Raw genomic sequence first — 55735 nt, 5'->3', positions numbered from 1 at the left:
ACCAGGCAGATATTCCTACACCAGGAGGGAGTATGAAAGAAATCTACACCGAGAAGAGAAGCACGGGCTGGACCAACACTCATATCATGCTGACAACAGGCCTCGTGAGACCAGACACTGAGATGAAAAGCCAATCAAGTACAGTGATGAGCCTGATGCCTTGAAGGCCGATCTCATCTATGGTGCCCAGCAAAGAGCAATCGAGGCTCTTGATGAGATGAAAACCTTCCCATTCACTCATAAGATCAGGAAAAGGGAGGTACTAAGGATGCTGGTCATATCGACATTTGAGCAATTCAATGATTGAACAGATCCCGTGGCCCATTTGGACCAATTTACGCGCAAGATAATCCAATGGGAAAGAGACGAGCCAATCTTATGCAAAGTCTTCCCATCATTCTTGGAGCCAATGGCTTCACGATGGTTCCACCAGCTTCCTCGGAACTTGATTTCCTCATGGCATGAGATGACAAGACAATTCATCAACCGCTTCATCATTGGCAGTCGATAGCCAAAAGCTCTCAGTTCTCTACTTACAATGAAGCCGAACAGCAGAGAGAAGGTCTTTGATTACCTTTCTAGATATCTGGAGGTGTGTGCTGAGGTGGAAGATTGTGATTAGCGGATGGCTACCATGTCCTTCAAGATTGGGGTTTCAGGACAGATGTAAGCTGAAGGATTCCTTAACTTCGTATGAGCCTAACACCATAGCTACTCTACAAGACAGAGTCCGGAGGTACGCCAAGGTGGAAGTAACCAATTATGAGAGAACGACCTCGCCAAGGAAGGAGCACAGAGAGTTCCAAAGCGGTCGGACTAGGCATGATAGAAAGACCACAAGCCATGCGAAACACCGTAGATCATGGAGGAGTTCAGCCAATGACGTTGAATTCAACATACTAATCCACAAGCTTTTCTATGAGATCAAAGATGAACCATACATAGTTCGACCACCTAGAATGGCTAGAAACCCAGATAAAAGGGACAATAGAAGATATTACTCCTTCTATAGAGACGTAGGCCACTTGACCTAAGAATGTGATGACCTGTGTGAGCACTTGGGGGAATTGGTAAAAGAGGGAAAACTTGCAAAGTATGTGAAGAGTAAAGGCGTTGCGAATGCTAAACCCCGAGATAATATCATGGTAATCGCAGAAGCTTGGGGGTAGGAAGACGATGCCCCAAAAGGAGCAATCAATGTTATCACATTGGCAAGGCGAGGGCAAATGACATCTATGACTAGTGTGGCCGCCCAAGCAAGAATTGTCGAGGACCCAGCAACGAAGAAAATGAAAAGGTCAGGGGTCGATATCAAGTTTTCAGATAATGACCTAGCTAGAATGGAACAATGCTCTCAATATTATCATGAGAATTTGCAACTATGATGTCAAGCAAATTCTCATTGACCAGGGAAGTTCTGTTGAATATCATATACTAGCCTTTGTTTGAGAAGTTAGGACTAACTCAGGCCGATCTTATTCTAGAGACAGGATGTCTATTGGGGTTCAACGGGAGTTATGTTTATCCCTTGGAGAGGATCCAAACGAGTGTTCGGGTAGGCCCAAAAGCACTGGACACAAAATTCCTTATGGTGCAAGGAAGAACAACCAACAATTCCATCCTAGGAAGGCCTTGGCTTCACGCCATGGAAGTTGTGCCCTTAACCTATCACCAAACTCTCAGGTTTCCATACAATAGGGAGATACACAAAGTCAAGAGTTATTGGCCAAAATGAAGTAGAGAAGTGACTGACACATGGGCCTTGAGGAAGATCTCCAGCTCGTCTTCAATGTGTTAGAACTTAACAAGCTCAAGCTCAATACAACAAACCTGAGGAAGTTTTATGCTTAAATACTTTAATCCTTGTTACAATAAATGGGGAGCCCTTTTGGCGTACTTATCCTCATATTCTCATTTTCTTATGAATAAAGACAAGCTTGGATTCACAGTGATACGATTAGAAAACAAAATTTCACTAAAAACCCAAAGGGTTCCTCATAGAGGTTTTGGTTGGACGGACAAGTCTGTCAGCCCAAAAAAGTTCATGGGACTTTCCAAGTCTATTGGGTATGAATAAAAAGCCAAGGGGTTCCTCATAGAGGTTTCAACTGGACGAACAAGTCGTCCAGCCCAAAAAAGTCTATGGGACTTCCCAAGTCCATTGGGTTTGAATAAAACCCAGGGAGTTCCTCATAGAGGTTTCACCTGGACAGACAAGCCCGTAACCCAAAAAAATCAATGAGACTTCCCAAGTCCATTGGGTTTGGAGAACTGCTGGACCAGACAACATAACCGCGAGAATCAAATGGTCCAAATAACAAATCTCAATTAGGACAAGACCGAACGAGCATTAGGGGCAAATTTGGGGGAATATCTCAACACTGACACGTGGAAAATCTTATTGGTCACTCCAATTGGTTGATTTTGCCATTAACCACAAACTCATTATTTTGGGATTAGCTTACCACTAAGTCAGGAAATTGATTTTAGGGAAATCTTTTTAAATATTCAAATGAGTTGTGAAAATATGAAACTCCTGCACTATGTAAAGAAGGGCAAGACCTCAAAGGTAAAGTTTAAGCTCTATTTTGTGATTCATTTGGCTGGTGATTATCTTGAAGACTGACTTGAGCGTCGGAGTGCCTTCGGCGGCCAAAACGGTTGTCGGTTCATTGACGACCTTTGTTTTCAGGGTGAGGGCAGTCGGATCATGGAGGAGTTACTAGTCGAACATCCCCAGCAACGCCAAGGAGTGTTCGGCCAACGTGGTGATCAATTTTTGTTTACTACAATATCCCTTAGACTTTTCTGCATAGCCAATGAAATTGCACTGACTGTTCTTGAGTTTAATTTTGTCTCATGTGGATTGTAAACCTGAACTTCAGCTGGACAACCCCATACATGTAAATACCTTAAACTAGGTTTTCAACCTTTCCATAACTCAAATGGCGTCTTGTGAACTACCTTAGATAGAACCCTATTCAGTACATATGTCGCAGTTTTAGGGCTTCACTCCACAAAGACAGTGGGAGATTGGAGTTACTAATCATACTCTTCACCATGTCCATCAATGTTCGGTTTCTCCTTTCAGCCACACCATTTAGAGATGGTAAGCATGGCATTGTGTATTGTGCCACAATACCTTGTTTCTCGAGAAACCTTGCAAATGGACCCAACAATTGTCCCTTTTCAGTGTACCTACCATAATATTCATCGCCTCTATCTAACTTCACGATCTTTATTTGCTTGCCCAATTGTTTCTCTACTTCTGCTTTATAAACCTTAAAAGCATACATCTAGTGCTTCCCTTTTATCATAAAGCAAATAGAGATACATGTATCGTGTATAATCATCAATAAAGGTAATGAAATATTTCTGGCCATTAAAGCATGCATTATAAGAACCTGAAATATCGGTTTGTATAATCTCTAAAACATCATAAGTCCTCCTGGCACCTTTCTTGGACTTGTTAGTTTGCTTACCTTTAATGCAATTCACACAAGTGCCAAAATCAGTAAAGTTGATGTGAAATATTCGCAAGCGGACAAAATCTCACAAGTAATAAAAAGTGAATAGAGTATTGTCCCACAAGGATGTTTTGGCAATTTCAAATCAATGACAAAATAAGCAATTAACACACTAAAATGGCAAGCGAATTGTTGATTTGGTTTTTACCTAATGCTAAACAAGTAAATTGAAAGAGTACTAAGTAAATGACACTTAAATGATTAACAAAGCAACAAACCAGAAATTTTGTTTCAAGCAAAGTAAACACTAAGGTTCCTCATTTCCCCACTTCTTATCCAACTAAGCTCCATTGATTCATTAATTCTCACTTCTCAATTTAGTTGTTGACAATAGATTTCCCAAATTATCCAATGTTCTATTCCTAGATACACTGAAAGTATTCTCAATAGAATCCCTGTTATTCCTAACATTCGGTTTCATATCAAAAATCCCTTAAGCATAATGGAAATCAATTAATGATTGCATAAGTCTTGAACCTATATTCCTATGGTTCATACAACCTATATCTTCTATGGACTCTTGCAACCCTAGGTTTATCCTTCCGGTTTCAACCTAGACTAGACATCATTCAAATGGTGATCAAGCATTTGAAAGCAATAAGCATATCCACAGAAAATCAACAACATAAAAAGAGATTCAAAAATAAAAAATCAATTTCATTTAATCTTCAAAGAAGGGTTCCATTAGGACCCTTAGTTAGAGGATTAGTTCCTCATAACTAAGGAATACAATACAAAATCAGAAATGGCAGTCATTAAATACAAGAATAAAGAGAAAAGAAGGAAAAACCCCTTAACCCCCTTACGCTTGTAACAATGGCTGCTGTAGAGAGCTCTCCCCAAAACCCTAGGTTTTGTTCCAAAGGTCAAAAAGTCCCACTAAACCCTAGAAATCTAAGCTTATATACCCTCATAACTCTTCAGTCGTTCTATCTAATAAGTCTGTGCCGTTTTGAGTGGGACCATTTGGATTTAGAGAGAGATCGTCATTTTGCAAATCTTCAGAATCCTTGCACGATTTTGGCCGATCGATCGGACAGAGGTCCGATCGATCGGACTTCTCTTCTGTCTGATTCTGTTTTCTTGACGTCCGATCGATCGGACCATCAGGCCGATCGATCGGATTTTCTCTCTGTCTTCACTTCTTGGCTCTTTTTTCTCCAACTTGCTCCTCTTCTCCATATTCGCCCTTACACCTGAATTATACAATTAAACACTCTTTAGGCATAAATAATCCAAAATAACTCTAAAACAATGCAAGATTTCATGTAAAATGATGCACAATTATATGAATATAATTGGCATATCAAAAGTCAAGAGCTTCAAGGACTCCATCATTTACCAATCTCTTAATTATATCAATGGAGATATGACCTAGCTAATCTCCTATACCACAACATGGAGGATTTCTCATTTATAACACCATGTTTAATGCAACATTATCACCATGCACAGTTGTAAGGCTATAATCAAGGGTATAATTTAAATGAAGTTTAAATAATCCATCATCCAGAATACCATTACCAACAAGAACATTGTCTTTATACAAACGAAGGGAAGTGCCAATGAAATTCAAACTGAAACCACAAGGTACAAGTCTAAAAACTGAAACAAGATTTCTTGAAAAGGATGGAACATAAATGGTTCTTTCAAGGTCTAAAATAAAGCCAGAACTTAGGTTAAGTCTATATATAGGTTCCAACTGCTTTGACATGTGAACGCATCTTGTTTCCTAAGTAAATGGAACATTCACTTTTCGTCGGTTTCCTTTGGTTTAAGAAGCCCTGCATGGTATTGGCAATGTGGATTGTAGTACCAGAATCCATCCCCCAAGTGTTATAAGAAACATGAACCATATTAGATTCAAAACACACTAAAGAGACGAGATTACCTTTCTTTTCAAGCCAATCCTTGAATTTGGGACGGGTCTTCTTTATATGTCCTTTCTTCTTGCAAAAGAAGCATTTGGATTAATCGCCCTTATTAACTTGATTAAGAGGCACTTTTCCTTTCCCCTTTCTTGGATGGTTTCTTGTTATGAATTGCCAAATGTGCACTTTCAATCCTCTCTTGAATCAGCATTCCCTTCCTCTTGCACTTACATGGTCAGAAGTTCATTAATTGACCATTTTTCCTTATGTGTGTTGTAAGAGATCTTGAAGGGTCCATATTCAGACGGGAGCGAGTTAAGGAGGAAGTGAACCACAAATGACTCAGACATCTCAATCTCCAATGATTTCAGTCGAGTAGCTATATCTCGCATCTTCTGCATGATATGCTCACGCACACCCTTGGTGCTATTAAATTTCATGGAACACATTTTAGTCATCAGAGTGCTTGCTATGCCTTGTCAAAAGTCTCAAACTGATCCTGAATAGCTTTGAGATACTCTTTCGCTTTAGCACATTAGCTTTGAGATACTCTTTCGCTTTAGCACATTCAAGGATGGATCCACAAATACTTTTTCCAATACGAGACATGATAAACATCAAAAAATTTATCACTCATCCGATTGTGTAAATCTAAAGCATATGTCAATACTTGCCGTGCTATAAGCAAAACCAATGCTAGCTCTTAAAGCCGATACACCAAGGGAAAAAAGAGATACTTCTTTGTTTGCACTAGCAATATAAAAAAATCACCAAACCACTTCAACTAACTAAATTTGTTGTCTATTGGTATACCTACAACATAGTTGATGATCAAGAGTAATACATTCAATGAGATGGAAGTCACCGGGGAGTTGTTGGGCCTAATCAATTTTTTTTTTTGGGAGTCTGGTATATTTTTTATGGGGGTCTCATACATTTTGTTCAATACTTATAATATGTATTAGATGATTTCACTAGGGCCAGCCCCTAAGAAAATAATAATAGATCCGCTTATGACACACTGACGTGTTGGACCAAAGGTCCTACATTTTAATTTTGATGATTCAATATTATTGTGCTATTTGATTACATGCACTATGTGATGAATTTAAGATTGAATTTGAAAATGGTTTTTATTGATAAGGTTTAAACCTACTTATGAACTCACTGATCATTTTTATATCAAATGAATTTGGATTAAGCTAAAATTTGGTAGAGACATTATTTACATCATAATAAACATTTTTCATGAAGACATGATTAAGAAATTTTGACTTTTCTTGCTCAAAATAGTTGCCCAAGTATCTGTCCAAAATTCCTGCGCAATGTTATTATCCGATTGATTTATATGACTTATTATATGACAATATGATATTTATTTGAGCTGGAAACTTACATGCACATTAGTCTATATATGTTTTGATATTATATGCTTATATTTTAATTATTTAACCTCAATTAGTCTATGGTTCAAGCATGAAACTCAAATGAGTTTACAAGCAAATTTTCAGGAAAGTTGAGAGAGACTTCATCAAGAGTTCAAATATAAAAATGTTTCATTACATATGCAAGATGTGTGATTTATATTAAACAGGAGGCTTCAGTTTCCATGAGAAATTTTTTGACTTGGTGATATTTTGGAGATTAAAAGCAAAAGGTTTACTTTCCTTACTTGTTATCCGAAATCAATGGAGAAGGACTTCTCATTCATTCAACGGAGACCATATGGAGGAATATTCTTTATATGAAGCTGATATCAAGAGTTTATTTTCTGAAATTAAATGCAATTCAAGGCTAGAAAATGAAGGAAATCAAATCAAGGAGTTCTCTTATTGACTTACCGAAATCACAAGAAATTTATTGAGAAGATTTTGCAGTTGATTCTTCTATGAATAAAGAAGGGTCAAATTCAAGGAGGTTTCCAAAACGGTATCACTTTTCAAACCCCCATTTTTTACTTCCCACACCCCTGTCAGATTGTCAACTTTATTGAAATGATGGGTGTCTAATCTCAACCCCAATTTATTGCACTTAAATGGCTTGCGATTGGTGTGTGCTTTTCACGTACATGGTAAAAAGAGCTGAATGAGATTATTTGGGACGAAGAAAAAAAAAAACCAATGAATGATTGTGATGTGTTGCTAACTTGCTTACGTATGCATTAATATTATTTTTTTATACATTTAAATGGTAGTTCAACATAATTGTTAATTCTAGAATTATAAATATATATTTATATATATTAAGGATTGTTGGTTACAAACAGCATGTCATTTCAAATTTGTTATGTAGTGGTTTATAAACAAAAAGATGATTTTGTGGACTGAATATTCTCTCTAATTAATTATTAGTTGTGTGCATGCTTAATATATATATTAGTTAATAACATTTTTTGGTAACTAAGAATTCTTCAACCCAACATATCTATCAGACATGTTGGTTAGCTCTAAACTCGGGCTGTCAACTCAGTTCACTTCACGCTGGATAATTAATTCATTATAATAATTATTATAATGAATTAAAATAGTTCCCTATTCAAATAAAACTCCCTCATTGTAATGAATGTGGGCCAACTTGTCCCAATTACAAATAAGCTTTTGAAAGGAACATCTAGAAAAATAATAGAGGGGTTTATAAATATAATATCAATTTCAAAAATTATATTAAATTTTTTATCATTACATTTTATCATTATAATTAAGGTGTATTTTTAATTGTTTTAAAGTATTAAATTTAATTTTATATTTAAAGTGTATTTGTTTCAATAGGGGTTTAAATAGTAAAAATGGGGATGTCAATAGCATTACCCTTTTTAAATCCTGATGTTTGTTTTAATAGTTAGATACTTACAAGCTCTATATTCATGCCTAAATCACTTGTTGTGTTTTTATCTATGTGTCATCCAAAAGCAATTAACGTGATTTTTTTACAAAAGTTTTGTTTAGATTGGGCTTATGCTAAATGTTGCAGCTCCTCATTTTCTTTACCTTTTATGCCAACATTTTAAAAAATTCTCAAAAATATTATACATTTCAATGATTTTGAATCTAATGTTGTATTTTATGTTGAATAAATTAAAAACTAAATTCATCAAAGAAGATGCATGAAAAACTTAAATGGTTGTGTAAAGTGCAAAATGTTATAAAGAAGTGTCAAATTAGCTGTAACAGATGAGAGTGAGCCAACAACAATGGCATTGGAAGAAATATGCGAAAGATCATAGAAACGCAAGAAGAAACCCTGTGGTGCATCGGACCTACACCAATTAGTATACTATAAATCCTGATGTTTGTTTGAACAGCTACATAATTACAGCTTTATATTCATGCCTAAATCACTTGTTGTGTTTTTACTTTTCACACCCCCCGTCAGATTGTCAGTTTTAAATTTATTATTTTTTATTGGCAATTCAAATATTGTTTTCAGACTCACCCCCTAAGCAAGTCCAACCCATGACCTAATTTGGTAAAACATTTACAAAGTAGCATAAATGCTAGCAAAAATAATGGTAGCAAAAATGTTGAACAATTTTAATAACAGATATGCGCATAAATGTTTGATAGTGTTTGGTTGAACTTTTGATAGTAATATTTATATTGTGTCACATTTTATGATAAATTACGTGCAAGGGTATTATACATTTTAGTTGTAACATAGGCATATAAATGTATATAAAAAAATTTATAAAATGAATATAATTAATTAAAATAAAATAAAGATAATTGATTTTTTATAAAATAAAGGTAATTTATTAATTTATTAAAAATAAAGATAATTAATTTGTAAAATACAGGTAATTAATTAATTTGTAAAATAAAGATTATTAATTAATTTATAAAATAAATATTATTAAATAAAGCCACATCCATCAATTTTATATGTTATTAACTCTGTAGGCCCATATTATTTTTTGTTAAAAGTAACATGTGTAATGATTTGTGGGCCCCACAATTGATTATGTCTTTTCAAGAATGTCTATTATGTCTTATAAGAATGCCTATTATTATGTCTTTTCAATAGGAGTGTATATAGTAAAAAAGGGAGTTTAAATAGCAATACCCTTTCAAAATTGGAGAGAAGACTTTGTCCATTTGAAGTTGATTATGTTGCCATAATTACAAGTGCAAAATTCAAAGTTGAATTCATACATTGACGTGTCAAATTCGTGCGTCTAATTGAGAGAAGATCATGGAGCTTTCTTTTTATACAAGCAAGAGAAGTTGATTCTGTCACATGTTCCAAAGATATTTGCAAGGCAAAATTTCAGAATTCAAAGAGAAGAATCAAGACATTATTGCCGACTTTATGGATGATTCTCTCAAGAGCTAAAATCATGGGAACATGATTTTTCTTGGCCTATATAAGCAGCTGCTCGGCACAATAGAAAAGACACAAGAAAGTGTTAGAATTATCAAAACTATTTGCTCTCAATTTCTCACCCGAGCTCATATAATATTCTTCTATCTTGCTTCACCGTTTGCTTAGTGCAAACACAAGTGTGAAGAACTAAATCTTTATTGTTCATCTTCACCGATTGCCATTTCAATTCCAGGTGTGAAGAATCTTCTCTTCTTGAGCTCTTCTAAACTCAAATTCGATTTTCTATCCGTGAGCCTCACTTTAAAATCTTTTAAGAGTTCCTCCTAGTTTGTTAAGTGCAAACACTGAGTGAGTGAATCATTGAGCCTATCTTTGTAAAACCCAAACCTGGTATTATATTTGTGAGATTGTGGAAGAGTTGGAGTAATTTTGAAACCCTTGTGTAAGAGTTTTGTGGAGATCTTGAAAAGCCACACCTCAGTGGAGGTTGAAAAATCCTAGGTTGGTGAACCTAGGTAGTAGACGTAGGAAAAGGGTCTCCGGACTACTATAAACTACTTGTGTGCTCTTTACTTACTTTACTTTTACAGCTTTCATTAACTATTCTAATCTAACATAACTTGCTTTATTTTATTTACTTTATTTACATAACACTAATCTAACCAAGTATTATTCATTTATTGTATTTTTATTGCTCTAATCTACCCTAACCATAATTATATTTGATTAATCTGTTTTTACTTCATATTATTGTTTATTCTGTTCATATTGCTATTATTCTGTAAAATTGCAAGTTAAGTACTTTCTAGTGCTTATCTTGTGAGAAGCTTTGCTTCAATTGGTTTCTATTGTGCAATTTATTCATATTGCTCATATAGGTTCATTTGTGTGCAATTATACTTTGCCATTGATTAAATTGATAAGATTTCGTATCTAGACGCATTATATACTTAAGGGGATGGAATTGGAGGGAAAATTTTATTAAATTTTTGTCAAAATTCTTCCTTCCCAAAATGGAGTCATTTGGATAGAATGGATTACTGATCAAGTTGTTTATATGTTAAAAACCTATTTTACCCTTGTACATAACACTCTAACATGAAAAATAAGGATAAATTAATAAATTAAACTAATTTTCTTTCCTTTATTTTTTTATCTATCTAAACATGAGAGATGGAAAATCATTATTCCTCCCCTCCCCTCCCCTCCCCTCCCCTTTTCTTCCCTTCCCCTCAAATCCCTCAATCTAAACACACTCTAAGTATCATGCATGACATCACATTATTGTCTTTGGTATTCAATACACATTTTCTTCAAGCTAGTAAAAGCAATAATGTGACAGAAATAGAGATGTCGATGTGGGCGATGAAAAAGATGCAAGGTTTTATGCTATAAAAAGAAGCATTTATTTAAGCAACAATGCATATAGTTTTGAGTGTAATTAAGCTCCTTATTGGATTGAAAAATTGTTCAAAAAGTATCATCTCTTACTTGCTTTCTTCTATTCATATTCTTTCTTATAGCATTTGATGGCAAAGCAGGACGTTGATATGACTTTTTCAAGCTTGTCCTTCGATGGTCTAAATCATATTATTCTAGTTTTAAATTAGTTTGTCGTAGAAGTGAGTGTGACAAACCAATCCTAAGAAATTATACAATCCACAGCATATGACCGATGTATAAATCCGACGTTTCAGTACCTTCCTACGAGGAAAACAATGGTTGCACTAACAACATCCAACCAGCAGAACCAGATACTATTATGGTTAGAGATGGAGATGTAATTTATGTGATTTTTCAATTTATTCTAACAGTTTTTTTATTCTTTACATTAATATTGATGTGAATAGGATGAGTTAAATGAAATAATGCCTGAGATGGAGAAATATGGACCAAATGTTGTACACTAACAAAATATAACAACTCAACATATTGACTGCCCAGAATTCCCCTAATATGCTCGGGTGGCCTAAGTATAACAAAACAAACTTTTGGGCGAACAACTTGGAACGTTTGATCTTTGAGTGATCAAAATAAAATCTTGGATGTCTTTCAGTGACCAAAAATTTACTTAACCCATGTTTCCCCTATTAATGTTAATTTTTCATATTAACCTTTTGTTTCTTGTTTGAACCAGAACTCATTTTATCCCAATAATGAATACTATCATGGATGCAAAATTAGAGATGCTCTAAGTACATTTCTAGTAATCCCTCAAATTCGTTGCAATACCAATGTTAACTTAAATCCACAACTATATCAGATTGCAGTATGCTTCAACCGCCGCGGAGAAAATATAGACTGCCCAAATCATTTTTCTACTTGTCCAAATGTGGAAGACGAAGAACCCTCAATAAAGTTCCCTAGAACTTGCCAAAATACTAACACAAAATTTTCCTTCTTTCTTCTCTCTAACGGGGGACATGAATAAGTATCATATATGAAGTATGCAATTCTCTTATATGGATTCTCTTATCTTTTTTTTGAAATACCATTAACAAATATGCTTATCATTGGAATTGAACCTTAGACACACATGTCTAATTCAACCGATTATCATCCAAGTCACCTCTCTTTGATTATATACATTCTCTTTTGTACTCCAACTTTACCGCATGAAATCACCTTCATAATAGGTCATGATATGCAACTATATATTGTTTCCTCTACAAAAAAAACAACATAAATGCATTCAATTTGAAAGATCATTAGCATCACAACACCAACTGGAAGAAGAAAACACTTAAAACAGTACATGGTAAAGTTTATTCTTGTACAAGGATTGCCCCAAAACTGGGGTAAAAGACAATCAAGGCCGAACATCATACCAGAGGAGACCACAAATGTACTCACTCTTCTTAGTGACACAAAATGCCCCTTGTGCACAAAATAAGTTGGTTATTCATCATCACAAACAAACCCTATGTGTGCACCAGTGAAATCCATTCCTCTGCAATTGCACCTTCCAGCGCTACGAATCAGGATGCCATCCCCTTGGCGCTAAAAATCATTCAAATTTATAAAAAGGCTTTGAGGTTTGCTTCCCAAAAACCAGGGCTTCGACCAAATCTAGAAGCTCTATGGAAGTGGAGATCACAAATCACTTCAAAAAGTTACACTATGATTCCATAAAATCAATCTCCACAACCTAATAAAAGAAGCTTAAAGAAAAAGGTTGCACCTTTCATTTGGCACCATAAGCACTATTTCTTTTACATAGCTTTGAATGCAGGAATAACAATAATAATACCTTTGAGAATCTGGTCGGCATATCAGACATAAGGCTGCTCGATAGTTTTCAAAGCACCGAGACCCACTGCAATCAAGTTATGGATAACTTGCAAACAGGACATGATGTTTTCCTACTCAGCCATGGATCAATACACTGCTTAACAAAACAAAAATGGGGAATCAAAATAATAATCACTTCTATACATGAGAATGTATCTAATAATCTAAAAAATGACAGAATGGATACATCTTTATGGAATTTGTGCAAGCAAGGGAGATGCCGAACTGTTTCTCCAATTGTTGGAGTTTCAAGACAGATGGCACAAGCTTCTTCAATATTTTCAGACTGCATGATACAGAGAGAACCATAAAGAACGTAATCAGCAGCACATAAAACGTGTGTTGAAATTTTCAACGCCTTTCCCTACCTCACACACTCAAACACCCAACAAATATATATACCTGTACTATGGACTGCGGCAAATTATTGATCTGATTGGCTGATGCACCTGTATGCTGGTGGTTATTCTCATCAAGAGCCAAAAAGAGTTCATAGTTACCGCTGCAAGGAAAAAAAAAAAAAAAGGCTCAATCTAACTTATTAACTAGCATTTCATGATAATTAATTAAGAAAAAGAACAAAAAAATCTAACTTGTTAACAAGGAGCATGCAAATGTAAAATCAAACACATGAAACAAAAATCAGATGGATAACCACAGCAATGAAACTTGTTAAACTTATCTGTCATGTAAATATCCAGGATATCAGCATATCCAAGAAAATAAAAAGATCTTGCACCATCAAATGGAAACAGTGAGACACAAAATAGATGAGTAGTCCTCTCCAAACACTAACTCCCTATAAAACAAAGGGTTGAACAGAGGCCCAGAAAACACCCTTTTCACTCCAGAATCATCTTCAAAGTGAGAGTGTGATCCTTTACATATATAATTGGCAACAACAGGGTACACAACAAAAGTGTACCCATTTCCAGACAAAGAACACCTTTAACAGTTGCCACAGGATTTTAAAAAAAAAAAAAAAGGGAGGCCTTCGGCCGCACCCGTTTAACGAGAAATCTACTTCAAAGTGACATTAAATAAGATTTACAACGTTCCCCACTTATCCATTATTAAAACTTCTGACCAATACTTCCCATGCATTCCTTCCCTTGAGATTTCTCTTAAAACAATATTTAAAAAACATCTGCTCCAATATATCCATTAACTGGAAATAAAACAAAGCCAGATGAATGAACAAAATCCATTTTACAAAGGCCATTTATATAACACAAAACAGGATATGATGTCTCGGTTCTATAAGTTAAATGTGCCTTCCCATTTTTTTCAAGAGTGGAAGGTACTAGTGTAGACTACTTAATAAAAGAAGATAATCTTACTCATTGAAATCCTGATCGAAATGACTGTGCCCAAGACCATGGCCACGCCCGTTCCTGGTTGTTCTCCCATCACTAGCATCATCAAATGCAGCCTCTAGGGCTTCCAAGATATCAAGTCTCTGCATTGCAGAGTAAGATATCAGATATTGCAAGACATCATCCACAAATATGTTCTCACAACCAACTTGATCAAGCCAATGACACAAAACAGCAGGGAGGGAATGGACATTCTCAATTACTACAGTAATAATTAAAGTAAAGATTCCCCGTTCAAAAGCCGACTTTGTTTTGATTTTCAGACTGAAACATATACCATTTCTCGCACAAACAAGAGGTGTAAAATATTGTGCACAAACAGACCATTGTTCAAAGGGAAAAATGAAACTCTAAAATTTTCTTACATCAAAACTAAGTTATGAAACAATTCCCCAACAACAACTGATGGTCCATGAGAAGTGAAGAGTGAAGACAAGAACATCAACTAGTTTACTGAAATGGATTAATGTGCAAGCTTCAGCAGAAACAGGCAACCCACTTGGGCGTGGTCTGCCCTCTATAGTTACTCAATTAGCGCTTTCACGTTTTAATAGATAATAATTCTCGTTGTTAAGAAACAAATTTTACAGATCCGGACGCTAACCAATAACCCAGCATCATCTAGCGCATGATAAATAATCCCATGGATGAAGTGGCAAATCCATGAGGAGTTATTTGTGGATATGCACAGGCATATTAATCATAGTTTTGGGCGGCTAGAAATTTCCTCTAATAATCATAAAATTGCAAATCAACTCAAGTGAATGCATTAATAACATTGTAAATAGAAAACTAAACATTCCCTATTGAATAAACCTTTTTTCCCCTCCCTCAAAATAAGTTTTAAACATAACTTCAGGGTCGGTTTACAGTAAGAAATTAGTTTGAAATTATGGCAAGACATAGTAAGAGGCCAACACAAAATCAATCAATAATCCACGAAACACGATGAGTAATCATGATTTAATTTCTTGGAAGTTGGAAGACACTATCAGGTTAAGGCCAATCTGTTTCGTGGCATATCGGTATAAGTTGGTTCAATGCACCTAGGCATTGCATTTTCAAACCATGAAATCAGCCTCTCCACAATGTGAGGGCTAGGTAACAAAATCAGCCCCTCCTATACTCCAGTACCAATACAGGAGCCTAGTGCACTGGGTATTGTTACTTTTTACTTACCCTTAACATTATTGGTGGATTTACAGTGATCATGGTAGGGGGAGAAAGCATAACTAAAGATTAAGAGGGTAAAATTGCTGCCTAACCAGTGAAGCAGCAATAGCAACATTATATGTGGTGAAACTGTGGTACCACTAGAATGGCCACAATGGTGGCATAGTGCATGCTATTAGTTAGACAACAGTATGGTGGCAGTAATAGATTTTTTGTAGAATGAGTTTCAGTAATACCACCTCTCCACATATTATGTGGGAGTAAGGTCTGCATACATCTCACCTGTTCCCGACCTGTCCACTGCGGGAGCTTTGTGCACGGGAGTTGTTTACCAATTGTGGCTGTAAAAGATGAAGCAGTTTAACCAACAATCATTACATTGTCCATGGGTTGGAGGAGATGATGCCTTGACGAAGTTGAAACCCAACTGCACTCTGAGATCTTTTAACTTGTCCCAAATAAGACAAAATAGTTTGTGGCTAACGTTTAACTAAGAACTGAGGAATTCCAAAAAATACCTTATGTACTTCTATTCCCTAGAAATACACATAACATAGGCCAACCAATTGTAGTTTTTAAGATTTCACTATTAAAATAGTCTATTAACTACATTTTCAATCCAAATTCAAACTCATACTAATAAATCAAGAATAGGTGAATAGCAGAGCATAAACATGTAACCTTGTCACAATCAAGTAACCTTTTCACCAACCTTCGGAAGTCGTAACAATTAGTCCTCTGCCAAATATACAAGAAATTAAAAGAAAATTTCAAGTCCCAGCTTAAAACATTGAATCCTACATCTCTGAAAATTTAAGACAGCGAAGAACTTTGATCTTCATTCAAAGCTACACCTCAAAATAAGGGAAACCCCATCACATCTAAAACTAAAATGCCTCTTCAAAAACCACTCCACATACAGTGGCAAACATAAAAGGAAAGAAGAATTAAGGAAATAGAACAAGAAGAAACACTGTCTAATAACTTAGAAAATGAAGAATAGAATTAATACCATATCCAAATCCATGTTTGGAGGAAACTGAAAATTCCTTTCTCTGGGTAATCCCGTAGGAGAGCGGCCAAGGATGCGACTTCTCAATCGTGCTGTTCTACTAGAAGAAATTCGAGTCTGTGCTCCTCTCCTATTTGACAGATTCTGAAAAGACCGTGAGTGCGGCTGCCTATGTAACCGGGAAGTTGATGACCTCTGCGGGAGATGCAAAATGCATAAATATAATATATAACAAACAAGATGTACAAGGGTGATGAAAATAGATTTTACTAAATTAACAAACATTATTTTTTTAAAATCATGAAACATAAATTCAACAGAAAAAGAAAAAAAAAACAAAGATGAAGAGAAATATTTCACATCTCACAAAAGGCAAAAAACATTTTGTGGAGGAAAACGAAAAGAAAGAATAAGAATATGAGCATATAAAATAAAAATCTTCACATCCTCTCTCTTCACATCATAGTAACAGCAAGGAAAATTACTTGAAGGTAATAAATCACAATCTGCTGACTTCTTACCACTGGCCATATAAGGAAGTATATACCTCATCATAACAAATTCACCTCAACCATGCATTTTCCACGACAAGCAATAGTAGAAAAGGCCAGACATGTTGGCTAATTGATACTGGTTCTCTATCAGGAGTATCATTGCAAGACTATGAAAGGAACATATGTGAATATTGTTTAACCACTGGATAAATATGTAAATTTTCAAAGAAAGACATACAAATTAATACTGACCAACATGTTGCTATTCATTCACTGAATAGATCACTTACAGGAAATGATACTCGCTGATTTGGATAAGAAACATCAGGGATAGCACTCTCCTCCTGCTGCAGTGCCCATGCGATATTTTCATCGATCTGTAAATACATAAAATGTTAAACAAAAGTGGACCTTATAAGGCACATAATAAAGCAAACATATCATATCAAAAATCAGGTGAAGAAAATTCCAAGTTACAAAATGGCGTCTGCATCTTGCAAAACAGAACCAACCTCAAAGCTCCCATATGCTGGCACCTCATGATAAAATTGCTCTTGGAGTTCACGAGCTAATATTTCATCTGCTTCCAGCTGTCTTGCTTTAACTTCCAAGTTGTCAATGCCGATGTTACCTATATCTTCGCTCATGTTACATCTCATTTCAGGAGAAAACTCATCAATATCAAAAACTGGATCCATAACTCCTTCGTTTTGATAACTCTGGAGTCTAAATGAATTTGAATGGGAAGACTCCCCACATGAACCGAGAAATACAATATCCGAATCATCAGAAACTGCAGAAGAACGCTCACCATCATTTCGAGAAGTCATGCCAACCTGCTTTTGCCTTTTCTTAATGTTCACACTATTGTGCGATTCAAATCGACGCTCAAACTCTGACAGAATACTGGAAGCTGTTTGAGTTGTGGATAGATCTTCAGGAGAATTCAACAAATCACTGCTCGTATGACCATTTCTGTTATCTCTTTCTTCCCCTCGATTTGCATGTTGTTGATTAACAGAGCAGCTGAAATCATTGTGTGGCCCCAAGACATGCCCAGCAGCATCAGAGGATGGATCTATTTTCTTTGAATGGCTGTGAGTATTTCTCCATCCTTGAGAGCATCTATTTGCATTTCTACTGACATCACTGGTTCTATTAGGTTCTTCATTATTAATAGCAAGAACCCTGCATATAAACACAATATTCTATGAGTCTTGGAGCATGAATAGTTTAGAATGACAAATTTATCAAGATTTTTAATTGCACCAGGAAACTGGAGGTAAACATCTTTAGAATTATTTACGTTATCATTTATCAATTATCACATTTCAACATAAGCCACTGTAAAAACTTAATAACAGTTGCCAAGCCATGGATATATGGCAATTGGATAAGAAAACTACGAATTTCTTACACACCCAAGTTCCATGAACTTCAGATGAACCTCTAGCTTTTGAAAACTAGACAAGAAAATGATTCCAAGTAAAATTAAATATCCATCCATCAATAATCTTCAGCAAGGGCTCGCAACCAATCCGGCTAATAAAATTCTTTAGACTGTTTGTGATAGCCAACAAATTGGCCATTCATAAAAACACCAAAAAGATGAAACTGCAGGTCAATTATGAGTATAGCTCGAGTGGAAACCAGTAAACCCAAAGCTAAGTGCCATCAAAACTAGGAATATTCTTTACAAACATAACAATAAAAAGCACATAGTAGGACAGTGTCAATGCCTCAACAAAGTTTATTTGGGCGAAATCAATAAGCCAAGCACAAAAGTGGAATAAACCAGGCTTCATGACAGACTAGGTTGTTGACAGAGGATTCTCAAGAATTCTGGGTCAATAGCATGAAGGGCGTTTTACTTTTTCAGAGGAGATTAGGAAGCTGACATTCAGGATAGCCTTGCCCAGATCTGCAGAATCAGGAAAGAACAAGGGGTGCATTTTTTTTTTTTTGAATGAATGAATAAGAAGAATATTATTAAAAAGGACAAAGAATGCATAGCCGTGAAGAACAGAAGTACAAAAACAGTTCAAAGAGCAAACACCGAAAAGAGAGCTAGTGGATTTATACATAAATATACCTCAGACTCCTGAATCATGCACAAACATGGGTTTGCAACTTGCAAGTGGATCTTGTTGGCCTCAACAATCTAGACTTTTTACTGCTATACAAAACTATTTCATTCAGAAAATAATTGCAGCCAAATCTAATCTAACTATGACCAGGCGATGAATGTTCTGTCTAGTATCCCTAGTGTTGTAAGCATGATCATTTTTCCCCAGACCCTCGAGGTGCAACAGGCTTTTGCCAGGAGAGAAGAAAATTGTCATTTTTTTCCTTTTTAAAGTAGATAAAGATGCATAAGCAGTAAGGCAACTCTGCAAGCAAAGAACTAGTGCCATAGATGGATTACAGAATTAATTAGATCTTCAGCTTTTTTCTTTTTAGTGTTTACAACTAGTGGAAGAATATTAAATGGCATGTGTAATCAACATCAATTAAAAATAGAGATGCTACAGAAGATTTGACCACGCTTTAACTGTTGTAAGGCTACCAGCAAGAAATGAAAACTCTAGGGAAGAAGCGAGATACACAAGAAACAAGTTCTCAACAGGTTAAAAATCTTTCTTCAACATAGGTGACAATTTTAAAACCAAGTAAAGGAGAATGAAAGGAAGTTAAGTTCTGAGTAGAGTTAAAAATACAAATCCCTCAAAGTATCAAGTATCAACAGACGGTCCATACAAGAACTTCGAAAAGATCCAACTAACTAATATCATCCAATATCAACAAAATTCTTAAAGTTCATGGCTAGATCAAATCAAGAAAGCTTTCAGCTCTGCATGTGTAAAAGACTAAGGCGACTTGCAATATCCAGAAAAAGATGTAAAGAAAAGTGAAAGTTATACTTGAAAACCAAACAACTATGACTAAGTAGAAAAGAAATTACCTGCTTGGCCTACGAGAAATATTTACATCATGCTCCATCATTTTGCAAGGATATGTTGCTACCCCTTTTCCTTTCACTCTACCACAGTTATTCACGTCAGAAACTATTTCACTAATATCCATTTGACACTGACCATTAAAATCGACGTTATTTCCACGAGTCACTTCAACATCTTTGGAAATAAATGGGAGTTCGGTCCCTCTTTTAGCCCTAGCTGCTATATTATGTGGAGAAATACAGCCATTTCGTACGAGTCTTTTTTGCCCAGAGACTCTTGGCGTGGTAACAAAATGATGAGCTACTTGCTTTTCAGTTTTACATTGAGAACTGCCAGAGACATTGATCCCTTTTCCATGATTTGCAGCTGAAGCAGCATCTTTACATCCATTAACATCTAGTTTTCCTTTTCCCTTACGACTGTCATCGCATGTCTTTGGACGGTCAGGAGCAGCATGTAAAGAACCACCACCACGAGTAGCTATCTGACCTTGTCTTATCTCTCCAGACTGAATAGCCTTTGAAGCACCATCTGGAGCCATATCAATCATTCTCCAACTAGTGTTATGTTCACTTAAATCTAAAAAACCATCATTCACTTGAAAAGAAGAGGATTTAGGAGGAAATTTAGCAAATAAATCTTTCCCTTTATCTTTGCGTTGATCTCCAAATGGATGCTTGGTCTCATAAGCGGAGTTCCTTTCCATTGCCATTTTTCTAAATAAAGGACCATTCCGAGAAGCACATGAACTCTCTACTGGAAAATTTTCACGGGAGTTGTTGCGGCATTCTTTTTCATCAACATTAATGACATCTTTCTGTGAAAGTAAATGAGGTTTCCTATGATTCCCACTTTCAGTACCCAGCCTATCCCTGCTGCTTAGCCGATTAAAATGCCCTCCATCCAAGAGAGCAGAGTTACTCGAATGAACAGCTATAGAAGCACCAGTTTGTTTTCCCGCAATTTTTCTACCATTGTTGTGCTGAGCAGCTATTCTATCAGGAGGAGTATCCGGTATCTCCACCACCTGATCAATATCCATGTCCTCCATCTTCTGTTACAGCAGATACAATACCACTGATTAATGTCAATTGTCTGTTCTTCACATAATGCATATCCATTTAACACAGAGTCACGTACATAAAGAAGCACTTCAAGATGCATCACAATAATGTGTTTTATAACTCAAAACATGAAGAATAACAAAAGCACAATAAAGAATGCACTTCAAAACACACAAACAAGGCTGTACAGTAACAAAACACTGAGCTTCTCTTTTTTTTCTTTTTCTTTTTCTACTCTGCCAAAAGCCATAGTCAACCCCTGGCCACATACAACTATATGCGGAATCATTGAAGCACATTAAATGCGCGGGAATTATTTACTTCACAGAAAAGAAAACAGTTGTTTAAAAAGTACCACTAACACCACGAACAGCGACGATCATAATATGCAAAATTATAACTTGAAATGAATGATAGGGAGGTTCGAAAATGGAGATTTACTGCAGAAAGAGTTCTATTAAGGAGCACCGGGAGCTTGCAAACCATAGACATACAACTACAAGCTAATCAAATAAAAAAAAAATTCCACAATAGTCATTTAGTCAGAATTTTACAGTATCAAGCCAACTATCCATCCATAAATCAATAGAATTTTATCTCAACCCCCTAGATCACAAAACGGCCGTTTCTTTTAACTAAAACCTCATAGTAATCCTAGGCGTATTCCAATTTGTATCGACGCCAAGAATCTTATCTTCGATCATATATGGAATTATCAAGTTTGAACTTCAAATAAATAAAAATCAAAAACTTCATATCCAAAACAAGGGAATGAAAAGCATCCAATTCAAAGAATCAAAACAGATGATCTCGTCAAAAGAAATCGACGGGAAAATGTATTTTAAATTCAGAGAGAACGAAATTCAATACTAGAAACGAAAGCCATAATCATGATCTCGACCGAAAATTTAATTAAAAAAATTACCTGATTGCAAGAGATGATTCAGAAGCTCCGACTTTGAACCTCGAAAAGAGCGTGAACTGCCATGCCCTATCTGTCTGTCCTGCAAACCCTCTTCAGGATCCGCTACGGGTCGGGTTACCTGTTCACATGTCACATCGCGATCGTGGACTATCCAGTCTTAGCCCAGGCCCCAGTATGAAAGTCGTTAAGTTATCTAGTCCAAAAGGCCCATCTTAATTGTCTTCCATGTCCACTGCACAATGCCCACTACTGCCAATGAAGGTGTGTGGGCCTTGGATCCTTAGACTTATACTAGTCCAGTCCCTGCTGATTGTCAATATATTCATATGATCATATCACAATTTTATTATTAACTAGTGTTTGAACTCGTGCGATGCACGAAGAATAAAATAATTTATAATTTCATTAAAATGCGTCATCATAAAAGAATAAACACATAAAGTGAATTTCAAAGAAGTGTATGCATGGTTATGTTTGTTATATGATTTAAAAAGTTATTGTTAAGTAGGGATTTGATTACGGGTTATAGTTTTCTTGAACAACTAACATAACATTCTAAGAAAAATAAATAAAAATATACCCAAATAAAATAGCATAATATATAAGATGACTCTCAAGACTACATGTTACTTTTCTAAGTTACTTTTCCGTGAGAAAGCCTTTAGAGACACATAATCAATGAAACCAAACAATCCAACAACAGAGTCAATGAACTCAATTATAAGTTCATGATCTTCAATGGAGAAATCCCAAACTCTTTCAACAAAAGAAAATTTTCAGGTTTCAAGTTCCTGTGAACAATATCATTCTTGTGAAGATAAGAAAAATCACACTACAAGAAACAGGGTCTATAGCGACAAATTTTTAGCGACGGCTTTACATATGTGCCGCTATTTTTTATTTAGCAGCAGTTTAGTCCGGCGGTTTAAACCCCCGCTATAGACCCATTTTGTTGTAGTGTCACAATATTAAAAGAGAAAGAAAACTGCTAAAATTATTCCAATTGAAACATATAATCTAGAGCCAAATACGTGACAAAACAACATTTTACTCCTTCTTGGTCAAGTAGAAAATTCGAACACATCTAAAAGTCTAGGGAAAAGTATTAGCTAAATACCACAAAGCAGCATATCCCCATCATTTATTAGTTTAGCAATCTCTAATCGCTTTGATTGATGGGAGGAGGGGACATGCGGTATAAAGGAAAATAAATAATTTTAACAAAGATTTAAAAGGGAAAAAATAAAAAAAAATCTCTCTAAGAAGCGAAACTTGCTTAAATCAACATAGTAGTCCATGCGGTTACTCTTAGTTTGTTTCACGCAAAATATAATATAATTTAGCTATTTTTTCTTTACGGAAAGAACACATCAATCTAAGTTAATAAATACACTAATTTTTTGACTTTATCATATGCAATACATTAGAAGAAATTTATAGTCTTATGACAATAGTATAATAATAGACAATTGACAATAGTATGATATTCCTGTGTTAAATTTTGAGACACCTCTTTGAATACTATATTGCTTGTAGTGTTATATAATCATCATTCATCATTAACAATCAATATCTTAAATAACATTCTTGAATCAAAGTAAGCATTGGACACTCTTATATTGTCTGATGTTATTTTAAGAAGACAATTAATTATATTCAATATATCTCAAATTTTGATAGGGTAAGTTATATTAGCAAACAACCTTGACCGATAAATCTCGTATATTCATTGCATATTTAACAAATTCCATGATGAAACAATTATTGTAACATAACCAAAAAAAAGTAGGTGTTAACTCTATCTATTTGATACATGACAAAAAAAGTAAAAAAATTTAATAATGATTATGTATTGATATCTATCTTAACTTTGATTCTTACCTTGGTACTCCTTAACTTTATAGGAATATTATGCCCTTCTTGAATGCTAGGAGACATATTCCAGTTGAAATTATCACCGTGGAAGGTCTGTCCTAAATTTCACTATTTCCTAAAACCATCCATTATGAGGATGTTTAAGACTATAATATACTTTATTATTTTAAAAAAAAAAATCGATTACCTATATCTTCAACAATTGAGAATTACTAAGAATGTAATTGGAAGGAAAAAAGTTAAAAAAAAATAAAAGTGTCACAAAAATTTGAGAAACAATGACAATGTGCATGCATGCTCTTAATTATTCTTTTTCGTATTCTCTTCTTCTTATGCTTCTTTTTAGACAAATTATGCTTGATACACACACGACATCTATATATATACCAATTAAATCATAGAACAAAGGTTAATATAACATAACTAACTTTGTATCAAATAATTCTATCTGACTAATTTTAAATTTGTATCATCATCTCCCAAACCCGCATCAACTAAATTTTAAAATGGCAATTAAAAGTTGTAACTTGGAGGTGCAAACTTTATATCATAATATGACTCCCAATGGCATTAATAATCTAATTCAACATTCAGTAGATAAGGGGCCCGAAAATGTTGACACCACTAAAATTGTTTCATCTCTAAGATGAGACACAAAAACATCTTTTGGGTATATGAGTTTTCCTTCCTCCATTTACAAAAGAAATGCCTTGAGCTGTAGAATTGATGCGGTTGGATTCTATTGAAGTTGGGTTTGTTTGATCGAGTCTCACAAAGTTTGGAACTATCCACAACGGTATAACTCGTATTTTCAACTTCCAATCATACCTATCATGAGTGACAAATTCAATAAAGTCAAACATTGAATGATTTCAAATAAAAAGAAACTTTTTTTTCATAAACTGACTGATTTTATTCAAAGAAAATGAAGATAAATACACAATGGACAAACCCAACTAAAACAATCAACCACACATCAGTATAACAATCAAGCACCCAACTATGACTAATCCCCTAACCATGCAACAAACATAACATTCCTCACAGCACCCTGCTTGGCGAGGATATCTGCCATTGTGTTGGACTCTCTCCAAACATGGTTGAAGGTGGGAGACAGATGGCTGGAAAGATTTATAATAACATTAAAGTCTTGAGCCAAAGACCACGGTGAAACTGATGCTTGTAGCAGTTAGTTAACAACATTTTTGGAGTCCGATTCAACAATGATTTTGCCCTTATTCTGAAGCCCATAATCCCTTGAAATCTCCAGAGCTAAACGAACTGCTTTCACCCACCCCATAATCCTTGAGATGATCCGTCAATGTTCCATTTCAAATATCTTGGAGGAGTAACAATCCAGTCACCAGGAGGCCTTGTCGACTTCTTTAGATCAGCTTTAAATTTGACACCATCGGAAGAGTGCATTATCTCCGGGCCACTGTAGAGATAATGATGAGAGGTTTAATCAATGCATCAATTCCCATCTAGCAGCAACAACTCTACCCAATCATTCAATTTCAATGCATAGGGAACACGATCAAAATATTGATTATGCCTTCACCAAAGCTGTAAAAACCATCCCGTCACAAACACATTACCAATGCAACCCTAAAACGTTATAGGCAAGAAATCAAACAACAAAAATTTAAAAAGAAAAATAAAAAGGGAGAGCAACTGATCAAACAATGGAGGAAGCCAAAAGACAGACGCACCAACAACAGTCACGCAACACCATACACAAGAAAATTGATTATCAATGGACTAATTCCCAGGTTCAAGCAATTTTGAAGTTAGGAATTTTAAGCTTAACATATTATAGTGAGTGATAAAATATAGAAGTCAATGAACGAAAAAAAGAAACATGATCAAGATACTAATTAAGTTACCTGCAAGCAAGTGAATTCATAAATCACGTAGTATGTCCATCCAAGTTCACCTACGAAAAATAAGACAAAGGCAATAGCAATTGGTCTTAGTTTACTCAAAAATCAATACTCACAGCTGAGCGAAGTTTTCAAGTCCACAACAATAAATTGGAACAACATAGAAGGAGAAAGACCATTCTCTCTTTTGAAAAATTTTCCAAGACATGCACCTATGTAAAGAAGATAAATATTAAATTTCAAACAATTATGGAGATCAATTCAATCAAAGCACAAAACTTAACACGCATCATAAGAGAAACCAAAGCCAAGCCATAAAATCTCAGCAACCAAGTGTAAAGATACAATTCTCCACCATTAACACTGAAACACAAAAGAGTATCAAAGAAAAACAAAATTTCAGTGGAATTGGAGAATAAATAGAATATAAAAAAAAATTGTTTGAAGAATACAAAATGAAATTATAGAAACTCGAAATTTTATCCAATGTACGGAAACAGAAACACAAAATTTAAATACACACTGGATAGAGGGAGGAAAGGCAGAGCTTAAATAGGGACATTCCTGCGGGATGGGAAAGGCAGAGCTTCAGATAGAGAGGGAGGAAGAAGGAGGTGAGGTGACGGACGCCCTCTTGATTCTTGAAACAGTATTTCCTCAAAAGTTTAATAAGAAGTTAATAGGTTGATTTAGAACATCTTAAAAATATTTTAAAAAAAATTGAACAATAAACCATAGAAACGAACCCATGACCCATTTACGCTAAAAAATAGAGTGGGTGGCCGGTGGGGTTACTGAGGGCAATCATGGCATCAGGTGGATATCAACAATTTTATAAAAATCTTGACAGTTGAAGCCCCAATACCCTATGATCCTTGTTTGCTCAACATATCATTGTTAAGGAAGCAACAAACCATTTTTAATATAAAAAAAAAGAAAAATAAAAAGGAAAATTGGATAATATATGCTTCTCTGTTCGAGAGCACGCCTCTTCAAATCTTGCATATCCATTCTCTTCAAATGAACCCAACGATGCTCAACATAAAAACTAACTTGATAAGAAGTTCAAGGAACAACTGAAATTCAAATTGTTTAGTTCATTCTCATTTCCACAATCCACAATATGACGCAGAAACCACAAGTATAATTTGGGCTCATTCCGAAAGTGTCATCTTTGATGTGTACAAAACTGCACAAAGAATATCAAATATAATTAATTAGTTATTGTTACACTATTAAAATGATAACACAGAAAATAAAAAGCAAGCATGACCATTTACTCATTTACCATTGTTTCCACGAATGAAAGCAACACCATAATTGGTGAGGATTATGTCGTTTATATATGTTTAAAGTATGAATTATCACAATCTTTTTGAATATATTTAAAATCTTTTAACTGTTGGTTTTCACAATTTTTTTCAATGTTTTTAGAATATTTGAAACAAATCATTGAAGTTTAAGAGAATAAGATATATCCTAATGTCTACTATATCTTCGATTTAAAACATTTCATTATTGGTTTGAGGAAAAAAATAATTAATTTTATAAAAATCTTTCAAGTTTTGAAGTGTAATTTTTGAATTGGATGATAAGAAACGATATTTATATTATAACTTAAATACTGATAAAGGATAATGGGTAATTTTAAATGGTTGTTAGAAGAAAAGGGATGGAAAATCAAATTTGTTCACATAACTAAACAACTTAAAGATAATGATGATTAAAATATATAAAAAAATAATAAGAAATAAAAAAATCTTGGAGGTTTGGGAGGGAAAAATTGTGTAATGTATCCTACTTTTATATATATATAGATCATATATGAAAAAATTCTTTTAGTTATGAAATATAGATTATTTATTTTTAATATTTTTAATTCTAAGTACATTTACGAATATTTTTAATTTTCTAACTAGTAACTTCTACAATGGTATGATAATTGAAAACGAAGTATGGCAAACTAAGGTAATGTTTGGTATCACTTCTAAAAAACAGAAAATGAAAACATAAATTTGATTACTTGTTTGGTTGTGTATTTAAAACAGAAAATAAAAACATATATTTGATTCAAGATGAGATCGTTATGCGAGATATCGTCTTGATTCACAGAAAAAGTCAATGCGCGAAGTTCAGCCCAGGCCCAACTCGATCCCAAAACCCGACTCGAGACCGAAGCTCGAATCGGGACAGACCCAGACCTACAACTTCCAAAAAATAGAAAATGAAAACATAAATTTGATTCAAGATGAGATCGTCATGCGAGATGTCGTCTTGATTAATAGAAAAATTCAACGCCCGACATTCGGCCTAAGCATGTAACCCGACACAAAATTGCCCAACATAGACAGACTTGCGCCTGAACTTCAACCTAGGATTGAAACCAGACCCAGAACATGCCTGAAGCCCGACCAGGGCCCGAAGCCAGAGTCGTGATCGACCGGGCCCATAGCTCCACTTGGGAACGACCCGGGCCCGTCCCCCAGCCCGGGATCAACCTAGACATGTAGCCCTGCAAAGCCCCAAAGCCTAGCTCTGGATCGGCCCTGCCCCAAAGACCTGCCCAGGATCGAATCGGGTCCATAGCCTTGCCCCGAGAACGACACAAGCCCGAAGCCCATCCCAGTATCAAACCAGGTCCATAGCCCTGCCCGGGATGGACCCGAGCCCAAAGCCCTGCCCGGGATTGACCCTACCCAGAAGACCATCCCGGAACAGAACAGACCCCGAAGCACGACCCGAGACCGACCTACTCCGAAGTCCGGCCTAGGATTGACTTGATCCCAAAACCCTACCTGGGCCCATAGCCCGACTCAAGATTGATCCTGGCCCAAATTTTGGTCCAAGACGGAGGTCGGACCCGACCCGACCCGAAAATGAGAGAAGGGTCAGCACGTATGTCGTGCGAGAAAGAAAAGGGGTCGTCGTGTATGTGGTGTTTTAAAAACTTTTGGAAACCTTTTTTTTGTGTTTTTAAAAATTTTCAAAATCTATTGTAGGTTTTCATAAAAACGAAAACAAAAAAATACAAACAAACACTATCTTTTATTTTTGTGTTTCTATTTTTTGAAAACCAAAACAAAAAACAAAAAACAATAGTGATACCAAACAGGACCTAAACTATGATTTGGTTTTCATAAAAATAATAATGCTTCAAAGATAATTGTTTAATATATCATATTACATTGTTTCAGCCTCTTGTTACATTGTTTCAGCCTCTTTTTACATTATTTTAGCATCTTATTGCATTGTTTTTGATCAACCCAGACCTTGATTACGTTATTTCAATCTCTTTTTTTATCATTATTTTAGCATCTTATTGCATTGTTTTTGATCAACCCAGACCTTGATTACGTTATTTCAATCTCTTTTTTTATCAACACATACATTTATTATATTGTTCCAGCTTCTTATTACATTGTTTCAACCTCTTATTACATTGTTTCAGTCTTTTATTATTTGGCAATTGTGGGTTCACAAAAATTTTGCCATATTTTCTATGCACCACCATTGAAACACATGACAATAACTAAAACGTCATTAATAACTTGAATATTCCATGACAAAGTCAGCATGTAAAGGAAAATAGCACCAATCAAGACCTAAATCTACATTTCTTTAAAAAAAATACAATAAAACATAAAAACACATGGGCAGAAAACGGGTGGCTCCAACTTCAATCTCCTATAATCAACTCGTATGATCGTCGAAAAACAAAAATCAGCAAGATCCAAGTCCGGTAAAAAATACCCGTTCGGGTCAAGAACTGGATCAGGCACTTTTGGCGGTTGTTATGGCCAAAAAATGATTGGGAAATGTTGTCCTTGTTCCAGTGAGTCAAAAGGTACCAACGATGGGCCAAAACGTCACCAGAGTTGGCTAGATCGAGCTCCTTTAGGCGACGACGACCACATCCTTTTGGGAGATTTTCTGACGATTTCGATAGTTGTCCACGGCTAGTGATGGATGGGCTTTGTTCCTGGGGACATGACACTTCTTTTAGGAGTGGTGGCAGTCGGTATGGTATCCAAATGGAAGAGTTTGTGCATTTGTCGTGGAGGAAAGGGATGGAAGGTAAGTGGGCATGGAGCGAGAATGAGAGAACTAATATCATTTTGTTTAAAAAGAATGAGAGGGAAAATTGAATAGTGGGCTATTAACTTTTATTTTAAAAGAATCAATGAATCATATGTGGCATGATGAGTTGTCATGCCAATAGGTTATATACAATTATGTAAAATAATTTCATCTATAGATATCATTTTTCCTAAGGCTAAAATAACCTATCTAAATATGAAAGCAAACAAATAGGAGCGGCTACTGACATGATTTGATCGTAGTTGAAATTACAAAAAAAAAAAAACAAAGTCGTGTCGTTTAATTAACAACATAAAAGAATGTCACTGGGCCAAATAAGTTTAAAATGCACTACGATGTTTGAGGGCCAATGTTAGACTCCAGAGAAACAAAAGGAAGGTTAGTCCAATTGACTAGCCCTATAACCCAAAACTAATATGAAGGAGAAGCTCGTGAATTAGGGGATAGGGCATCAAAGATATAGATGAGATGAAGTAGCTGAACTCGACAAGCATGATTCTTAACATCCCCTGCAAGTTGAGCATGGTCAACTTGGTTCATCATGTTCAACTTGTCAGAAATGGTGCGAAGACGATGGGCAGTGGCTACTTTCGTGAGAATATCACCTAGTTGGTCATCAGTTTTGAGGTCAAATAACTTCAACATTCTTTCTTGAATTTTATCATGCGTGAAGTGTAAATCAAGTTCAATATGTTTAGTTCTTTCGTCGAAGACCAGGTTGTTGACAATATGGATTGTCATTTGGTTGTCGCAATGTAGAGTCATTTGTATATTAATTTTGATTTTTAATTCTTTGAATAAGCTGTATAACCAACTAAGCTCATTGGTGGTTGTTGTTATAGCTCGGTACTCTACTTCTGCAGAGGATCTTGAAATTGTGTTGCTTCTTGGATTTCTATGAAATCGAGGACTATCCTACCTTCACACAAGATCCAAGATGATGTTTCGACCTTGTAGAGATCTCTTAACCCTTGCATGACAAATAAATTTATTGAAATTTAAAACAAAAATAAATAGTTATATGATGAAAAATATAATTGTAATTGAGTACTTATCTATTTGTTATTTGTCCCAAAACGCATACAAATGTTTGTTCATGTTGCCACAAATTTGCCCCTAAATAGGTTCAACCATGTGGTTGTAACATACTCGAGACTGTTTATAATTTTGAAAGTTCTCATGTAAAGATAAAACTTGTTTGTGATACAATTTCTCTGTCTTGTACAAAACTAGTATATTTCACTGAAATAAAAACAATTCTCTTTTTTATTTTGTTTCAAAATTCTTTTTACATTTCACCACCAAATTTCAACTAAGTCCTACATCCATCAAGAAAATTTCTTTCCTTAAGTATAAAACTTCAGATTGTCATATATCATATGCATAACAAATCTGTGACGATAAGGAATACATGTTCGATGACATTCATTAATGCAATGTCTCTATCTATTATGATAATAATGATAGATTTGAATCATCAAATAAAAGTTTTATTCTATTCACGACCCATGTATAGTTATCCTCACATTTAGATGAAATATATGAAAAAACAATTGCAAAAGTCATACCGGTGAAAGTTACTCCAACAATTTCCAATAATGAAAGATTGTATCTATTTTTTTTAGATTTCATCTAAATGCACCCATTTTTTTACTCTATACACCCCCTCTCTCTCTTTTTTCTCTATACACCCCTTGATCTGACCATTAATCCCACATCTTTTATATTTTTATAAATTTTAATTTATTTGGTTCAAAAAACAATATTAGAAATTTTATTTTAATACTTTGTACTAATATTTTGTTGTATGTTTCTAACTATATCAATTATAAATTTTATGGTGTGAATTTTTTTTGTATGTTTGTAATTATTTCAGTTTGAATTAGAATTTTTATGATATGAATTCTTTTGTATGTTTGTAATTATTTTAGTTTGAATTTTTATGATGTGAGTTTTTTTATATGTTTGTAATCATTTCAGTTTGAATTTTTATGATGTGTATTTATTATATGTTATTTATTATTATACTTACGTTAAATTACTATAATACCCTTTCAAGTATAATAAATACATGTCTTTAGTATCATTTTCTCTACATCTTTTTTTCGTATGTTCTACTCTACATTTTTTTGTAGATTAAGTTATTCATCCACTACAATTTAAGTAACTTATCTATAATATTTTTCTGACATTATTGATAGTTATATAAGGTTATGGGCTGAAGATTTAAGATTATCCAGTAGAGGATCAAGTGAAATATTTTCATACATTATTTTTTGTATAACTTTTTTTAAAAAAATTTACACACACACATATATATGTATATACATATTTGTAATGTTAATAGTAATTCATTTCTAAATATGATCCATGTCGAGAAGAAGTTGGATCAACATCAGAGCAAGTTAGATCAACGTTTGAACAAGTTGAGCAAGATTTTACTAATAAATTTAGAATAGATATAGTATGTTTATATGCAAATGGTATAGTTACAATAGACATATTGCATGCCTTTCAATTTCTTGTGTTCATGGATTCCACTTACAAGACAAATGGGTATAGTATGCCACTTTTTGAGATTGTTGGCGTAACATCAACCGAGAATACATTTTCTTTAGCATTTGTCTTGCTCCAATCAGAGAAGGAAGATAATTACACTTGGGCAATGAGTTGTTTGCGCTCTATGCTAGATCAATGTCTATTGCCAAGGGTCATTCTCACCGATAGAGAATTAGCTTTAATGAAATCAATTTCATGTGTCTTCCTTGATGCTACGGCGCTCCTTTGTCGATGGCATATTGAGAAAAATATTTTTACCAGTTACAAGAAAAGATTTTTCGACAAAAAAACCTGGGGCACATTCAACAAAATGTGGCATGCTTTGGTTATGTCAGAATCAGAGTATGAATATGAATTTCATCTTGTGGAAATTGAGTTAGAATTTCATAATTATCCTATGATTCTTACGTACTTAAAGGAAGTTTGGCTAACTCCTTAAAAAGAGAAGTTTGTTATCTGCGTGGACAAATAGCTGCATGCTTTTTGGAAATACGACGACAAATAGGTCAGAGATTCAGCAAGCAAATTTGAAACTCCAGTTTCGTACATCTCAAGGTAATTTTGAGTCAGTATGGTCCACCATTCATAATTTGCTTGAATGTCAATTTACAGTAATAAAGAGTATCTTAGAGAAGAGCTTAAATGTTGTTCAACATAGATTTCAAACATCATACTTTGAAGCCGACATTCAAACATGCAGATGTATTGTTCGATTAACTCATGGACTTCCTTGTGCACATGAGATATCACTATATGCACGCGAAAAACATCGAATTCCTTTATCTTTTGTTGATCGTTTTTGGAAAAAACTTGACTTCAAGTTAAGCGAGTTATTAGAATATGATGATCTTAGTTGTGTGGTTGAGATGGAGCAAATTGTGGAACAGTTTCAAAAGAAGCCTCAATCTGGTAAAATTGGACTATTGAGGAAGCTACGAGAGATAATCAAACCGTCCACTACCTCACTTTTGGAACCAAAAGTCATACAAAATACACATGGTCGATCCTTATTAAGAAAGAACGATAAATCGACTTGTAGAGATCCCTTTGCATTTGAGTATGTGGACGCTTCTTTGAAGACTTCATATGTACCTCATCGTCATAGTTGTTCATCAATTGACATTGCTTCACCAACTATATCAAGACGAGGATAACAAGTTCCATCACTAAGTTATGTCAATCAATTTCCCCTGATACTGAAAAGATACGTCGTGAATGTCATCGATGTAGCAACCGACGGTAATTGTGGATTCAGAGCTATTGTTGCTTTGTTAGGTCTCCAAGGAGGTGAATTTGCTTGGTATTCTGTTAGGCGTGATTTAATTGAAGAGCTAAGGGCATTTTGAGAAGAGTATGTATATTTGTTTGACAGTTATGAGCGGGCATGCTATATTCACAATGCGCTTGCATTTTTCGAGACAAATAAACCAGCACCAATCAATTGTTGGATGAATATGCCTGATGGGATAACTTATCGTATTAGGGTACAACATCGTCTTGCATCTCATAAGCGACATACAATCTTTGATTTTTTTACTGTTGCGATCCATCTCACCTTCACATGCAGAACATAGTGTCATCACTATTGGATATGTGAATGATAACCACTTTGTTCAGGTATTCATGAGTGGGAATTATCCGATGCCCCCTATTATGATCTAATGGTTTTCATATAAGTATGATTGTGTAACAGAATGGGCGACACTATATAAGAAACAACTACGTCATTATGAGAAGCTTGTTCATTCGATAAATGTATCTCAACACATTATAGACATAACCTCTGATTAATGTGCTTTGTATTGATAACAATATTGTTTTTTAATAATATTATTTTTTGAACCAAATAAATTAAAAACCCTAAAATTATAAATTATAAAAATATAAAATGTGGGGTCAATGGTGGGATCGGGGGTGTATAGAGGAAAAAAAAAGGGAGGGGATTGTATAGAGTAAAAAAGTGGACGCATTTAGACTTTAGCTTTTTTTTATAGGTACAGTCCATTAACGAAATTCTAGGAAGGTACATATCAAATTAACAATAGTCGGATGTACCCATTTGCAAGACCTTATTCCTTTGCCAATCATTATATTTTGTCCTCAATGTAGCATAACTAAGCGAGTCTCAATCTTTCAACATTGTCAAAATATATTCAGGTCGAGCCAAACTTTGATGTATCTACCACCAAGGAAACCTCTGCTTGGTTTAATTTCTCAATAAATGAATGACCTTCAAAGTATTTTATTCTAGAATAATTGTGAACTCCACAGTAACATTAGCATCCAACCGTGATCATATATTGATTTCTCAACTCTTGATCTAAAAGGATAATTACACTTCTATCATGTAATTCTTTTACATTTATCTTCAACATTCTTCCACCACTTCTATAAGGCCCACTTCTTTTACAACTAAACAAAATTCCGTTTTTTTTTTGTCACACCATCCCTCTTAAATGATATTATCATAGTCACAATCGCACATCTTTTTTCAATATGGCGAATCCATTTCATACACTCTTCTCGTGTGGAAAATATGTACAACAAATAGAACACAATCAATAATAATATATAATTCACCATATATGTACAATAAATTAAAATTAAATAAAAAAATTCAATTTAGTAGTCCATGATGCACTAACATCCAACACACATATGTCAAGATGTGAGTATTTAAGGATGTCAATCATCATAGAAGGAGATGGAATAGAAGGAGATGGAACAGTAAATGCATATCATTAACTTGGGGGATGACAAGAATTGTCATGTTTTAAAGCAGGTTACATACATTTATAAACTATCCATTATAGACAAAATCAGAGGCATTCAACAAATAAATACAACGACATCCAAAAGAAAAATACACTAGTTGCCTAGCATAGAGCCCAGACTAGGATTATGTTGTTCTATTTAAGGTTATGTTGTTTTATGTAAGGTTCGTGTACAAATAACAACTCCCTATTATGTATTTTACAAGAATTATATTGTACAAGTCTAATACCAAATTCTTTCTAAACATTGGATAGGATTAAATGTGAGCTTATACATTGAACGTCAATATCATACCATTCTACATGGAGTACCAAATGAAGCCGAAGAGTTGAGGCGTAATGGGCTTCAATTCGCCTAACGATTATCACAGGAGTTCAAGTTATTACTCTTATTTGGTTATCTTTGGACGAGATCTTCAGTTTAGCTCCCACTTAAACTAGTTTTTTGGGGTCACCTTAGATGCCAAAGGCCTCATAAGAGTACGTGTAGACCATTAGGTGTCTAATAAGGCCGAGAATAGAATGAGTTGCTCTTAACAAAGCAGAAAAGGACAAACGAGAGACCATTAAGTGTCAACTGTTGAGATGGCTCCTCTAATCCTGTTATTATCTAACCATGGACAATATCGGCACGTCTCATATAGGAGATCCTTCAGTTTACGCAAGACGTGTTCCAGTTCGAGCTAAAAATTGTGACAAATTTTATTAGAAAAAATTGTGCCAAAATTGCATTGTCTGGACGGTGTCACTGAAAAGGGTAATACACGAAAACCTGCCGGCACATAAAACCACTCTAACCTTAAAATAAAAATTACGGTAGAAAGGAGCATAACCTAGTTCTTACAGGCGGAAATGTCATTGCTGAAAACAATGAATGGAGGCACTCCTCTCCGAAACACGTCATTACTCGTCAGTTACACATCCTTTTGAGGCCGGCTGCACGTTCTTGATGTACTAGAAATGAGGAAAAGAACGCTTGCTTTCTTAGTGAATGTGTCAATTCATACGATCAGAATATAGATGATGAAGATTCGACCATACCTTGTATAGAGCTCCTCGAGAGGCCCTGTATGGAGGTGGAGTCCAGTTTTTCCTTCTATCCTCCATTTCTTCACCAGTAATCTGAACATCTATTCTCCTCTGCCGAACATTAATGTTGATAATGTCTCCATTTTTCAAAAGGCCAATTGGACCTCCTTCCTGGAAAAACAATTGCAATTCAATCTTCATAGTGATTCTCTATATGCCAAATGACCCGAACAAAGCTAAAATGTACATATATATATATATATATATATAATGCATAAAGGTCCTTCTGCATATATTATCACAATGTAATACAATCTTCATAGTGTTTTTCTTAGTAGTGTTCTCTACATAAAGTGTTTTCTGCTTATATTATGCATATATTTTTACATTTTAGAAACTCCAAATTTTGTTTTCTATTCTAACACTACCCACAAAGTTTTTTTAAATTAACAACTTGAGGACAAATTCCCATATGGAAAATCCTAATCTATTTAAACTCATAGAAAGATAGAAAGGGATTTCTACTCTCTAAGGATGTCTCACTTATGGAAAGGAAATGTGATGTTGGACAAATAGAGTTACAGGGGAAAAAGCACAGAAAGCTAGAGAGTAGAAGGTGTGGAATTGAAGAAACAAGCAGAGAGGATTCTGGGGAGTCTGTAATCTATGTGCACAATACAGTGACGCGAACGATAGCTTCTATGCTCCTACATCAATATGCCTTCGACAATCCTTTTCCAACATTCCTAGTAAAAAATAAACCAAGATGGCCGGAAGAGTAATTTATCTAATAACATCCTAGTTTTCCTTCCAAGTTTGTTATCCCCTGCAATTTTTTTTCCTTCTCTCCTACATCGAAGTTTCTGTTCTGCACTACTTCTGCCATTCCTAGATAAAGGATTAAAATGGTTTGGCCATAGCTGTTGGGGAGGGTACAATAGCCTCAAAACTTAAAAAGCAAGAAAAAAAATAACACAAAGTCCCCATCATATTCCAGATTAGATTTCCAACAAAGTTAAATGGCAAACAATAAAGTACAATCTATTTATTTTCTATTAGAATGAAATAAAAATGATGTATTCTGACGATCCTACCTGTGCCTCAGGGCATATGTGACCAACAACAAATCCATGTGAACCCCCGGAGAATCTACCATCTGTCAACAATGCAACCTCCTGTACAGAAATCCACATGAGCCCACTTTAAAGGTAAGAAAAGTTATGTGAAACTATGTCAATACCTTATACAGAGAAAGAAACCTCCTTGTTTATAAAAATAAACTACCATATTATTGACAGAACTCAATGTGCAACACTCTTCTTATAACGATTACATAACAAGAAATGATGATACAGATTATGGAATATAAATTTGAAAAAGAAAAAGCATACAATCAGAGCCAATTGATTAGCACAGCACAGCAAGGGACCTAAACCATAACTGAAATTCAAACTCAATAATACCTTCCCAAGACCTGCTCCCATAATTGCACTAGTCGGTGTTAACATTTCAGGCATGCCTGGTCCACCCTTTGGCCCCTCTCCTCTAATAACTACTACTTTTCCCTGTAAGATAACAAAAAAATGCAAGGTCCTGCAGTGAGTTCTAGCATACATCATTTCATCAAATATTGAATAGAGGTGGAGCAGATTCAGCTCTCAAACACAAGAAGAATGCCTGAATGACATTCAGATATATATGCATAATTGGATATGGCAAGCAAGGAATTGATGACATATTTCACTGGGCTCCCGCACCAAATGCAGCCATCTCAAATTCAGAACAGGACTAACCGAAGTCTTCAAAACTAAAATGGTGGAAGATACCATTCAAAAAAATTAACAATAAAAAGACAAAGAGTTCATGATAATTTGGCAGGGAAGTGGCAACAAAGCTGTTCTAGTAACCACATCTAGCAGTAACAAAGGGTGATTGAAAGGTTTTTCTTAATTGAAATAAGCCCGGAAATTACTTTAGCTTAAAATATAATATAATTCCTCATTTAAAATGCAAATGTATGTGCTCACATCAAATGACAAAAGATTTATGTTCCAGTAAATGGACTAGAATGTGACAATAACAGAGACTCCTTCAAGTCCATACTTTAAGTACTAAAAAAGCTTGTAGCGCTCTAACGAACAATGGAAAATTCAGAACAGCATCGCTTGTCTCAGATACAAGTTCCGTAGATAATTTCAAAATGCAATAGTTTGTTAACAGTTCGTTGAGCATTTTTGATATCAAAACCCAATTTTAAGTCAAGAAATGGTAACTAAATGATAATAATAGTGGATGGAAAAAGAACATGACTTTTTACCCATTATTAAAGTCATTTATTTAAAGATACCAATTCCGGACACTGACACAACTCGGAGCCTTGGACACGTGTGTCCTTTTCATTTTTTTTAAGATGGACACGGCTCTAAAACTTCCCGGACATGGCAATAGACAATATACAAGTTACAGCAAAGTCAAAAAGGTTTGAATTGCAATTCTGTAATCTCCCTTATCAACACCCTCCTAAAATGGAAGTACACCGACCTTATACTATACAAATGTAACTGGATTTAATTTTTAAAGACACTAATTTGAAGATCATACAGAGTTAGTAGTTTTAATTCATTTCATAAATTTTCCAGCTAAGTGTGATTGAGCATCGTAGCATACAAATTTGTCAAATGATTTGAGTCGAGATATTTGATCCTTGTTCAATTAAAATAGCAATTTTTGTTGCTTGTGTTATCTACTTATCTTGAAGAGAACCCATAAATGTATTTATTCAAAAAAAATTGCAATTAAAACTGGTGTTATCTGAATCAAATGAAAAAGAGTTTCACTACCTTAAATAGCTGTTAGGGTTTCAAAGACCAATATATATACAAAATTTCTCTCCTAAGGACTCATAATGCAGACAGAAAATACGGACACACATACTAGCCGTTCGATCAAGTATGCGGCTCATATCAGCTTGATTAAAAAATTTATCCCACACGCAGCCCCATCCCTCTATCTTTCTTTCGCGAACTTCCCATCTCTTTGTTTCGCGAATGAAAACTCAGTCCCTCAGTTACTTCTCTCAAGCGAAGACCCATCCAACACGACCAAACCTCTCTTTCACTCGACCTCACCTGACAAAACAAACCTCTCCGTTCGACCCAGCCTCACCTGAATTTATTTGATTTATAATCCCTAATTAGAAGGGTTTGAAATCCCTAATTCCAGAAACATGCTTCAAACACAAAAAATCGACGATTCAAACAACCTACAAGCTTCAATGAGTGATTTCGAGCCAAGATGGGCGATGAGCTCATTCATGTAAGAGAGGGGGATGGGGGATGGGTTACTTCGCGTAACAAAGAGGACAAGAGAGGGAATGGCCCGATTAGCACAACATCACAAGAAGAAATTGATATCAGTAAACATATCCTTGGGGTGTGACTAGTTGCGAGGGTGGAGGAAATGAGTTGCAATTCTCGAATTGAGATTTAGATCGTGAGAGAGATGAAGGAGTGCAGATCGTGAAAGAGAGAGGGAGATGAGGGTTACGCGCGTGGGTGGGTATTTTTTGAGTGAAATAATCTGGGCCCTTAATAGGATCGGACAGCTTACAGTGATGTCCGCAAGTTATGTCCGCATTATGAGTCCTTAGGAGAGAAATTCTGTATATATATATATATATATATATATATATATATATATATATATATATATATATATCTTGCAAATTTTGAAATTCCCATGTTGGAGTGTCAGTGTCGTGTCCCGTGTCTGTGCTTCCTAGATTTTGACTAACACAGGGTTCACGATGTCGTGTAAAAATATCAGACTCCCAATAGTCAATATTATGCAGCCTTCTAAATTTACAAGAAGCTAAAAAGGAACTCTTGAAACTTTGGGCCTAGACCCATTCCTAAATTGATTGGGCAACTCTGCTGGTCGATAGTTGGTTTATCCAAATCAGAAGCCTCAAGACATGCATTTATACCTTAAATCTTGAGGGATTCTCAGAGATTGCAGCAATCATGGACTCCTCTCCTTCAAAGACAAGTGCAGGACCTGGCAATCAGTTTCAAGATCATTATATTAGCTTAAAGTATATTAAATCTCATACAAACAAATTAGACATTCAAGAAACAATTAGATAGATAGGATAAAAAGTTGGCACCAGAGAAATATAGCCCTTCTTTTCCAGTGATTTTTGCGACAGAACCCTCTGGTGCAACATTTCCATACAATATTTGGAGGTGGCCTGTTTTCTTGATGGCGTTTTCTACTGACTTTATTATGTCCTGGAAGACAAACGCGAGAGAGAGTAATGTAATTATTGCGCTTGGGGCCTTATTTATCAGTAGTTCAAAAAATATCATAAAGAATAATCATCATCGATTTAAGTGTACAAATTAGCATTTCAAATATCAAACAAACCTGCCCATCTGCCAAAGGAGGGCAATTTTTCACGTTCTCAGCTAAAGTCTTCCCAGTCACTGGAGAGAAAATAACCTTGTGTTAATGAGAATAGCAAAAAATCAACCATCAGTAACAAACTTGCAGTTGATGCTGAAATTATCATGTGCCCATATCTGCGTACCAGTCATGCAATCGCCATCCAGAAATCCAAGCTCTAAAAGATAGCGAATGACAGCAGGTGTCCCTCCAATCTATGGAATAATATTCTAAAGGTTCAATAATAAGAGACATTTCATAAACGTAACTGGTATAGCAACCTCATACACCATGAACAATAAAGGTATTCATCATATTGACCTTGTGTATGTCCTCCATGACATATTTGCCACTAGGTTTCAGATCTGCAAGAAAAGGAACCTCATCGCTAACCCTCTGGAAATCATCAAGAGTTAACTCTAGACCAACAGACCTGCAAAAATCTTCCTATAAGCCATTCATACGATGTGACAAGTGGAACTCATAAGGAAACCAAAATAAAACTCACTCCACCTTGCAATAGCAATTAAATGTAACACAGCATTGGTAGATCCACCTAGTGCCATGACGATAACCATTGCATTGCGCAGGGACTTTGGAGTGATTATATCTCGTGGTTTCAAGTCCAATTTTAGTAATTCTAGAATATATTTTCCAGCTAAACGGCACTCATCCAACTTCAATGGATCTTCTGCTGGTATTGAAGAGCTTTTGAAAACAGGAAGAAAAAAAAACAAAAAGTAAGGCGACTTGGTTTGCCAATTCCTACCCAAAAGATGCTGCAATTACAATTCTACCTGTAAGGAAGAGACATCCCCATGGTTTCGATAGCACAAGCCATAGTATTAGCAGTATACATGCCACCACAAGCCCCTGGCCCTGGACATGAATTAAGGAGTACATTTTTTCTTTGCTCATCACTAATTGATCCACCTAAATACTCTCCATAAACCTATGTCAACAATCAAAAGAAAATGAAAATGAGTTCCAGAAGTCGCAAAATCAATAATCCAAAGTTCACCAGTTTTCAGATGTAATGCAAAATCATCTTACAGGTTATATGCATTTCTTCAACTGTAATTGCTTCAATAAACAATTTGAATAAAACAAGAACTAAGACTCTAAGAGTCGTACCAATTTTATCAGTTATTCAATTCTAGATCAGATAACAATTTTTAGAATGACAATAATTCGTTGAAACATAAAAAATAATAGCCTGGGCTTTTCCTCATATTGGCCCAGAAGAAATGATGATTATAATTTATGTTATCGATTTACATGATCCAAAATATCACTGTCTGTCCGCTTAAACTTTTGGACCATCCAATTCTTCATCATGAAGTCAAAGCTAAAGGCACCATCCCTAGCCTTTTCTTCTAGCCTTATTCTTCCTTGTAGGCCAAATGTAGACTGAATTTTCAATCAGTTAATATGTATGTATAATTTATAATAAAAATTTTGGTCAACCGAAAATTATTCAATGCTTGCAAGTTAACATATTCAAACAGAATTACATGTTGCCTCCACTTTCCAGGTGTATCAGTAGTAGGTCAATAATTATTACCTAGCACAATGACATATTACCCCGAGTTTCCTATTGATTTGTTGTTCTAAAAGAAAAATATGATACTACAATAAGTTGCAGAGTGAAATTCAGGCAACCCAGAACCTAAGAATTAGATAGTAATGAAACAAAGATAAGCGTTTCAAGAGAAGACTACAGATTAAGCAAGAACAAGATGTGTGGGTGTGCGTGTTTGAGCCACGTGTGTGCACAGGACAACAACTAAACAGATCTCCATTGAGCAAAACAACACTCAGTTTTAGGAGTCAACTGTGTCTGAATAAAAGCGCAAGAGATTTCACTTTAGGAGTCAACTGGTGTTGACTCATCTCTTCTTTTTCCTCTTTAAATGGAGTACAAATCAAAAGCCCTGCCAACCATTATGCTAATGTGCTACATGCAGAAATGCCCAGGAACAGAGTGCAAATTAAAAAGTTTGCCCTCTTAAAAGCACATTTAAGTGTTTGTTTATATGTTGCATCTAAAACCTTAAATTGACAACTTAAAGAGGAAATTGTGATGCCATGGCAGAAAAGTAGCTCCATTACAGCCTAGATTCAAGCCATACCAACAGCCTCCACATAATGCAATATAAGGTCCCACATATCAGTCATCCCCTGACCATGCAATAGCAAGAGCTTTCTGCACTGAGTTGCCCTTTTAAGAAATCACAAGTTTCAGAAGCTAGCCTCCACTAATCCACTTCATATTACAACTACATGGATCTGTATGTAATAGATTCTAAATGAACGGTGAAGAACATCCACAAGTATAGAGGCACCTCTTTAAACATCACCAGGCTTCTACATAAACGAAGATTCAAAAATTACAAGGAAGAAACAAAGCCACACAAGTCTTCAATATCTAGATTCCTACTCTCTTGGCTTTCCATTTCTGAGCCTTTGGAATTTTGACTAGTCACTATGAATGAAATTAGTGTTCATGCAAAAAATACGACTCAGAAAGACGGAAACACAAGCCTAAAGGAAAACATCATTTTTGGGATGAGGGAGAGGAAAGGAGAGGCAGGTAAATAGTTATATGCTTTAGCATTCTGACAATTTTCTGGCTGATGGCACAAATATAGTTATGATGCACTAATGACAATCAGAACATTTCCGCCAATTATTTCCACTGGTCAAGGAATTGGCATATTGGCAACTTCCAAGTGACAACTATCATAACCCTCAAAGCCAATTTCTTCTTCACTTCACCTTTCTTAAAAGTAATAAAATGGTAGATGGCACAGGTTGCCTCCAAGTGCAAGAGATCTGAGATCTTATAAGAATAACTACCATCCATCATAGACATGCCGGAAACAGATGAGATAAATATAACAAAAAATACAATGGGCATGCTAAAGAAAACTAGTTGAAGCATCATCTCTCCATCAATCATGTACATTGAAAATTGCTGAAGATAAAGAAATAAAGCAATAAAACACGGAAAGAAGTCAAGAGGAAAATCCAGCTTTTTTATTGGCATTTTACCAAATCCTTTTTTTTTTATGCATAATTTTGTTAGGACAGAAAAGGCTAATGATGATTGAAATGCACTTTTTTATAGATATACAAGCTGACAACTGAACCCATTAGTAATGTTGAAGCAGCATATAATGATGCATACCTGGAAAGCAGACACTATGTCATATGTATTGCCTCCAAAATGACCTGGCTGCAAAACCCAAAAAAAAAATAACAATGCATTAGTCATCAGGAGTGGGATGTGTGTAACATTTCACCACTGTAGATGCAGATGTTTCTACATATGATGATCATCCAAGAGCCACAGTGAGTATCTTTTCAAAAATAAAACAAAATTCCAACATGATAGATGAAATGCTTTCTCATTATCTCAATGACAGAGGATATATGTGTAAGGGGGGGAGAATAGCACACAGATAGGTTGTATATTCTTCCAATTGTGCCAGGAAAAAAAAAAAGGCCAAACATCTGAAGATGAGATCTTCTTTCTAATGCAACTTCAAAAAATATCTCACATCAATTGTTTAACAAAACGATGTGCGTTTAAGTAAGCCAATATGAAAGATGGGTTCAATAGAAATACAGCATTTCCAGGAAGAAAAACAAAGAAGATAAAGCAACGTATCAAACCTTGATCGTTCCACCGTAGATCATGATGCTTGGTCGGTTGAGCCGCCCCATTGCAATAATTGTCCCTGGCATCTACAAAATATAAGAGACCACATTACATGGTCAGTAACCCATCCAAAAATAGAGAAACTACTGTAGCACAACATCAAGAAACAAAGCACAATATAAATAGGGCAAAGTGAATAAATATGAAAAAAAATGAGGGCCATATTTACGATCACATTATGGCTGGACGATGATAGCATATTGCAATTTGTAAGGCAGTAAATTTGCAGGTTCTTGAATTCCATTGGCATGTTTTTGACAGAAAGAAAGAACTCCAATACCACCTTTCTCAAAAGAATGAATAACAAAATGCGGGGAAAAAAAAAAGGAAGAGAAGAGTACAATAAGCTTAACATATTCTGCTATAATCTTCATATCACTACCACCAATCTAAGAGAACTTTAATAGAGGTAAGATAAAAACAAGAAAAAACTCATAGCAACACTTATGCGTGAAAACCAATGAGAAGTTGAGAACCCCTCCAAACTTAACAAGAGAGAACAAAGCATACATAGTTTCAGATACCTGTACATGGATTGGTGATGCCTTACAAAGGAAATATTTTCTACCCAATTAACAAGATAACTGAGGAATACTAAAGTCATAATTATATGCACTGGCCTTTTGCACATAAAAATGATAATCTTTTGTTAAACATAAGTAGAAGTAAAAGTAGAAGTGATGTGGATTATTAAAGAATCAAATTGCATTCATGTAAAAGTAAAATATCAATTAACTTCTCTATTTATAAAATAAAAAATAAAAACACAGAAGCTTCTGCAAAAAAACTTCTGCCAGACAAACTAAACACTTAAAAAAAATAAAAAATAAAAAAAACAACCAACAAAAAAAACTTATCTACCAGTGGTTGAATTTTCTTCAAAATTGCAACATCTACACATTCCAATCAAGAAACAAAAAAAAAATTGAAAACACCAAGAGAGGAGACGAACAATGAGCAACACTTACATTCTTATCACAACCGGGGATAGAGATATTGCCGTCATACCACTGCGCACTCATTACAGTCTCAATACTATCAGCAATTAAGTCCCTACTCTGCAAGCTATAGCACATACCTCTAGTCCCCATCGAAATGGCATCACTAACTCCCACAGTATTGAACCTGAACCCAACCAAGCCAGCCTCCCGCACCCCTTGCTTCACAGCCTCCGATAAGCTCAAGAGGTGCATATTGCATGTATTGCCCTCATACCAGACCGACGAGATACCGATCTGAGGCTTCGACATGTCCTCCTCAGATAAACCAACGCCATGGAGCACGGCTTGGGACGCACCTTGGGATACGGGCTCCGTAACGCGGGAACTATACTTGTTGAGCTTCAGGCCTTCACTGGAGGTACCGGCGGCGGCGGATGAGGGCTCAGCGGTCACAGCAGGAGGCGATTGGGCTGTGATTCGGAGAGAGTTGGGGGACCGCTTTGGAAGGCAGGTCCGGGTTTGGGGCCCATGGAGAGGGTTAAGGGGTTTGAATGTCGGAATGGGAGTGGTGGCGCGTGGAGAGATGAGGGTGGCTTGCATCGTCGTGGCGTCGGTAGGGTTTTAGGGACGGGAGAACAGAGGTTTAATTGAGACTTGAGAGGGAAAAAGAGGTTAAATAAGCGATAGTGCACGAGCAATTATATTAATGGCTATTGGGGCATTATAATTATTGGAAAATGTGATATGCTGTGTGGTGACATAAGAATGGAGACATTTTTTTTTGTTGAGGCTAACAAAATATAGGATAATGTTAGAGAGATCATGTGACCCCAAAAGTTTTTAAAATTTATGTGATATTAAAATATTTATTGATTAAAAACAGATATGTAGGACCCATCTTACATTCAACACTCCATATTAAACGGGGGTCTTTTGGGGTCTCAAGCATTATCCCAAAATATATTGAGATATGTGTTTTTTGATGTGGGCTAATAAATTATATTAATACAATGATGTAAATTTGTTGGTTGTAATAGAGGTGGGACGGAATATTGATTTTTCAGTAATGTTAGATAGTTCATATAGTGGTAATGGGAGTCCAAGTCTCTTAAACGAAATTTTAAAAAGTTTAACTCTCAAAATACATGTTAGACTTTTAAAAAAAATTACATATTCGGAATCAACACATAAAACTCTTTTTAACAAGATATGTCGATGAGTTTTATTGGATAAATCTTAATTCTATTATTTTTTTCAAAGGAATTTCTTAATTTCATTGTTTTTTTCAATGACATTTCAAAAACAAATGAATTAAGAACTAAAACATTGAATTCTAGATTGTGCTTTAAAAAATAATAGAATCGATATTAAAACAATAAATTTTGGACAATGAATTATGGGATAAAAGAGTGGAAATAAAACATTTCATTGGTTAAATCAATAAAATAAACCTGTTGGGCTACCAAATTGATGGGCTACATGTCATTTTCGATTGATTTTAGTATAAAATGTGTGTGTGCTGTGGGGGGCCCAACCATGAGCAAACATATGGGCATTTGAAGTTCCATACGCACATCCTTGTCACAACAAAATGAGGTTACTATATTGGTATTGTTGGAGCAAGGGGACAAATTAAAGTTCATGCACCACGCTTGACTCATCAAAATAAAACCAATAAAATGTCATTGTTGTACTCATATCTTTATCCATGACCCAACAAATTTTCCAAAAATACACTCATGAGCCAACAAAATATGACAATTGCAATGGCTATCGGACAATGAGTGTGGTTATTGAGTGAGTCGTGTGTTTGTGTGTTTTGGTTTGTACTTTAATTAGATCATTTGTTTGAATTTATGTTTTATCGCGGTGCCTGGATAGTGATTGACTCATTATGCTCATCATAAAGAGTTAATAGATTACTGAAAGAGAAATTATCATTAGTGCAGAAAGTCAATATTTTTATTAAATCATATGATATATAAAAGTAGAAAAATACTTCAATTTTGTTCATTCCTAAACTTGCCAGATTTTTACAATATTATTTTTTCCCTCTTAAACTAACATTGAAACTAGTGTTAGGATCCATGCGATGCACGAATATTAAATAATTTATAATTTTAATGAAATACTTGATCACAAAAGAATCAACACATTCAGTGAGTTTAGGAAAAGTTGAAGAGACATTCCTCACATTAACTTTAAATTTCAAGCTAAAATTCATTGAAGTATATAATATTAGAAAGTTGACAATGACATGATATACCTATGTTAAATTATAAAACACCTCTTTGAATACTACATTACTTGTAGTTTTACATAATTGCCATTCATCGTTAACAATTAATATTTTCAGCTCATTCCTAGTTTTTACTTGAGACTGTAACATATAGTTGGTCATGACTAAAAATCGGCCTTGACAAATACAAACGAACATGAGAAAGTGATTGTCTTTGGCTTTTGTTTATTGTCATAGCAAAATAATAGCTAATGGATATTGTCTTCTCTAAAATTTAAATGGCAACTGAGAATCTGATGGAGATAGTACTATTCAAGGAATAAATACTTTGTGACCCACCTTGCTTTCTGAAATAACATTAGATTCTATTATGTGCTTTCTCAATTGTGTTACTATCATTCTGGTTCCATTGCATAAACCATATTTCTGATCAATATTTCTCAACAGCATTACTGGAACACCAATCTTCAATTTTAATTCATAGTTTGGAAGACTGGAAGATATAATGGAATTTTAGAATGCAGTTGTGTATAAATATTCATGACTATCGGCATTCACATATGCTTTGCAAGCACTATTAGAACTAAAATAAGTTATTTCTTCACTTGAAACTAATGAAAGCATAAAGTCATTCACCGTTTGTACAATTTCAAGTGTTGGCGCAAGAATTGTCCTCTCCTGCAAATACTTAGAATCACCCATTTTTGAAATAAATAAGGATAAGTGCTATCAACAATTGTTGCCAAGGCATTGCCTAATTCCTTGATAAGAAGATCATATGGAATTTATATTATTCTCTCACCATCATTATGATCTCCAATTTCACCATCACCAATTTTTAATAGTCATTCCAAGAACTCTCTTATATTGTTTATTGCAAAATCATGACCACTCATTTGAAACCTCATTTTTCTTTGTCAATCTTAAGACCTTGCCGTTTGAAACCTCTTTTTTTTTTGTCAATCTTAAGACCTTGCAAAAATTTCACAAATATGAAGAGTTTATTGTTACAAAATACGATGCCTTGTCTTGTCCCCTTTGGAACAATAGACAAAATCTATCTAAAGTCACCCCCAAAAACTACAACTTTATCTCCAAAAGGTTGCTGAAGCTTTTATGATTCGTAAATCTAAGAACATCCCTCAAGGTCTTATCCAATGTTTCAAATAAGTATTTGTTAGTCATATGGGTTTCATCCCATATTATGAGCTTGGACTTACATATTAGTTGAGCCAATTGACTTTCTTGTCTAATATTGCAACATGAGTAGTCGTTAATATTCAAAAGAATACCAAATATGGAATGAGCTATTCTACCACCAGGAATCAACAGAGACGCTATTCCACTCGATGCAACTGTAAGAACAATTTCACACTTAGATCGCAGTGCTACTGAAAGTGTTTTCCATATGAATGTCTTTCCTGTACCTCCATATCCGTTTAAAAAGAACACTCCTCCTTTATTTACTGATACATCATGCATTATTGGTTCATAAATTCTCATATGTTCATCGGTGAGACAAGAAAGAAAGCTTTTTGTATTCTTCAGCCAAGACAACTTTATCATAGGAGAGCTCATCTTGAATCAACCTATTTTGAACTTCCGTAAGATAAATTTCATCTTGAATCATTATAATTTGTTAGAGCACCTCTAACGGAGGCATTAAAAGGGGATTCAAAATCCCTAACTTTCATTTTGCATACCCAAGTCATAAAATTAAGTCTCCAATTGGAGATGCTCTTACGTACATATACATTTCTTAAGATTCCAACCTACTTACCTACCTAAAAATAAATAATTATGAAAACAACAATGCTATTCATATATAAATGAAATAATATCCATCTACGTGGCAATCATTTTAGATTATTTGTGACTAATTGAAACAAAAAGATGATTCATGCTCTGTTGTAAATGGGTTTTTTCATAATTCAATCATATTTAGTTTTTTATTTATTTAATAATTCATGTTTTATTATCATAATCCAATCATTCTAAAGTACCGGCTACTTTCATTAGAAAATCGAAAATGATAAAGATCCTAACGGTCTAGTTATCCCAACTGTTGAGTTGAACGCACATGATTCAAGTAAATTTATGGGCTTCAAATGTCCCACATGATGCGCAAGAAATCTTGTGTGTACAATTCAGCTGCTAGGATCCATATTATAACTGTTAGAAAATATAGTGTTATTGGAATCTATTATTTGTGGTTGTTCCCATATGCACATTAATTTATTTGTTAACTTAAAATATGTATTTTCGATTTCCAATTTTTTTTGCGGAAACGCTACGTATCCCAAAAAAAATCAGTCATAACATGTAATTAAACAACGTAATAATGAAATTCAATGTGATTAGACAACGTAATAACGAAAGTCAATGTGATTAGACAAAACGTAATAACGAAATTCAATGTAACTAGATAACGTAATACTATTATGACCGGTTATGGAAGAAATTGTTAAGGATATATAGAGTTTTTGTATTTTTTTTTCGTTGTTCCCATATTCGCATTTATTTATATATAAAAGTAGAAGACACCTTCATCTTTTTTTCCCTCCAAAACTTTCAAGATTTTTACAATATTAATTTTTTTCCTTCCCCAATCAATATCAATATTAAAATATTTTTAAATCAAAGAAAGATATAGTTCATAATAACATATATAGAGAATGTTAACTCAAAAAAACTAACAAAATATCCTTTTAACCAACTATATGATTTTTTTCAGATTTTTAAAAATATATTCAAAAAATTGTGATAATCTTCAAAAATATATAAAAGTAGATAACCAACACTTTAAATTCATATTAATATTTTGAAATAGGATAGTACAACCTTTAAACGTTAAATTTTTTAAATATGATAATATTAGTTAATAAAATGTTTAGATTTTCATATTTTTAAGAGTTCAAATCATATCCAAATAGTCACAATTTTATGATTATAATTATATATATATATATACACGAACCCAATTGGTAGGAACAAACTAAATCAAATCGAATGTCAATTTTGAAATTCAAACTTTTATGTGAGCATCTGCATCAGTTTCTCTTAACAGATTTCCTAAAATACAGACAAAACGTCACTTTCCCCTATTTTACAGATTCTCCATCCAATCAACACTGCATCAGATTACCTATCATATTCTCTATTGCATTAAAATAATATTTATTTCTCTTTCCTTTATTTATTCTATTCATATAAATTACTTCTATTTAAAATAATAAATTAATTACATTTAAAACAATATATTAATTAAAATAATAAATTAATGTTATTAAAAATTAGAGAAAAAAGAGAGAGAAAAAGTGAGAGGAGAGAGAAAGAGATGAGTGATGAGAGAGAAAGAAGAGAGAGAAATAGTGAGGAGAGACAGAGGTGAGAGAAAGAAGAGAGAGAAAGGAGTGAAAAAGTGAGGAGAGGAGAGAGAAAGAGATGAGTGATGAGAGAGAAAGAAAGGAGTGAGGAGTGAGAAAGAAGAGAGAGAAAGAAGAGAGAGAAAAAGTGAGGAGAGAGAAAGAAGAGAGAGAAAGGAGTCAAAATGTGAGGAGAGGAGAGAGAAAGAAGAGAGGAAAAGAAAGGAGTGAGGAGAGAGAGAGAAAGTGAGGAGAGAGAAAGAGATGAGTGAGGAGAGAGAAAGAGTGAGGAGAGAGAGAGAGAGGAGTGAAGAGAGAGAGGAGGGAAAAAATGAGGAGAGAGGAGAGAGGAGAAAGTAAAGTAGTAAAAAATGTTATTTTATGTTTAGGGAAGTGAATAGTGGTTCTCTAGATGTAGGGAACTACTGTTCATATTCTGTAAAATAGGGAACCTCTAGGTAATCTGATGCAGAGCTCTATTTTGACAAAATCTCTATAATCTTTCCCTATTTTACAGACAGATTCATGTTTAGGTAATCTGATGTGGATGCTCTAAAACACATAATCACTTAATTTAAATTTTATTTAAGAATTTGATAAGTACTAAAACTTTTGACTATATAAATGAATATCATGCTAGTGAAAATGAGTTCTATCGTCTTATGTAAATACGCTGCTCATATCATGACGAAATTTAGGGTATATTTATACCCTAAATAAAGTTGTTAATGTATATTTATATTTACAAATGAAAACAAATGTATAAACTTGTACAGGACAGGTGGTAGGAAGGAAGATATATAACTTGGGTAAATCAAGTTCAAATAAAATATTTTTCAAATAACATGTTCAAGTTTCCAATGAATTTGTATTTTTTATACTGAAAATAAATAATCTTAACAAATACTTAGAAGGAAAAATAAAAATTTGTATATGAAGTCAAACTTGCTTAAATCAACGGACTATTTTGTGCGATTACTCTTAATTTGTTTTATATAAAATATCATAAAATTTTCTTTTTTACGGGTATAACACATGAATCCAATTCAATAAACACGACAAATTCTTCATGTGTATGTCCTAACCTTTTGTCATGAACTCTAAGTTCAATGCTAAGTTAAAATCTGACAAACTATTGTCCAAAAACTTGCAATCATAGCAAAACTAAGAACTTATTGTAATAGATAAAACCAATGCAAAAAAAGGAGGAGAAAAGAGAAATCAATTGGCATATCCAGGTTTCATCCATCCCTAGTATACCAATGCAAAAAAAAAAAACATATATATATATATATATTATACAAGGATGGCTTTTGCCGAATGAGGTTGTCTTTATAGTCAAACCAAGAATGTTTTTTTTCAAACTCCAACAATGTATGTGCACCCTTTAATTTTAAATTCAAGAATTTAATTGCGTGATGTTTTTATTGCCGAATTATAAGCTGTTCGATGCAATCATGACTAAGTTTCATCAACATTTACGTCCATTTTTAGTTCCTTGTGAGTTCTTGGTCATGAAGAATGAAAGTAATATGCCAATTTTCACCACAAGAATCCATCTCCATCTCTTGTATGAGTTGTATCCTCACCATTCTCTTGTTAGGTAGAGAGAGAGAGAAAAAAAATCAACCAATTGGCTAATAATCGAGTGGTGAATCTCTATGGGACCAAATTATATGAATACGAAATGTCAAGAGTTTTATTCCCACTTGAAGTTATACCTTGTTAACATATGTAGATGATTTCAATTCCTCACCATCAACAATGCGTTTTTCTGGAGATTAACATTTCGTAGTAACTCTACAGTTAAATGTGCTTATACGATAACACTATTGAGATGACCTCCAATTTCACCATCGTCAATTTTTAATATCTATTTTGAGAACTCTTTTATATTGTTTTAATTAAAAATCATGACTATTCGTCTTGAAGCCTCATATTTTTTGTCAATCTTAAGAACTTATAAAATTTTCACAAATATGAAGATTTTATCATTGCAAATACAATGTAACCCATTAAAATCTGTCTAAAGGTACTCCAAAAATTACAACTCTACTTCCAAAAAGTTGTTATAATAACATTTCTAATGTCTTAGATTAAACAAATCTTAATTATCAGGGATAAAGAATTAAGATGAATCTTAAATCTCATGCCTGAATAAAATAGTTGGATTTCCGTTGAGTGAGAGCCTGCAACAGAATTATTAAGAAAATACGGTTATAGACTCTGAATATCTGAATTTATAATCAATAACACAAATTGGATAATATTTGTGCCTAGAACCAATGGAAGTAATATTGATCAGAAATTCTCCCTCTAGGCAAAGGCTCCTCTGCACCGACTCTTCAGATACTTTTCCCTCTCTCCCTTCAACTCTCACTTTAAATCTTGCATATCTGTAATAATTTTTTAAAAAATGAAATTCTTCTACAATTCCTCTTTTGATGAATCTGTAGAGAAATTATTTCGATTAATCTGCAGAGGAATTCCTCTTTTGATGAATCAGATTATCTTCTTTTGAAAGGAATACATTTTTTGATGGCAAAATTGTCCTGACACGGAAAACCCTGTGTTACAACTTACAACAGTAAAATTGCGACCATAGCGGTGCGACTCTTTCGGAAGCAGCTCCCGGCTGCTTATTCCCGGACTGATAATTCGAAAACATGTGCAGCGTAGTTTAAGGAGTAAAAGAAATAAACATGAAAACAAAAGCGTCGGGGCACAAATTATAAGAGGCTTAAAGGATAAGCAGAGAATACAAATAGAAAATGAATTCTTTCTTCATATGAATTGCAGTTTTAAATGCAGCCCGAGTAATCTCATTTAAATAACAACTGGATACTTACAACCCCTTCAAATAACGACAGCAGAATAACATGAGAATAAGAAAAGTAAACAATCATACATTTTCATGATCCATGTATCGAAAAAGCTTAATCTCACGTAATGTCCTTTTTGCATCTATTCGGTTGTCAAATGCATTGCTGATCAACCACCTTCAAGAATTAAATGGCCTCAATGCTGTATTGAAGCAACTTAATACCTGGAGCAGCGTGACCTGGGCAGAGAGGGTGCCTATCCATACTCACAGGGACCAATTTCCTTAAGCATTTAGAGGGGGCAAATTGTCTGAGACGCTTTCAAGATAAGTAGCCTCGTAAGTCCTATACAAATTGTCTGAGATGCATCAAAGTCAAAATTTGTTCATACATAAATAAAATCATCTGTTAGTAACAAAATAATCATTAAGAAGAAGAGAGAGGTCATTGTCATATTTTTTCCAAGCCAGAAATACCTTTGTAAGCAAAAATAAGAACACATGTACAGTGTACATAAACTATAGACACAAAATAGGGATAAAAGACTTGACAGTGTGAAGCTGATTTGTGCTGCCAAGGAATAAGAAAAGGGAAAATATACATCTATGTAAGTAAAACTCAAGTTGGTGGGCAAGTTAATGGTATGACCAATCTTTTACTAATCTATCCATGCCATATAAATATTATTTTGAAATGTCCTGACGCGAGATTTGTGCTAAAATATAACACAATGATTGCTGGTGTTTACATGTCAGAGCATACATGGCAATAAGGCATCACATGGTCGTTGAGACTCCCAAATAGAAAGGTTCTAATAAAACTTGGCAAGATTTTCCTTTGTCTGGAGCGGCATGTAAACAGCATGTGTATAATTTTCCACATTTCGATCGGAGATTCATCCTGAAATAATGGATGAAGCATTATATGGAAAGGTAGCAAGAGACCTAAGTCCATTCCCAGTCGCACCATTTATGGACATGTAAATGGAAATAATGATGTGAAAAAGGAAAAGCAAAAACAGAAGGGCATAGTCTAATTCGGTAATGTGAAATAGAAAGCTTACCCAATGATATTGCAACCTACTTGGTCAAATTGTAAATGCACTGGTTTAGTCAAATTGCCAACTGTAATAATGCAAGAAATCTCTAGTATTCGATCAACTTCCACATTCAAACCTGCAAAAAGAAGTGAAAGTAAAAAATTAAATCCCTGCATGCAGTACTTTAATATTGCACTGCATCGCAGTTCATCTAAACATGAAATCTATTAATCAAAGTTAATACATATGACACTATAAATAAGCACAGCAAAATTTGCCACACTATTTCTTTTGACAGAGAAAAAAACCACGAAATTATGAATTAAAAAAGAAAGAAGAAGAAGATAAATATGAAAGAAAATCGTTACCTGTCAATCCACGAGAGAGGAAACTTGAAATCCAATGAAACCATCTCGACTGAAGCGATCTGTCTCTGCTTCTCATTCTTCACCACAACCCTACCAGAGCCGTTTGTCTTCTCCTCTTTCTTTTCTGCCTTAACAAAGCTAAATAAAGCTACTCATGAGAAAGTTAAATATATAGGGTATACCAAGGGAGTGTACCAATAGAGGAAAAATGTTGCTGAGAAAAAATACATAACATACAAACTTGCTCGGAGTTTGTGGTACATGCAACACAAATACAATATAATTATTATCCAATTTAAAAAAAATTTATGTTTAGAAATACTATTATCCTATCATATTTGAAAAAATTATATATAAAACTTTGAAGTGTTTATTATCATGTTTAGATATGTTTGAAGTGTTAGTTATCACAATAATTTTGAAAATATTTAAAAATCTCTAAAATGTTGATTATCACAATCTTTTTGGATATCTTTAAAATATTTGAAAAAATAAAGGAAGTTTATGATATATTTTATTATCCACGATATCTTTGATTTAAAAATATTTCAATATTGATTTAA

The 55735-nt window shown here is 34.5% G+C and overlaps 2 protein-coding genes across 6 annotated transcripts; both read right to left on the bottom strand.

Annotated features, from left to right (window-relative positions):
• Positions 1-12389: 12389 nt before the first annotated feature.
• On the bottom strand, positions 12390-22170 carry LOC120015094. Of its 4 annotated transcripts, none has more exons than XR_005471675.1 (10): positions 22014-22170; positions 20027-21078; positions 17577-18252; positions 17355-17441; positions 16571-16765; positions 14350-14468; positions 13412-13511; positions 13197-13295; positions 12969-13103; positions 12390-12796 (listed from the first exon to the last, which is right to left on the bottom strand). XR_005471675.1 is itself a non-coding variant. In XM_038867320.1 (10 exons), exons 2-10 carry the CDS (start codon positions 21073-21075, stop codon positions 13041-13043), a joined length of 2208 nt encoding a protein of 735 aa, XP_038723248.1. In that variant the 5' UTR covers positions 21076-21078; positions 22014-22170; the 3' UTR covers positions 12393-13040. The 4 variants fall into 4 exon arrangements, 2 of the variants coding, with proteins under 2 accessions (XP_038723248.1, XP_038723247.1); XR_005471676.1 differs by having other exon boundaries at positions 12390-12718; XM_038867320.1 differs by having other exon boundaries at positions 12393-13103; positions 17577-17695; positions 17876-18252.
• Positions 22171-35879: 13709 nt separating this feature from the next.
• On the bottom strand, positions 35880-46028 carry LOC120015712 (dihydroxy-acid dehydratase, chloroplastic). 2 transcript variants are annotated; one of them, XM_038868249.1, is made up of 14 exons: positions 45367-46027; positions 44353-44424; positions 43865-43912; positions 41472-41626; positions 41188-41382; positions 40996-41107; positions 40820-40889; positions 40657-40715; positions 40397-40520; positions 40217-40287; positions 37695-37796; positions 37326-37406; positions 36244-36402; positions 35880-36156 (listed from the first exon to the last, which is right to left on the bottom strand). In XM_038868249.1, exons 1-14 carry the CDS (start codon positions 45937-45939, stop codon positions 36106-36108), a joined length of 1872 nt encoding a protein of 623 aa, XP_038724177.1. In that variant the 5' UTR covers positions 45940-46027; the 3' UTR covers positions 35880-36105. The 2 variants fall into 2 exon arrangements, with proteins under 2 accessions (XP_038724177.1, XP_038724178.1); XM_038868250.1 differs by lacking the exon at positions 41188-41382 and having other exon boundaries at positions 45367-46028.
• Positions 46029-55735: the final 9707 nt, after the last annotated feature.

The sequence above is a fragment of the Tripterygium wilfordii genome, chromosome 14, assembly GCF_013401445.1.
Source record: "Tripterygium wilfordii isolate XIE 37 chromosome 14, ASM1340144v1, whole genome shotgun sequence".
In the NCBI taxonomy this organism is placed as follows: domain Eukaryota; kingdom Viridiplantae; phylum Streptophyta; class Magnoliopsida; order Celastrales; family Celastraceae; genus Tripterygium; species Tripterygium wilfordii.
Note: the sequence above shows the minus strand (reverse complement) of the source record. Positions and strands in the feature narration are given on the sequence as shown.

Excerpts from the sequence above, each read along its gene's own strand:
- LOC120015094 (XM_038867319.1), bottom strand. The coding sequence starts at position 21,075 with ATGGAGGACATGGATATTGATCAGGTGGTGGAGATACCGGATACTCCT. Across the intron at positions 13,512-14,349 it reads TTCGATCAGGATTTCAATGA|CGGTAACTATGAACTCTTTT; the intron begins GTAAGATTATCT and ends TTTTCCTTGCAG. Across the intron at positions 13,296-13,411 it reads TGCCGCAGTCCATAGTACAG|TCTGAAAATATTGAAGAAGC; the intron begins GTATATATATTT and ends TGTATCATGCAG.
- LOC120015712 (XM_038868249.1), bottom strand. The coding sequence starts at position 45,939 with ATGCAAGCCACCCTCATCTCTCCACGCGCCACCACTCCCATTCCGACA. Across the intron at positions 44,425-45,366 it reads TCCCCGGTTGTGATAAGAAT|ATGCCAGGGACAATTATTGC; the intron begins GTAAGTGTTGCT and ends TATATTTTGTAG. Across the intron at positions 41,627-43,864 it reads ACATAGTGTCTGCTTTCCAG|GTTTATGGAGAGTATTTAGG; the intron begins GTATGCATCATT and ends TTGTTGACATAG.